Raw genomic sequence first — 72,089 nt, 5'->3', positions numbered from 1 at the left:
GTATTGTCGACTTTATAAATTCTTCCTTGATGTCTGGCTGTGTCCCTGCTGCTTTCAAACATGCTGTGGTGCAGACCCTCATCAAGAAGAATAATCTTGACCCTTCAGTTTTGTCCAACTACAGACCTATTTCTAAGCTCCCTTTTTTTGTCCAGAGTCTTAGAAAAGGTAGTGTATGAACAACTTCATTCGCATCTGGACTTAAATGGCATTTCTGAAAAGTTCCAGCCAGGCTTTAAAGCACACCATAGCACAGAAACAGCCCTTTTAAAAGTTTTTAATGATCTGCATTTAATTCTTGATTCTGGTAACACTGCTGTTCTGGTGCTCTTAGACTTGACTGCAGCTTTTGACACAGTAGATCATAAGATTCTTTTGGGCGCTATATTTAGAAGGTACAATATAACATTTTGGGGTGGCGTGGTGGTGTGGTGGTTAGCACTCTTGCCTCACAGCAAGAGGGTTGCCGGTTCAATCCTGGGTGTGGGAGTGTGGAGTTTGCATGTTCTCCCCGTGTCAGCGTGGGTTCTCTCCGGGTGTTCCGGCTTCCTCCCGCAGTCCAAAGACATGCAGATTGGGGACTAGGTTAATTGGTAACTCTAAATTGTCCGTAGGTGTGAATGTGAGCGTGAATGGTTGTTTGTCTCTATGTGTCAGCCCTGCGATAGTCTGGCGACCTGTCCAGGGTGTACCCTGCCTCTCGCCCGATGTCAGCTGGGATAGGCTCCAGCCCCCCCGCGACCCTCAAGAGGATGAAGCAGTTAGAAGATGAATGAATATAACATTTCATTGCTTTGCAGATGACTTACAGATCTACCTTCCTCTTCAAACAAACAGCTCTGCCTTCTGCCTCTGCTGAACTGTCTCAATGATGTTCACACATGGATGGCTTTAAATTTCTTGAACCTAAACAATCCAAAACTGAATTTAATTTAATTGACCAATCTGACCTTTTAGATGGCTATGACAGTGCCACTGGCCCATTAGCTTCCTACTGTCACCCTGCTGCAAGGAACCTTGGAGTAATTTTTGACTGTCCCTTTAAATTTAAAAAACAGATTAGTTCAGTGGTCAAATCAAGCTTCTTTCAATTAAGGCTACTTAGTAAGGCAAAGCCCTACCTCCCTCCACTTGATTTTGAGAGGGCAATTCATGCGTTCATTACCTGTCGTCTGGATTATTGTAACTCTCTTTATGTTGGACAGGACCAGCAGTCACTGAAATGCCTGCAGGCTGTCCAGATTGCAGCAGCCAGACTGCTGACAGGAAAGAAAAGTTGTGATTATATCACCCCGATACTGGCCTCTTTGCACTGGCTCCCTGTCCAGTTTAGAATTCAGTTTAAAATCTTATTATTTGTTTTTAAAAGCCTGAATGGCTTAGCCCTGTCCTACCTATCTGAGCCTGTTCACCTTCACACGCCAGCCAGAGCACTGAGATCAAGCAACCAGCTGCTGCTGGCCTGTCCCAGAACTAAACTTAAAAGCAAAGGTGACAGAGCCTTTTCCGGTGTGGCGCCAAATTTATGGAATACTTTACCATTCCATATAAGGGCAGCCCAAACTTTGGAACACTTTAAATCTCTTTTAAAAACCTACCTCTTTTCGCTTGCTTTCACCTCAAGTTGAAACAGACATGTCTTTTACAGCTTTTATTTGTATTTTACCTTTACTCTAGTGTTGATGTTTTATTGTCTAAACCTATTGTTGATTTTATTGATAATTTATGTTGTTTTTGCAATTCATTCATTATTTATATTTGGATGAACTGTACAGCACTTTGGTCAACCAAGGTTGTTTTAAATGTGCTGTATAAATAAATTTGACTTTGACTTTGAAACGCATAAATGTAACATATCCATGGTTTGCAGAAAAATACAATGCCAACATTTGATTCTAGTGTCTGAGTTGGTTTTTGGTGTCTGATTCATGGATCTGTAACTCAAGCTGGACTTCCTGCATTGTGTTTAAATCTTCTCATGTTCATCTTCCAGATATTCATGGTCTATAGTGGATGATGATGTTATTACTGACCTTGTGTCTAGCGCCACAAACAGGTAAGAATTTTTAACCTTAACAACACTTTGATCCGTGATAAAATATATCCAAAAAACTGGACTAGCATTACATTTTATGTAAGTGTTTATGTTCCCCTGATGACGACTTGTCTTTTTGTTAGACAATCTATGAGTTTCCCTGTAGTGCCACCTTGAGGTGAAATTGTTAATTTTGTATACATCTCAACATCCGACATCCACGCCTTAAATAAGAATTTGCTGTCAGTGTTTATGGTCCCCAGACGACAACACACTCTTTACCTTTCTTTTGAAGCTTCCATCAGGCTAAAATATCCAGTACATTTTATTCTCTCAAAATGAAGAACTCCCAACAAAAACTCTCTTTTTCTCATCGTATCCACTAGCAGCTTGTGAAATAAGAGTCAGTTAAGATGTATCTGGGTTACGGATGATACTTCAATAAGCAACCTTTCATCATCCTCCGATGCCTCTGTAGTGAAGATGACAAGGTGAGTACAGTAAACAGTTCTGAATTGTTGGTCCTATATTTGCTCTTTTTTAAAAAATACAAGCAGATCTACAGAATGCCACAGCCTGAGGTTAGCTTCCTGAGCAACATGCAGAAGCAGAAAAAAAGAGAAAGTGTATATGATGTGAGCTGCAGAGCTGCTGACACTGTGTGACACCACCAAACCTAAATACACCAGAAACAGGAATAAACCAGGCTGCCCCATGATGCACACTAACTTAGTTGGACTTAAGCTGCAGCTGAACAGTGCAGATATAAAGAAAATAAAGTTTTTTGACAGGTTGGAGGCTAAGACAAGAGCCTGGTGAGACAAATGTGAATTTGTATGAGCCAGTTGAGGAAATCTTGGCTTCTCCTCCAGCGCCTGGTTGCCAGTTGGCGCTGCCTGGGGAGACTGTATCTACTGAATGGCAGGCAGGGTTTAGATGGCTTTGTCATGTTTCAAGATGCATTTTTAAATGACGGCTCAGTGCAGTGTATCGCCTCGCCACCCTCAGCACGGAGAACACTAGGGTCAGCAAAGACCACTGGCTGTACACTCTCCACAGAAAATTGGTTTTGACAGTGTTTTCTGCTGATTATAATGAGAACAAATTGAGCTTTAAGTGTGTTGGCTGATGATGGAGCGTGACGGTCGTTAATGCTTGGCCCTGGGGGGTCAGTAAACAGCTTCACACAGATACAGCGGCACAGGACAAACCTAATTAATGTAGCAATGTAAGTGGTTAAATATGACATTTATACATGCAGCAAGCACACAAAAACCCACACATACACACTGATAGCACACAGACAGGATTACCTCATGTCCCTAGTCATTATGTATTCATATGACAACATTCAAAATTAACTTTTAATGTCTTATTGTAAACATCACTGAATATAGTAGTAGAAGGGTGGATTTAAAACACAGTGAAGCCCTGTTCACACTATGAACTGCTCTGCTGTCTGATGACTGCTTCTGCTCGAGCACAGGACATGGTCGAACATGAACTATGGATCAAATCAAACTTGATAACATGCACATGCGTCAAACACATCTTCCCCCCGGCAGCACAGAAGATCAATACAATCAGCACAGTTTCAAGATGGACACCCAAGATGAGTGTCACCAACTTAGTATCTGACCAAATGTCTCCCCTTCTGTTCCTGAGTTATGACATTATGACATAATGATGTCACAGTGAACAGTGATGACCTTTGACCTTTTGGATATAAAAAGTCATCACTTTAACATTTAATCCTATGAGACATTTATTTGAGATGATGTCTTAATTAGTGTAAGAATTCTTTAGTTTTAGCCAAATACATGGCTATAAAGAAAAGAAAAGTTTAAAATAAAAAAAGTAATGTTGCTTAAAATCTTAAAGAAATATGTCATATTTAACATTTTGCCTTTTGAAAGTCAGGTCATCTTTTGCTTGCTAATATATATATATATATGTGTTGGGATTCACGGGACCACACATGATTTGTCATTTGTTAAAATCTAAACCAGTCATCAGACTTGATTGGACAGAACTTTTACAGTGACGTGACTCTGTGATGTCACCAGGCAACTGTAGAAGGTCTGCTCCCTTCAGACAGTCTTCCTGTTGCTCTTGAGCTGCCGACCAGCTCACACCTGTTCGTCCTGAGCTGTGGACCAGCCCAGAGGTGCCCTCTTTCCTCCTGGGCACAGACAGGCCTCTTTCTCCTGGATACTATTGGGGATCTATTACAAATTCAGGCCCGTTTTTAGGCTTATGTCCCAACAGATGGTGCCATCGTGTAAAACATGGCACTGGTGCCTAGATCACAACAAGTAGTATCCTAAAAAGACTCTCATGGCGCCTGCGCAAGATGGCTGCCTGTCCACTGCTCAGTGTGTGTCATTTGTGTTGTTTGTCTAAAACTAACTTTCACTCATCACAAGTTAGTTTACTGGCGCAAGGCAGTGTCAGTAAACTGGTTTATTCAAGAGCGAAGCTGCTGGCGCTGAAAGAGAGGGGACACGCGGGCAGATGCCATCTCATCCCCCTGGAGATAAGTGGGGAAGTACCGGGGGTGCCAAGCTGGGGTGAAGTGAAGGGCTATACTAAAAGCCAAAGCCCCAAAACGGCGGTGGTACAGACCAGCCATTCCCTCCGTTCTAATGGGGAATGTGAACACACTGTCAAACAAGATGGAGGAGCTGACGGCACTGATCAAAAATCAGAGTAGCTACCGCAGGTTTGACAATGAATCTCTTTCAGCTGATAATGAACCAGCAGCAGGTGGTGGAGAGGCTGTAGTGAACTTTATTTTTATCTTTTCACAGCTTTTTTGTGTTGGCAGACACACTTAAGTACTTTGTTTGTCTGAGTTCAGCTATGTTCATAAACATATTGGCTATGTATTTGCACATGTCACTCATGTATTTGCTTATAAACAGTTAGTAGGTAAACAGGTAGTCTAATTGCTTAAGTGCATAAGTTATTCTTCTTACCAGACAGCTTCAGGTGGCTTACCATCTCCCTCTGGACTTGAGTAAGACTGGTTTGCTTGTATTAGCTGAGTGTGAATTATAATGTATGATTTATAAAGATATTAAACACTTTAAATGACAAGTGGAAATGCAGCTCTATAGTTAACATTAACTACTACTACTTGGTTAAGGTCAGGAAAACACTGACACTCCAACACTCCATCTGTGTTTCTTCAAAAAAAAGGTCATCTTTGAACTTCTTTGAGCCTCAGTCACTCACCAGAAACCAAACATTTGGATCACTGATTTCAAATTGGCACTAAAATATTTTCCAATGTTTCTAACGTTGACTTTGTGTATTAATATGCTGTGACAAAGCCTGATGTCTGTTTTGATTTGTTTAGAAACATCACCATGTGAGTGAGAAAGAAATAGAATGTTCTATATTCTCCCTGAGCTACACAGATGAGGAATCTCCTGACCTGAGCTCTGAGCTGCAGGTTAATGATAAATGAGTCTCCACTTCTGCTGACAGCAAACATAAAGAGCGTCAGACACTACTAACAAGCAAACAGAGAAACAGCCAATTACACATCACAAATAAATGGAACTGAGAAGTCCTTAAATAAACAGAGAGAGATAATAAGAGATGATAAGTGTTAATACATTTGAAATACAAGATGTGAGTCAGAGCAGCAGCTGCTGTTTGTCTATGTTACTGAGACATTCCTACACAGAATGGTCCAAGATGGATCAGGAACAGCAGGCACTTTCAGAGACATGAAACAGGCTGACGTGGGCCCGCAAACTATGGCAACGACCTCTGACCTGCTCCTACAGGACGACCATCAATTGCCATACAAGGAGATTTATCCAAACAGGAAATACAGAGATTTTAAAAATGAATGCTGTCCATTGCATATACTGTGTATACCTATATGTACACCGTGTAAAGTCAGCAGCTCACCTCTGTTTTTCTGGACTGAGAAGCCGAACACATCATGGTAGCAACTTGCCAATTACAAGGTAGCCATGCCCTAAAGCATACCCTGCTTTAGCATCTCTCAAACTAGCAACTGAGGCCATAAACTCATTGGGAAAATGCTTAGGTTAATTAGGTCATAAATCAAGTGAAAAGTAGGGTCTTTTTCACATAGACCTCTGTACAGTCTGACTTATTTTTGCAACCAGGGAGCCGCACTGGCTTCACTTTTCAGACCTGAAGATGACCCCTTAAATACAACACACCCACTCTTTTCCAGTTGTCATTACAGACTCTGGCCTGTTTATATCTGTATTAATATGGATATTGGATGATCTGATCACAAGTGGACAGTGCTAAACACTAGGGGTGTCAAATTATCGCGTTAATTGCGAATAATTAATTACAGCCATATTTAACGCGCTATGCTATAAAATCCGTCTGTAGGCATACGATTGGGTTTCGTTGTGCTTGAGTTGTGGGAGAGCTGCAGCGCTACAGAGCAGAGCCCAGCATCAACATTGATGACTGACTGACTCCAAGCAGTTGTCCTGAGTCCTGAATCCTGCCCTGATTGTCCCAAAAATTACACTAGTGCAGAGTCTGGAGTAGTTATTGCCTGATAAAACATTAAAAACTGATCATGGTGGTTGAGTTGTCATGCAGCTCCGACCACCGGCTGCACATTGCCTGCAGCAGTTCATACATGAATTATGGGTGTTGTAGTTTGAAGAAGAGAAGACAGCGCAAATTGCAGCCGCAAGGACAGGGAAAGCGCAGGCAGCCACGAGGAGTGATTTGCACGTTGCAGTGCAGCCTCTTGTTCTAACTGTTCAAAACTGTTCTATAAACTGATACAGCTGTAACAAATGTACCAGGTGTCTTTTATTTTGTTAGCTTTTATTTTTTATTAAGTTTAAAGGACAAGTGCACTTACACTGATCACTTCCATGAAATAAAATGAGAAATTGGAAAATAATTTAGAAAATTGTTCAAATAAAATTAGGGAACTGATCACAGATGTATGGTTTCTGTGTGTTTTTACATCGTAAAATTGTTGTGTTAATCTGCAGCTATGCTTTTAATGAAGCTGACATGTCATGACAGTCAAGCACCCCCCTGGTGGTCGAGACTGAAGGTTGCAGCACTCTTTATTGGGACTAATCTCAAAAACAATAGAATGTAATGGCTAGGTGTACTGCATCTGTGTTCAAGTGTGTTATTGTTGAAAACAATAAATATGACTTTGTAAAACCACTTTTTGTAATATATATCAATATTTTGATCATCTGCCACAACAATGTAATGAATTTAAATGAAAATACCTCAAGTTGAAGGCTTTTCTCAGCAATTTGAGATGAGATTAAAAAAGAGATTAATTAGATCAATTAATTACATATCATAATTAATTAATCTCTTATTTTTTTTAATCTCTTGACAGCACTACTAAATACAAGTATAAATAACCACCAAGATGCAATGTTTCTCATTCACAAACACTACATACACACAAATTTGCGTACAAACGTTTTAGTATAAATCTGAGATTCATCAATAATTTGCTCCTACTCTGCAAACAAGTTTAGAACTGCCACAGACTGGACATATGCACAAAGAATGATGGCCCAGCGGGTCCATGTCATTGGTCCAACAGCCCATTGGTCCGACCTCTCATTAGTCTGATGTCCCGTTGTTCCGATATGTGATTATACTAGGCTATACTGTATTTGTGTACCATAGAGGATCAGCAAATGCAACAAAAGTAGGCTACAGGTTGAGATACAAGTGTCAAAGAGAGGAGAGAATGAAACACCATAACCTCCTGTTGTTAACTCTGGGGTCCGGGTCATGTGGGGAGCTCTCCGCAGTGCTGAACGGCTCCCGGCGGCTCTGCGACCGGCTCTGGGTCAGCTGGGAAAGGCTTGAGGCGGAGCAGGCTCACAGCTGATGTGTTTGTCACTTTCTTTTTCATTTTAACCCACACCATGATCTTTTCCTGACCCTAACCAAGTGGTTCTTGTGCCTAAACCTAACCAGACCTTAACCACAGGGCATCATGATGATTTCGGAACAACGGGACTTCGGAACAATGGGTTTAATATGGTCGGAACAATGGGATGTCGAACCAATCGGTTGTCAGAATAATGAGCTGTCGGACCAATGGGCAGACCCGGGCCCGGGTGTCTCAGAAAATGTAAACATACCTTTTAACTAAATGCATAACATATTAAAACTGTATTTATTTAAAAAGACTTCAAGAGAGAATATCTGAAACCGGTAATTTACTAATGCATTGGTATTAAATAATTATGAAATTGATACCCTTTCCCCCTCATCAATTAAGAAAAAAATTCATCTACGTAACCAGGGTAACCCAGTTTTTATTTTAGAGCAATTGTGCTTATGTTTTTGTAGCTAACTGGTTAATTGGTAGCCTTTTAATAGGCATGCAGGGTATAAAATGATTCTTTCATTGGGAGAACCAATGGGGCTCAGGCCAAATCATCAATTGTGCTGGCTGTTTTGCTGACAGCACACTAATGCCCAATAACTTTCCCATTTTACGTCGAGTTAGACCGAGTGTTGTGTGACCATTTTGGTCGTTGAAAAGAAACCTGTTGGATTCTGCCGACAGCCATACCTCCAGCTGTACTGACACAACCACTAACATGACTAGCGAGCATGCATGCGCGCGTGGACGTTTTAACTGTGCACGGGGCCCTTGGACCTTCTGGCATAAGTGGTGTAGGCATTACAAAATCTGAACACAAGTGGTCAACTAGAGACATATGATAGACACAGGTGTAAATGGCCATGTGTCTTCACTCTCCGGTTGTGTTTGGATCACCAGAACACTTGTTAATACCAGGTGTGAACAGATTTTCTTTTTGTTGGCACAAATACTTGGCACTTTTGCTCACTGGTCATTATTGCAGCTACCTCTTCTTCACTGAAGTGCAGCTGAACATTCAGGAGCCAGATTCACTTATCTGCTCAGTGTTGAAGTTCACTTTTAGAGGAGCAGATAAAATGTTAACATTAATGCAGTAATTGTGTATTTTATTTATCCCGTATTCCATATTTATACCATGGTCTGGGTGAATACTCAATTCTGATTGGCTGCACGGTTTCCAATCAAAAACTGATAATGGATAATTCCAATGAAACTGTATATTCACTGTTCTAAATGAATGCACCGGCTTAATAATAGTATCAGTATCTGTAATTTATTTCCAACACTGAGAGTAGTTCTTCATCCTCTGAACACCACAGGAGGAAGACTGCAACACACCCTGCATGTACTACACTGCCCATCTGAACTCAGGCAATCATATCACATCCCATCCGCTATTCAACTCATTACTTCAGGCTGCAGCCGACAGTAACGTTACACATGGCATATAATTTGTTCATGAAACTCTTGATATTGATTTGGGGACACTGACATGGCTGGATGGCTAGCTAGCCTTGTTGTTAAACATACTGTTTGCAATATTATTGACTTTAAATCTTGCGAGCATAACATTTGCCTTCTGGCTAATAGCTGGGCCAAAAGGTTTCATGGGCTGGGTGGACTAGAATATCACTATATTCATTCATAGTCATATCTAAGGTTTGTCCTATTTACTGAACTAGTGAATAATGTTTCCATTGTATAAGAACCTCACAGGGCGGCAATGATTGTTTCAAGTATTATGTAGACCCTCAGGTGTTACCAAGGAAACCAAGATGGCTTGTGAAAAACTTTAGATTTTGATTTCCAAAAGGATGGGTGGCATGGTGGTGCAGCAGTTAGCATTGTTGCCTAACAGCAAGAGGAATTGGTGCTTCAAACCTGGGGTGGGGGGTTTGAACCCTGGGCATGCGTTTTCTCCAGGTTTTCTGGCTTCCTCTCACAGTCCAAAGACATGCGGGTTAGGTAACTGGTGATTCTAAATTGGCTGTAGGTGTGAATGTGAGAAATCAGTGTCAGCCCTGTGACATGACATACAGGATCTTTTATTTTGCATCACACTAGTGTAAATGAACCTCTGTAAATATCATATTTGTGACGGACGCGATGAAAGCATAATATGGAGAGTCACATATTCAGTGACCTAAGACGTTTCCATGAAGCAGCACACAATAATCAACGCCATGTTGTGTCAGATAAAAGAGAAGGAGGTGAGCGCCATACAGTGAAGGAGTTAAGAGGAGAAGATATTGAGCGGCAGCGGGAGAAAGGGAGGGAAGGATAAAAGACTGAGAGGAAGTTGAGACTGGTGACAAATGTGGACAGGAAGTTTTCCAAAGCTCAGGTGGCGTTATTAAAATGCTCACGCTGTCGTCTCAGACACGACATGACTGAGAGTCACTTCAACAGCAATCTAGAAAGTAATCGGGCCAATTTGTTACCTAAATGACTTGCGTCCCATTGGAGAAGTGCTGGTCTGAAATCAGCTGAGTGATTTGTCATGCTGACAGGAACAAAGCTGAAGCAGCGGTGTGAACGGGGAGGCTTGGCAATGACTAAACAAGAAATTACAACAACTTCTGACCTGCATAACAACATTCAAACACACAAACACACAGTGCTCATCAAAACACCGTAAGTGTGAAAAGTTTTCAGCGTTATCAGAGAGTATTAAGGAATTAGTGGTAGGGAAAAATGTATAAGAGGAGAGAAAGACAAGAAAGACAAGTCAATCATTCATCGTTACTATCACCACAGTGTTCTCAACACAGTAAACAAGCATCCTACAAATACAGCCTCTGCTACCAACACACGATGCACAATTTAGTGTCTATATGCAAAGAGCTAGGCTTTCAACTCACTCCAATGTAAACCCATCCGTGGCAATATTAGATGCTGAGAGCAGGGTGAAGGTCAGGGTAGATGGATGGTGGGGTAGAAACAAATATAGGACTTTGCTTCAATCGCTTCCAGGTAAGAAAACATTTAAGCATTCTCCTTCCACCACCATTGTCTCAGTGGGCACTGTTTAACCTGCCATACGTACCTCTCTCTCAGTTAACCCAGTAAATTTCCGCTAACCCCGCCTCTTCACCACACCTACCTGCCAGCCTATCACCAGTCCACACATCTCCCACTCCTGCAAGTCCACCACACCCATCTCATCAAGCTAATGCCCCTCACCTGTGGATCATGACTCCCTGCGACTATAAAGACTCCCCTCTCCAACTCTTCTTGCCTGATTGTTCTTTGCCATTCATAGCAACACTTTCCAGCATGTGTTCCCATACTGCTTTCTCGTTGCCAAATTTGCCTGCCTCTGACTCTCCTGCTTTGCCTGCTCTCTGGTAAACCACTCAGCCTTCTGCCCCTGATCAAGAGCTCCGCTTTTTACATTCCTGGCTTCTGTTTGCCTGTTGCCAGTCAGCTCTAATTGTGAGTTTACCTGTTCTGCTGGCTGTGAATTCCTGTGCTGTGGATTACCTTGTCGTATGGCTGCACATTCCGCCTTTGTGTGTGCTCTGTGACATCTGCTCATTATCGCAACAAGTTCCTTGAATCCTTGACGGTTCCAACCCACAGTCAGCTCCTGAGAGTACCACTGCACATTACTGAACTATTTGCTGTTTGTGTGTGTCGTGTGGACACCATAGACTCTCCCGCTCTGTACTTCAGCTCCTGGACTAAACCTGTGCCCCCGAGTTCATCTTGCTTGTCATTTCACTTGCTTGTTTGTTCTGTGTGTTGCAAGTGGTTTCATTAAAGCCTATTACAAACTGTCCTTCTGTTTGTGGTGCTGCTATTGGGTTCTTATCATACCTGTGACAATACTAACACCTCGAAAGGATCCTCCTTAGGTGCCTTGAACTCGATGTACACTGCCACCTCAGCCTCAGCCTGCAAAGTTTCATCGCTGAAGTCCACCACATCAGTGACGAATGTGACAACAGGGTCAAAGGTTCGGCCTATGTCATTGATTTTCAAAATAAAAAGAATTGTGGCTTGATAAAAATTTAGTGTCAAAATATTACACATACACTGCACATTTTGCTCTCACCCACTGCCCACCCACGTGTAGTTCATTTATATCTGTGCCCGTACCTATGAATTACACAAAGCTTTCTGCGCAGAGGACGAGATCGGCCGCCATACAGTATAACAGGGACAGTAAATGATTGTTATTGCCACATTAATGCCATTGTTATTGTTTATAAAGCAATGAAGAAAGACGACAACACGCACTCTCAAAAAAGAAGAAAAAAGTCTGGAGGTGCTCAGCAACAGAACGGCAGTATAAACAAGAAAAAGCCAGCAACACTTGGCGTCGAAACCGGTCTGTGTGTTTAACCGTCTGTACCAGTGATGTATTAAAAGTTGCCTACAAAGGACACCGAGTGTTGCTGGCTTTTTCTTGTTTATACTATTGTTTATAAAGCACTGCTAACATGTTTGTTATGTCACACTAGAGGCCGACACCGTTGCGTTACACTCATCTTGCCTCTTTTACTTCTGTGTTGCCAGCATGCTGTCTAAAATCACACATTGGAGTGGAATGATGCCACCGCTGTTTGGTTCTGTGTAAAAATGCAAAGGCAGCATGAAGAAGGGACTTCATAGTGGCCCTATAGTGCAATCTCTGTGTAAAAACTGATGTCACTGTGGCTCAGCATCTTAGCAATACGGTTGGTGAGTACAATAGTTATTGTAACTTTTCAAATTTATTTTATTTAACCTTTATTTAACCACCAAAGGTCCCATTCAGATTAAAAATCTATTTTTTAAGGAGATCCTGGTCAGGATAGGCTGCAGCACAAGATACAAACAAGTATGGGTGGGAATCGCCAGAGGACCCACAATAAAATATTATCACGATGCTTAGGTCATGATAAAATATTATTATGACTTTGTAATATGCTGAGTATTGTGATCAAATATATTGTGATATATTGCAATTTATTACTTTTTTTTCCAACTGCAAACTATGAAAAACTTTGTCAACATCAGTTTTATCTCATAAGATAAAGTTTTTAATCTGTTCATCTGACTTTAATAAGTTTTATTGCAGCAAAATGTGATGCAAAGCAGAAACCTGTCAGAAATGCTTCATACATCTGACAAACTGAACTGTTGGCAGATTTAACACCATCTGTGAGGCCAGATTAAGCGCGTCAGCAAACACTTCATATGCAGGTATCCCACTAACTAAATGGTAATACCCATGTTAGAGGCATTGTCTTTTAAAACCACAATCCTTCATTCTTGTGCTGCATTGTGCAGGAGGTCTGCAGTGTTTGCTCTGGTCTGGCTTCCATGAACTGCTCTAGTTTGGAGAGCGTGAGAAAGCAGTCTCCATTTCTTAGTTAGCGGCTAACGATATCTCTGGATGGTGGCATGAGCCCCCGTGTTCACAGTATTCTATTATCTTTTGACACTGCTTGCAAATCGCATGCATTGTATCCAAGTCCTCTTCTTCTTTCATGATAAAAAATCCAAAATAAGTTCAGATGTTTGATTTAAGTGCCAGTGGTGCATTTCTGATTCTGTCCCCTGTGCCTCCATGTTTGTTCTGATGAACTTCTTTCCAAATGCAACTGACTGAGATCTCTGCTGACCTCACCAGGAAAAAAAAACATTAGCACCTTCTGGTGAACCAAAAAAGCAATTGATTTTATTATTCTAATACCAAAAGTTTTATTAAAATGTGCATTTGCAAAAAAATAATAATGTATATGATAAAGAGTGATACTTGGTGTCCATGTAGTGATACAATATCACCACACAAAAATTTTGCAATAACATGCTGTATTGATTTTTTTCCTCCACCCCAATGGACAGAAAGCAGAAGAAAATAAAATAATACAATATATAATATCCCATGGAACTAAGTACATTACCAGCCTTAAAAATATCAGTGTAAGCACCAACACCCAAAGAGTTCTGTCTCAAAGTCTTTCAAATGGATTTAAAACCATTCAAAGAAATCAAATGATGGAGTTTTACAACATTCTGCAATATATTCCAATTTGCAGTCTCTGTACGAGCTTTTGGCATAGACAACAAACTGATAGGAAGGATGGTCAAAACCACAAAACAAAAGCTAGTCGTTATTTTGCAAATATATGGGCAGATGCTTCATGCCACAAAAAACAAAGAAGAGAGGATAACATTCAGGTTTGTGTCTCTGTTTGAAATGGACAGGTCCGTGATGAGTTCAGTTAAGATAATCACATTTCCTTTCTGGGCCGGTAGAACAAGTTTTCAGACCAGTGGAGAGCTCTAACATCACAGTATCATATCACAGGACCAGAATACTGAAATACAACTGGCCAGTCAGTTTACCTGAGTGATGTATGCATCCCTGAGCACATCTTATTCTGTCCACAAGGTCACTTTCTGTGTGTGTGTGCGCGTGTGTGTGTGTGTGAGGAAAAAGAAAGTCAACATATCTGCCTGAGACGGTGTTTTGTTGGACCTCAGCACAGAGGGACAGACAGGTTGTACTGATGGATAAACAGTAAAATAAACGTCCTCTGTCTCAGGTCCAGTCTCTGTGTTCTGACCTGTGTAAGAGACAGCAGGTCAGTGAGAAGTCAACACACAAACACTTACGTAAAGATTCACAGATAAGTGTTTCTATGATGTGTAGCAGCTGAGTTGTGTTTTACTGCTTTATAGAAACTTCTGACTGCTGTAATCTCAGACAGTGCAGTTAAAGTCAGTCACTCGATATGCATACAGTAAATCTGTAGCCGCCTCTGTTCTCTGCCTCTTCTGTTATTTGGCTTGCTATATTAATCTAATATAAAGAAGACAGTAGCAGAATAAAGAGGCCACACCTGATAAACTTCACAGCCTTCTGGCTCATTTCATGTGCTAACTGCAAGCATTTTAATGAGGGTAAAGCATAAAAAAATGTTATTAATATTTCTTAAGACTGCTGGAGCACTACTTTCACAAAGTTCTTGAATTCAGATACTGTAAAATAATTCTATAATATTCCTATCAGACTGAACATAGGAGGGAGTGCATTGTGAATTTTCAGTGACCTTGAAACATTACAAAGAAGACAGCATTGCTTTTATTTCAAGCAATCTCTTTGTTGAAAAACGATAAAGATTGTGTCTGAACATTCTTCACACTGAAGTACAACAACGGATCCTGTTGAATGTTCTGTGAAAAAACAAAACAAAACAAAGTTATATTTACATTCTGTGTTGCTCTACAAAACACTCTGTGTGTATCTTTGAGCTCTGACAAACAGGCTGATGCTTTTTTTTTCTCAGAACATATTTGCAAAGCTTTTTTTAAATTGTGTGTTCTTTGCATCGATGTTGAAATGGTAGTCTTAGTCAGTTTTAATGTCTATACATTTAAATTTTATGTTTAAATGAATCAATAAAATGTGTTTGTGAGAGATAAATGTATTGATGTCAGTAATTCAAGCCTGGACAAGCCTAACTTTACAATACACCTGGAAAAGCAACCTTATTTTCCTGCTAAAATGGAATAAGTAACAGAATTTCAGATACGTGTGTGTGTGTGTGTGTGTGTGTGTGTGTGTGTGTGTGTGTGTGTGTGTGTGTGTGTGTGTGTGTGCGTGCGCGCGCACATGCATACATACAAAGTCAATACAAATATGCAAACAAACACAAAAACTGTAAATCATTTCATTAACGGAATTAGGGAAATCCTTGTTATTTATGGATTATAGATTATTTATGGAAATTTGTGGTATAAGAGAAATCTGTGTCATTCATGTCATACACAGAATACACAAAATCCATGTCATTTGCGGAAGGGGTCATCCCTATGTTTCCAGGGTTCTATGTTTCCAGGGTTCTATGTTCTCCACTTAACCCTGCAAAAAAGCTTCTATGTTCCCGCTTACACAAAAAAGGTTCTATGTTTCGGGAAACATAGAACCTTTTTTGCAGGGTTAAGTGGGAAACATAGAACCCTGGAAACATAGATACACTCCTGAATCAGAAATGGAGGACAAACTTATTGTTGCCCTCCTAAGGAGTCCAGAGCTTTTCAGCTCGATGTCAGAACTGTAAAGAAACGGAATAATAAATGAGAGGGCTTAGAGAAGGTGAGCAAAGGACGACATGATAAGTTGTCAGAATATGTATTTGTTACGTTTTGAAGCTGTAATGTGCTGCTGTGGACAAGATGAAAATAGTGATGGGGATAGAGTTTTGGTTCATGGTGGTTTAGAGCCTGGAACCTCCACGTTGACCGTATTCCCATCACTTGATTCAAGCAATCAGTTGTACTTTACAAGTAAACAAGTCAACACTAACGATAGCATTAGCTGTCTTCCTCAGTTAAGTCCTGTTTCCACCGAACACTTTTGGTATGGTAACTTTGAAACCAAAAGTACCCTTCAGGCATGGTACCTAGACTCTAGCATTTCCACTGCAAACTGTACCTTTAAATGTGGAATGCAAGGTGAAAATTTGCTTCCTGTTTGGTGTGAACATGGCATTAGGGGCCATCAGTTAACTCGGTGATATTTTAAAACTGAACTTGTTATCCAATGTTGCCCTTAACGTAAAGTGAAATGCACACATGCACTGGCTTCTGCATGAGGTCAAGTACATCATTTTCTGTGAATCATTGTGCATAGGAAGGCAAACTGAATCCCACACAAGAAAGGTAGGCTCCACCAGTAACAGTGAAAATGACTATGTGGGAGCAATTACAGAATGTAAATATATTAAATGGCTGCCAGCTGGAAATGATTTCATGAATGGGTTACAAGTTTAATAAGAATTCAAATGACTTTTCTGTGTAGATGGAAATGAAGCGTGTGGCAGATGGAAGCATCAATGGCCTCACATCTTTTTCATGCGCGCTTTATGACGGCATTAGTCCACATGTGCTCATAGGAGGTTTAATGTGTCAAAAACAGGATAACAGACTGAACCCACCTCAAAGATGCCTGCTTTTCATCGTGCATCTGAAAGCAAACAGTGTTGTGGAGCTGTGTGTGTTTGTGTGTGTGTGTGTGTGTGTGTGTGTGTGTGCGAGTGTAATGCCTGCAGCTACTGACACCAACAGGTGTGTTTGTTGATGCTTGTTTACGATGCCTTGTGTGTGTGCGGGGACTGAGTGATGCTAGATTTTGCTTCAATGAAGGGGGGCGCTGCCAGGCTCAGTCAGACCTTCCTCTCCTGCCAAGCCTTCCTCTAATGCTACTTTTTATGTTAATAATATAACAGCTCATATAATCTGATGAGAGATGAGCCATTGATGTGGTACGAAATGAAAAATGTAAAAATTCATTCATTCACTGATGCAGAATTAACAGTAAAATGCAGCCTCATCGCCTTTTTAACAGCAGGATTTCTGACTGCTCAGCACTCACCAACACTGGAAGTGTGACTGCAGCAGTGGAAGTAGCAGTTGCTGAGAATGTGGAAATGTTTTTCAGATTGCAAAAGAACACTATGAGATTGATGTGAAATATTTATATATTTATCTTTTTTTTTTACTTTTCAGTAGGGAAGTGTTAAAGATGGAGAACACAAAATTTCTCATGTTGAGGTGGATTTTTCTCTTCACTGCTTTAACTTTCTGACATGAGGAGATTGCTTCACATGACCAAACTGAACTGAATTGCAGTGTGATGTCAGAATACGAAAAATGAGTGATTTTCAGTATCCAGCTTTTTTAATTTTGGTCTAAATCAGGTTTGCAAAATGCAACAGCATGCCAGTGTTGATTGATTTTTTGGTGGAGCGGGATTAGCGTTAGCTTGGCGGTTAGCAGCTAATGCTCTTGCTGGATGGTGGAGTGTGAGCCCTCATGTTTGTAGTATTCCCAGAGTATTTTATTCTCATGTGACACTGCTTGCAAATCGAGAGCTGCTGATGACTGAGACCTCGGCTGACCTCACCAGGAAAAAAACATCAACACCGTCTAGTAGGCCAAACTATTATTCTAGTACCAAAATGTGTATAAAAAAGTGTATTTGCAAAAACTAAGAATGTATACAATAAGATCGATACTTGACGTCCATGTATCAATATAATATCACTACACAAAATGTTACGATACCCCCACTTCTGCCACAGAGGCAGAGGGTTGTACCACATTAACTGTCCAATAAAAATGTGAGCCTAAACTTTTCCTCAATTTTTTTTTTTGTGAAGAAATAAGATTTAAAACAATTGTGCAGCAACAAATAATAGATCTCATCTCTGAGTCCAAAACCTATCTTCACATCTGGCCTTCATATCTCTTAAACATTGTGTGGCGATCAGCATACGAGTGGGAGGTTTAAGTATTAGGGAATGACCAACCAAACCAGACAACGCCACCTTGGGAATTTCACCCAAGGAAATAGTTCTGTTTTACCTTATTGGAGCTAATACCAAGGCACTCAGGTCCGTTTTACTTAAGGAGCAGGAGACGTGGTTCCAGTTATAAAAATATATATTTATATTTTTTTTACAAAATTTCATAAAACCAACATATATTAAAAGAAGCTTTGCGTGTGGCTCTTTAATAGAAAGAAATGCACAAACAGGGCTGGAGCTTACCAGTGGGGGAGACTAGGAGAACAGGGAGGTGAAGGAACCCAGGGAGAAAAGCACCCCACTCGCTCGTGTCACTCAAACACCAAAACCAAATAACTGAGGAGGGGTCGCACCGCACAAACACACACCAAAAGAAAAGGGGGAACCCCACCACCAGGACACCAGGACTGCCACCGTAAGCTTCCAGCACCTGAAAAAAAAAAAAGAAAAAAAAAATATTAAAGAAGGGGATAACTCAAAAACAAGCAAGCAAAGCAAACAAAACAACCCAATAAGCAAAATAACCAAATAAATAAATGAGACTTAAAGATAGGCAGCAACCAAGGTTACAAATTAACCAACTTAACAAAATAGTCACTGTAGCTGCCAAAAATAACTCAATTTAATGGTTAACAAAATAAGATAACAAAAGTAAATAAACAAAAGAAAAACAAATGATTTACTAGAAATAACATTTATACGCAAAATAAATCAAATGATGAAAGTCCAGCTACCAGAATTTACAAAACTCAGGCACCTTGACCAAACAAATCACAAAGTAATCCTAATGTAAGAGAGAAAAAAAAGGAGCTACAGTCAATCAAAGGTAATTAATTACTAATCTGAAAAGAAAATAAGATCTGATTAAACAAAACCAAAACAACAGAAATTAATCCAACATAAGAAAATCAAAACCAACACATGCTGCATCAGGGCTGAGGCAAAAGAAAAAGGAGCTAATAGGGGTGAAGAAGTTCTGTCGGTGGGCACAGAACATCCCATCCAGCCCAGCCATACGCATACAGCAAGCACGTGCAGAGCCCAGCAAATTAAAGCCAGCACAGGAGTGATGCGAGCAGCACACTAAGCAAAACATGCAGGAAGCAGCAGCAGGTCTTCAGACAGCGTCACACCGCATATCAATTAACATCTATAATGAAAATATAAAATAGACTAGATTAATATTAAAAGGATTAATGCTGAGGCGGAGAGGCTGGGCAACATGGGCCCTACATACCGATCAGGCAGCGTTGATGACGCACACACACTGGAGAGGGTCGGAGCACTTCAGGTCTGCCAGCGGCAGTGGCAAACGCGGCTGACCAATAGCGCATTGAATGGCAGATTACCGGCGAGCCAGCCCCACAGGCGCAGCGTCCGCCCGTCGGACGTCTGCACACTGACAAACCATAACTGTGACAACCGCAAAATCCAATGCAAACAACAAAACCAGGCAGCTACCGCTACCTGACCTGCACAGGCGATGGCTGAAGAGGAGGAAGTGAGGCGACCTGGAAGTGGGTGGGCCTCAGAGCCAAAGAGCAAGAGGAAGGCGAGATGGACACTGCCTCCCTAAATAAGGTGGCCTCAGGTGCAGATTGGCTAATAAGGTAGGGGAGAGCAACGCAGCACACTCACCCATGGGAGAGCACTTCATCCTGCTACAATCAGAACCCTTTTTTTAAGAAAAGCAGAACAAACAGCTGGACTGAAAGCTTTTATTGACAAAAAGGACGTGTTTGGCGTCCTTCCTACGGGGTTTGGTAAAAGTTTAATTTACCAACTGGTTCCATTGATCGGGAAAAAGATGGACTCAGTGAAAACCCAGTGGCTATTGTTGTTTCTCCACTAGTTGCTCTCATGGAGGATCAGGTCAGGGAAGTGACCAAGCTGGGAATCACAGCCGTGCAACTCGGAGTCGACAGTGAGGAGGAAATCTGCAAAGACAGCAACACTCTTTCCCAGACATCATCACAGCTCATCTCCGCTGCAGCTTGCTGGTCTGTTTACAGTGGCGTTGTGCTAGCCTACGTCACACGTTTCATTTACTCTGATTGGTTTTCCGTCCACTTTTCACGTCCCGTCCGGGGCGTCCAGGAGTCTTTTATAAACTGATGATAATGTCCAGTTTTCCGTGTGTTTGTGTGTGTGTGTTAGAGTGCGGCACGGGCCACATATTTCTGTCGTAACCTGAACTGAGCCCGACATTATTTAATGACCAAAGCACTGAGTTTGTGTCACACAGTGGTTACAGGCTATTTAACAGGCCGGGCGTGCGCCGTGGGTGCTCAGTTGCGGAGAGGGGGACCTCCATGTTTGAGACGGGAGCGGGCAGCAGGAGGTCCGACGCTTCTAGCGAGAGGAGAGGGAGAAATAAAACAAAATAAGATAAGATAAGATAAGAAGATAAGATTTTATTTTCAGCGTTTAATCAAGGCGCAGGCGGGTGGCTGGAGGTCCGAGACTTCCAGCGAGGAGAGAGGTAGAAACAAACAGCCAATGTGTGTGTGTGTGTGTGTTATGTTCAAGTGTTGTCACGTAAATAACAGTGTTCAAGCAATAAACAGGACAGACAATATGATTTTATTTATTTTTACACTACATTTTCACTGAAAGCTGACCGAATCTGACCCGAGCCCGAATACAATTTATAGCTACATTTTTGACCAAACCTGGCCGACCCGTCGGGTATCATCGGGCTCAGATCGCCACACTCTAGTGTGTGTATGTGTCCCTATTGGGGCCTATCTGAATTTCTGTCTTTGAGAGATATTATTTTGTAATATAACTGAATTTTCTATCCATACATATAAATTTTAAATATATTAAAATTATAAGGCATCTTTGAGTAAACTGCGAGTATCATTTAAGTAGGCTATGTCGTAGCTGGCAGAGTGTCCTCTTTTTTGGAAATCAAAATATGGTCACCCTATAATAAACGCCAAACAGTCTGTTTCAGCAGAGATTTTCAGTAAAACTGACTTTTTCTGACATGAAATAACTTGATGAAGAAATCACTGGTGTACTTTATAAACAGTAACAGCTCCAATTTGTCACAAAAATATGAAAATACATTTGCTTTTGTCTGTGTTGGTGTAACAGTGTATCTTCAGTATCCTCAGATGCTTCATACCCCTAAAATCTGTACAACCTAAGCAAAAGGGTTATGTAAGTTGATGAAATATAATTGCTAAAAGCAAGGTTCGGTGCCTTGCTCAAGGGCACCTTGACAGTGCCCAGGAGGTAAACTGGCACCTCTCCAGCCCCCGGTCCACGCTCCATATTTTGGTCTGGACAGGGACTCGAACAGGAGACCCTCCCGTTCCCAACCCAAGTCCCTATGGACTGAGCTACTGCTGCCTTTTCTCATATAAAACCAGGGACAACAGCAACATTTATCAAAAGTAACAGTACATAATTTAGCTCCATTACAACTCACAACATTCACTGAAAAAACAACTGTCTTAATACCAAACACGTTTTCCAAGCAAATACAACATGCTAACGTTATTAGCGCCAGCCTATGTCATTTTACATTGTATACATTAGCCTAGCGACGAGCGGACATTTCCTCTGCTCATATGAAGCCAGGATAAATCCCTAAGTATAAATCCCTGAAGGATAAATCACACACAAGACTTGCTATGCTATGCTATTTTAGTGTAGGTTTTACTGTTTTCACACTTTTCTTATCTGTGAAATACAAAATACAAGTAAATACAAGCTCCGTGTCCACTGAGGGAAATGTCTCAAGGCAACTGAATCGAACGCAACTGGACTTAGTTTTGTTTTGAATTAGTTTTTTCCAGTTGCAGGGCTCAACAATAAGGATTGCCCGATTGCCCGGGGCAAGTAAAACTCACGGTTGGGCATGTAAACTAACAACTCACTTGCCCAATTGGGCAAGTTGCTAAAAATAGTAAAAGTTAGTCAAACTAATTGATAAAAATAAATGTATTTTAAAACATGCTCTTCTGCTCTGATGCAGCGGTCTCTCTGCCTGAAGTCACAGGCACACGTAACAATGTCCTGCCCACAGCCCCCATTGATATTATTTTGCACGACGGACGCTTCATATAATAACATAACAACATATTATTTATGGTGTTATGTCATCGTGTCATTTCTGTCTCTACATGGTCATGCGTTAACAATTCTCCTCTGCTCTCTGTATTGCACATGGCGGAGTTCCGCCACACACACAGGTGAGCACGCTAGAGCGGCTCGGGCCGCATTTTCCTGACCAACCCGCTTGTGTTGCGTTCAGGCGTTGTCACGTAAATAACAATTTCCAACACTTAAATAGGTCATAGCACAAAACAGCAGCATGTCAAGTGACTTTTTACTTTATTATATTCAATAAAATTGTATGTTCCTAAATCTTGAGACACCTCATATGTAAGCTAGACAGACATTTCACCTGCTCATTACTGTGCACACATGTACTGTATGTACTTAGTCCTAAAGAGCCCTTCTGGTGCCAGTAGATACATAGAAACATCCCAGCAGGCTGTGCTTTGAAAGCATACAAAAAAGTTTCACGCATGTGAAAATTATTTTTCATGCGTGTGCTTCACCTCCGCTGCTACAACTCCATCCTAGAGGAAACACTGCTGTGTGTGTTTTGTGCATCAGGTGGATGTGGTAGTCTACTGGTAGAGTAGAGAGAGAGCTAAGTAGCGTTGAAGTACAGTAGAGCAGGGCAGAGAGATGGAAGCAAAATATATTAAACCCGGTGTTAATACAGCAGAACTGGAGAGAGGGGTGAAAAATAAATAGAGGTGGGCATGGCTCAAGTAGGGCGCAAAATTATAGACGAAGAACGATTGACAAATTTTTCACTTTAAGCCCTGACACTGTCATTTTTGTGTAGGAATTAAGCTACAATACATGACATATGTTGTTTTAATTAATAAATACAGTGTGAATAAGATTACATAACATAAAAATAACTGCAGTCTTTGTTAACTGATAGCTGCTTAAATTAAACAATTTAAATAAGGCAAGTAAAAACTGACTTCGGGCAAGTAGATCTCTGACCAACTTGCCCAACCGGGCAAGTGAAATAAAACCTTAGCGTTGAACCCTGAGGTGCATTTGATTCAGTTGCTTTGAGATAAATATGACCTGGATAAATGAGAATATGCACAGGCACTGAGGGAAATGGTTTCAGCTTACAAAAACTGACAGGGGGTCTGCGACACTGCAACGCATTGTTGCCAACTCCTCAGTAAGAAAAGTAGCCATTGGCTGTCCTAAAAGTCACTAGAAGTCGCTAAATGACGCCATCGCCTAATTTGTATAATTGTCCATATGCATGTAATTGTAATGGCTGCTGTAGGAGAGAGGAATAACGTTGTGGGAGAGACAAAAACTGAGTAAAAAAACACCCTGAATATGTTTAGAACTACAAATGAACCTTCTTTCAGTGATTTATATTAGACAAAGAAAATTTTACATTTACATCCCGCCCTGACTGTAAACCAGGTCGGGATCAGCTAGTGGCGGTTCTGAGCATGCGCGATTCACTTGCAGTCTGGATGTGGAGGGGTTAACATCTCTTGCTCTGACTGCAGCTGGGAGGGAGGACTGGGCTGTCTGTGAGTGCTTTGGGGTGAGAGAGGAGCCCACGTCAGCATCCGCTGCTCATTGAGAAGAATAAGAATGACACGTGCTCTCACAACAGAGTCTCCAGAAGTCTTCAGTAACATCAGAAAAAGTCGCTAAATTTGTCGCAAGTTGCTTTTTTGAAAAAGAGTTGCTAGAGGGGTCTGAAAAGTCACTAAATATAGCAACAAAGTTGCTAAGATGGCAACACTGCTGCAACGCTGAGCGTGAGGGTGGGCGAGTTCAACTTTCTGTCAACAACAGGGGTGTTTTAAAAACACCCTCATTTTCACAGGTAACTTAACCTGTCCCCCTGTCGCAGGAAATAATGGATTAATCCTTTAAAGCTATTGATGTAGCACTTTTCTCCTTAGGAAAGTAACACGGGGATTATTCGACCAATGAGAAGTTGGTCGGACGAGAGCATAAAGACCAAATAATCGACTAGTCGACCAGGAGACTATAGCCCTAATTGAATCCTCCCCCCTTCCTATTTGACAGGACTGCACACCCTTACCATTGCTGCCTGAAGAAGAATTTGACTCGACGCATCGCAGAGTGGCAGAGTGGCAGAGTGGACTGCATGTTAAAGGAGCTATATGTAAGAAATCTAAAGCAAATAGTCGTAAAATCATCCTAATATGTCACAGAGACTAAGGAATAATGTTCATATAACGTACTGATCTCACCGACAACAATAGTACAGCCAGAATATTCACATTTAAAAAACATTTTTACAGTCTGCAAATCATGTTTATGTTTTGAATTTGTGTTTTGGCCTGTTGCGCCACCCACCGCCGTCTACCAGTCACGCAGTCAGTAGAGTCTCAGCATCAGTTACAGTTACGACTGAGCAACAGCAGCACAGCAAGTAGCATTAGCAGTGTTCCGGTACATAGCATTAGCAGCAGGCTCCTCCTCAGCTGTATCCCGGTGCAGCAAACAAATCAGTCTCCAGCATGCCAGGACATGACTGGCGGCAGTATTTTGAATTTGAGTGCAGTAACCGTTTTGGCCACATTCGTACATACAGCGCCTTTAAAGCCTGTATGTGTTTTTTGGCCTGCCTAATGCTGTTTGCTGCAGATTTGAGCCATTAAAGGGGAACTAACGTTTTTTTCAACCCGGGCCCTACTTTTATCTAAATGAGTGATAGGATGTTCAGGATGTTTTTCCCACAACAAATCGATTAGTTGAAGATTATGTGTGACTTTAGTCGACGAAGACTTTCTTTGGTTGACTACAGCCAAAGATAAACCAAGACGGTCACTGCGAGTCAGTTTCCTGTATCAGTGTCACATGGGGTTCGTCACCACCACGCCCCTTTAGGAGACGAACAGCAGGTCCTGAGTCCATTGACTTCAGTGGGATCATTTCTCCCACTGAAGTGATTACAGATTATGGCCGATTCTTTCGCCCCATAGTCACGGAAGCAAATATTGGACCCATTTATCACAAGCCACATATCTTCAGAACATTCCGATACCAAAATGGCAAATTTCAGACAGACAAATCAGGAGAAAATTTACTTTGTTCAAGACCTGTCTCTGTCTCAACAACACACTCTCGCGAGATCCAGGGCAACAGATATCTCCTCTCTGGTGCTGAAATCAGTGCAGTTTCACCAAAGATACTGGATTAAAAAAATATTTTTTCCAGCGGATGTCTTAGTTACAACATGATTGAGCTAACTGGAGTAGTTTCATGTCGTATCCGACAACGGGAGGCTTTTAACAGAAGACGTCCTGATGTTAGCTTTGCTGCTGCTGTTAGCTGATGCTTTCTAGACATCGTGATTTCCCAAAACTGAATAAATACCACACATAATAACACAAAACTGCTTTGCTATCTCAATCATGTTGTAACTAAGATATCCGCTGGAAAAATATTTTTTTCACGGACCGTTTATTGAGTTACTGAGTTATTACAGACACCGTTAATGGCTAACGGTTAGTCCAGCTAATCTACAATAACCAAGTGAGGTTGGGGATACTCGTCTTTGATTGGCGGTTCTCCATCGTCTTTGATTGGGCTACGGGGGACAACGCCTACTTAGGAGACCGGAAATGTATACCATTTCATACAATGGGGGTATATTGTAGGTGGGCCATCTTGTTATAACACAGTATCTTTGCTACAGCCCTATTTATTAGCAGAGTGAAAAGACATTGTGATATGTTCATCATTCATTACTCTGGCACCACTGCACGTTTTCGTGTGATTTTGCATGACGCGAAAGGTAGTGCAGTGTCATTATTATGAAAGTACAACACAATGACACAGAGGACTGCAACCTTGGCTTTCTGCTGCAAAAAGAATGATAGCTTTAACTATTGTGGTTTTCGACATACTGTATACAGGATTATGCAACCAACAACCTCCCACAGCAATTGTTACTGAACTCAGTTAGGTACTGCTGGTAAACAACCCTTGGAATCTGCATTGTGCGGACAATAATGAGGCTCGTCGTCAACCACCATTTAATCTCTGAACAGGAACAGGACATGTACTGGTCAGTCAGTTGGCTCGTTACAGGCAGCTCACACACAGCATGCTTGGGTGCGTCTCTCATGAACTGGCTATGTTTTAATGCCCGCAGTGGCATTTTTTGACACAGCAAATTATTAATACAATTACAATAACACAAAAATATGGATCTGAACAGGAACAGAATATGTACAGGTCAGTCATACAGTTGGTTCGTTACAGGCAGCTCACAAATAGCATGCAACAAAAGAACAGCACGTTATTTTAGCACAGAGGCTAGCTAGGAGTTTCCTAAAGTGCAATAACACCCACAGTGGCATTTACCTACTACCTCTGAGATTGAAGCTATTCCCAGAGAAATGTAGCAAGCTAAGCTGTGAGAAAATTTCAAAAGTAGCTTGCTACCTGCAAAGCTACTTTTATTTTCTGACTTTGTCAAAAGTCAAATGTCAAATGTCAAATTATTTATTCATTCATTCATCTTCTAACCGCTTCATCCTCTTGAGGGTCGCGGGGGGGCTGGAGCCTATCCCAGCTGACATCGGGCGAGAGGCAGGGTACACCCTGGACAGGTCGCCAGACTATCACAGGGCTAACACATAGAGACAAACAACCATTCACGCTCACATTCACACCTACGGACAATTTAGAGTTATCAATTAACCTAGTCCCCAATCTGCATGTCTCTGGACTGTGGGAGGAAGCCGGAGTGCCCGGAGAGAACCCATGCTGACAGGGGGAGAACATGCAAACTCCACACAGAAGGGCTCCCACGCCCGGGATCAAACCGGCAACCCTCTTGCTGTGAGGTGAGAGTGCTAACCACCACACCACCGTGCCGCCCAAATGTCAAATTAGCATTATCAAAATTAAAACTTTCTTCTTTGTTTTTTTTTTTTTTTGTGACTTTGTGACATTTGAACATGTCCTCCAATAACATGACATCATCAGTCAGCCCATCACTCTGTTCTTCTCTCTCCTCTTCCTACTTAATGCATTTCTCTGTCTTGGCCTCAGTAGGCTATCTGGCTCTGTCAGTAATTCAAAAACATACATTTTTCACATATATTTTTCATAAAATCATAATAAAAGACAGTAATATAAACAATAAAAATAAGGGCATTAGAACATGAACATGTCCTGCAAATAACACTTGACATCGGTGTGTCACTCTCTCTCCTCTCCTCCTTCTTAATACTGTTCTTTGTCTCTCTCGCTCTTTTCTCGGCCCTTGTTGTGTCTATTTCTCCAGTGGCCACTGTAGATCCACTAAATATATACAGTCCATGGGCAAGACACATGAGAGACACATAATGAAGTGCAGTGTAGCCAATCAGAGGCAGAGAAGGGCAGGTCTTGTCAAGAAAAGCCAATAGAGAAAGCAGCGAACAGAATAAATTGTAGGATTAGTACATGATGTCATATGGAAGTGCTTCCTCTGTCTACATGCCTTGCTGTGGCGCCGACGTCAGTCACATTACTTATCCTCAGTTTTATTATCCTTACTTTTATCCAGACCTCCATAGAAAAAAAGTCCACAGCACTTCAAAGCTATTCCACAGAAGAAGAGCTTGTAACTTTTGTGGACGCTCCTGCACTACTCCAGCAACTAATCAGCTTCACTACTGAAAAGCTATTTGACTCACAGTAGAGTAGTGCCATTACCACCACGGTACTGAGAAACGATAACCTCAGTATTTTTCAACCTGGGCCCTATTTGCCCTACATTTGGATGCAGCCGGCAGCCGCGAAACGAGCTAAAACAGTAACGGGGGCAAATGCGTCCACGTATAAGTTTGTGCATTAAAAGTGCTTTTTTGTCGCCACTGACCGGTTCAGATCGCCAGTGCTATCTCTGTAAATAGCATAGTAAACATTTCCCTTACCTCTGGGCTGTGTGTGACATCATCTCGCGAGAGCTTTGCTCCACTGTGTCTGTAGCTCTCTCTATTTGTGGGACAGCCGTTTTCTTGAGGAAGAGGTGTTTCGGGATTGGATGTCTTCTCTTCTTCGGCTGGCAGTAGTTATCTTGGGAGAAGTGAGCACTGCAGACCCGATGGTCTGCAAGGCGCAGTGTCTGGAGAGGAGTGTTAGCATCCATTTGTAGCACAACTAGCCACAACTTCAGCATCTTGCTGTCGAACAAAGGCAGCCTATGAAAGCTGTATGGGGTGTTGCGCGACATCCTGTTCTTGTAATTCGGATATGCACAAACATGAACCATTGTTTTCAATCGATGCAGTAAAACTCTCAACTGTACTCCGGGACAACAGCGCCACTCTGAGCGGTGCTCAGCATGGCTCTGTTCTCTTCCGGCAACAAGCAAAGCTCTCACGAGATGACATCACACAGCCCATAGGTAAGGGAAACACTTAGTATGCTATTTACAGAGCTGGCACTGGTGATCTGAACCGGTCAGTGGCGAAAAAAAGCACTTTTAATGCGCAAACTTATACAGGACGCATTTGCCCCTGTTACCGTTTTAGCTCGTTTGGCAGCTGCCGGCTGCATCCGCCTCCCTCAAAACTGAACCAATTTTAAAACGAGTTGTGCCTATGAATCATACGCACACATACACATGGGGAAATAGGGCCCAGGTTGAAAAATACCGAAGTTATCCTTTAAGTCAGTAACTGTGCTACTTGTAGTGATGCAACAGTCCCACAATATTTGCATTGCACATAAGGTAAGATAAGGTCCTGACTTATTGGCTTAAAAGACAGCAGCCTAAGCTTTCTGGTGCAAAAAAATGTACTAACCATTATGGTTTTTATTTTAGACTAACATACAGGATTATGCAGACAATGGTCACCTGTGTCCCTTACAAGGTAATACCAGCATAATTACAGCTAAATGCCACATTTGCACCACATATAAGGTAAGGTAACATAGGGTAATAACGTGATGACAGGGAAGACAGAAGCCTTAGCTTTATGCAGCAAAAATTAATGCTCTAGCTATTATGGTTCTTATTTTGGATCTTTTCAAACAGGATGTGCAAACAAAGATCTCCTGTGGCCTTCCATGGACATGCGTTTTTAAAAGGTTAATAAACCATAAGACGGCAGTGCCCTGAACCAATGATTCTCTTGTTCTTTTTGTAAATCTGTTTACACACAAAAAATTGTACAGAGTGAGATGTGATGCATTATGGGAACATTTATGTGTGTGTGTGTGTGTGTGCGTGTGTGTGTGTGTGTGTGTGTGTGTGTGTGTCTAAGTGTGTGTATGTGTCTCAATCAGTATCAATTTTAACATGTTAATGTGTGTGTTAATGATCTGTAATTGTAGGGAAAGTAGCTCATTAGAAAGAGATCAGACACTGACAGAATATGAAATAATGTAATACTTAGTTACACACACACACACACACACACAGATCACAGCAGGAGATGAGGCCCCTGAGGAGGAGCACAATGAGTTGTAATGGATCAAACACGCTTCCTCGGACAGAAGCAAGGAGGATTAAACCGTCTGAAGGATGGCTGGACGTCCTGGAGGACGGAGACAAGACGGAAATGTTTGCTTTGATCCTGAATGACACGACGTCACTTAGTCACATAACAGGAACACAGAGAACAAAGAGGACACAAATGACACTGAATATTCATGAGCAGACATCTTCCTTTACAGACGGCAGATACATCAAATCACAAACATCAAATTACTGTATGTTTGGAGGCTTTCTGTCAGTAATGATGTTAAGTGTTTGACAATAACAAACTGTTCCACCTCAGGAACATGGAATGTTTGGTCATTTCCACGCCAACTTCGGCATTTATCAATTTGGACGTGAGCGTAGGGTATGATCAAATCTCACGCCAGGTCTCAGCTCGTGTACGCAAGTTTTAAATCGGTGTGGACTTGCAGTGCAATGTGTGAATGTATCGGATAATTGTTATTAGATCATACTAATGCAGTGATGTTGTTAATAATAATAATAAAAATAATATACAGCCACATATTCACTTAAAAATATGTAGCCTATGTTGTAAGATTAATTTCTCTTTCATTTTGAGATAGCCTACTTGTCAGACCAGACAACAGGTGACATAATCACAAGCAATTTAATTAATTTAAAGCAATGGGTAGCCTCACCTATTTGCAGTGTGATAGGTCAGATGCTTATTCAGTCAGCTATTTAAACAAGAGCTTGGACACTCATCAAACCTTGACAATGGCAGACCTGGCTTTACTAGAAGACCTTTACGCGCCTGTGAGATGCGAGAGGGTTTTTTGAGACCATAGAGATCTTTTTCAAGAAAGTGATGAATGGCTTATGAGTCGCTTTCGTCTCCCATGCCATCTCCTCCTCCATTTATGCCAGACTTTGGAACCACAATTGAAAAGAGAGACCAGACGCTCAAATGCAATACCTGTGCCGGTGCAGGTGCTCTCCACATTGGGGTTTTTGGCCACTGGGACCTTTCAGCGGGAGATCGGGGATAGGTCCAGCATTTCACAGCCCTCCATCAGTCGAACCATACCAGCAGTCTTGACGGCTATAAAGTCCCTTTCCGCACGGTATATTTCATTCCCATATACTGATGCTAACTGTGATTAAAGGGGATTTTTATTAGATTGCTGAATTTCCTAATGTGATAGGTGCGATTGATTGTACCCATGTGCGTCTGAAGCCACCATCCACAAATGATTACGCATTCATCAATTGCAAAAACTATCACTCTGTAAATGTTCAGGTGATTTGTGATGCCGGTCTATCCCTCCTGAACATGGTAGCTCGGTGGCCTGGGGGACGCATGACTCCTGCGTATTTCAAAGCAGCAGCGTGGGGACATGGCTATAGGAGGGCGCACTGCAGGGCCGGCGTCAACTCTTCGGTGAGTAACTGCATTAAAGCAATATTTTACAAGTATTCAAATGACTAACATTTTTGTGTGATTCGTTTACTTGGTGACAAAGGCTGTCCCCTCACCGAGTACCTCCTTACTCCACTGGCCAACCCTGCAACCGACCAGGAGCGCAGGTACAACAGTGCGCACATACGCACATGGGCCACAGTGGAACGCTGCATCGGGCTGCTTAAGGGCAGATGGCTGTGTCTGGGAGCAGCAGGGGGGACCCTGTTGTACACACCTGAAAAGGTGTGTATCATCATTCTGGCATGTGGGATTCTTCACAATATTGCACAAAATCACCATGTGCCATTTGAGGCCTCACCGCAGCCAGACGAGCCCATGCCCAGAGAGCCCTGTCCGGCACAGCCCCACCTGAGAGCTATAAGGAGGAGACAGGACATCATTCAGCGCTTCTAAAATGTAAAGTATGAAATACTTATGTCCAGCAAGTAAACTATTCAGTATGAGAAAAACACTGCACAACATTGAGTGATTTATTTTATTTCTGTGATATTCTTTTGAGGTTTTCATTCATCTCTTTTAATGTTTCATTTATTGCGACCGGACCAGATTTATTTCTGCCATTGACCGACAGATTTCTGCCTGTTTTTCCAGGACTCCAGGGTCCTGGTGGTGGACCAGCGTGGGGGGCAGAGGACCCAAGTGCTCTCTCACAGCTGGTGGTCTGGCTCTGTGCAGCTGGATCCTGGCTGCTTTGTGCGGCGGAGGGCCCAGTCTTTTACCTGGCTCTTCGTCTGAGAAAAATGAAAATAAGTGTTATTTTGAAAAATTCTACATCTCAGTAAGCTATCCTAATAAATTGAAAACAGTCAAATAAACTCTGCAGATGTGTATTTCTTATGAATGGGGCACATTTTAATATTTACCATTATCTGGCCTAGACACAGATGGCGCGTCGGTGTCTCCTCCGCCACGTATGCCTGAAATTCGAAGGAGACCCCATCAGCCCTGCCACTCGCTCCTCAGTCTGGGTCAGTGCCAGGCTGGGGTCCGGCTGGCCTCCTCCAGTCTGAGTGCTGCTGTGCTTAAAAGCAGCAACATGTCTTTTAGTGGCGATTTTCAGATCTGACCACTTTTTCTCGACCTAATTGTAAAGGTAAAATTGCGATTAGCTTTTATATAGGTAGGCTATTTTATGACTTGTGCAATATCACGGATGTATTAAATTAAATATTCAAACTTCAGCTGGAGTTCTCTTGTCAACGCCAACGCTGTTGACTGCAGCAGTGATTTCTTTCCACGCGGCTGCCTTCTGACTTCCTTTGAAGCCACTTTTTAGGCTTCCAAACAGAATAATCTGTTTTTCTGGACTTCTTACGTTATTATCTTGATTCCGGCGTCTGAGAAGTTTCTCTTCTTGCTCAATTTCTTCATTTCTATGTTGTCAACTCTAGGGGCGAGGCCTCTAAACCGTGAATATATAGGGGAGTGGTATTCAAATTACGATTCTTTTCAGCCGCCACATTTATCAACACCCGATCATTCATACGTCGTGATTGGCGTGATACGAACGTTTCATAAATCACACGTGCAACCTGGTGTAAGATGATTTCTGCACCTGGATCTGCACCTGTTTTTACACTCGTTTGATAAATGAGGGCCATTGTATGAAATGGTATACATTTCCGGTCTCATAAGTAGGCGTTGTCCCCCATACCCCAATCAAAGATGATGGAGAACCGCCAATCAAAGACGAGTATCCCCAACCCGTTTCTGTCAACCTGTGTACCCTTACTGACCGTAGCTAAATAACGGTCGGTGAAAAAAATATTTTTTCCAGTGGATGTCTTAGTTAGAACATGATTGAGCTAACTGGAGTAGTTTCATGTCGTTTCCGACAACGGGAGGCTTTTAACAGAAGACGTCCTGATGTTAGCTTTGCTGCTGCTGTTAGCTGTCCCTGTCAGCTGCAGCCACTGATGCTTTCTAGACATCGTGATTTCCCAAAACTGAATAAATACCACACATAGCAACACAAAGCTGCTTTGCTAGCTCAATCATGTTGTAACTAAGATATCCGCTGGAAAAAATATTTTTTTAATCCAGTATCTTTAGTGAAACTGCACTGATTTCAGCACCAGAGAGGAGATATCTGTTGCCAGATCCTCGTGAGTGTGTTGTTGAGACAGAGACAGGTCTTGAACAAAATAAATTTTTTCCTGATTTGTCCGTCTGAAATTTGCCGGAATGTTATTTGCTATTTCCAATATTTGCTTCCGTGACTATGGGGCGAAAGAATTGGCCATAATCTGTAATCATGTTCATTTCTCCCACTGAAGTCAATGGACTCAGGACCTGCTGTTAGTCTCCTAAAGGGGCGTGGTGGTGACGAACCCCATGTGACACTGATACAGGAAACTGACTCGCAGTGAACCGTCTTGGTTTATCCACTGCCTTTGCTGAAACCTATGAATAGTCAACTTTTAGTCAACTTATTACTACAACAAAAAAGTCCCACTTAGTACTACTAAAAAGGTTTTCCTCTGGCTAAAATGTAATGCATAGTAGGCTATGCCTTCACATTGCACCTGTCATATTTCTGGTCTCATCCTCCTCCTCATCACGACTGGAGTTAGTCTGTCCCTCAGCTTCATTGTACTTGGGACTGAGAGCACCACCTAATGTTAATTGCATGCATGCACAGGAAAAAAGCAAGCACATATTTTCTTTTAGTACAGGTTTAAATTATAATGACTTATTGCAATACCTAGTAGGCTAGTTGGCCTCTTGAACCGGACACCAAGAAGAAATACACAATTTGACAAAGCCAACCTTGCACATTACACAGTCAGGAGCGTTAACTAACGTTAATGCACGTGTGTCAAGTTCAAATAGCTAGACATACACTCCCTGTAGTGCTGCTTACCATCTTCACCTCCATCACCTGGTGTGCCTCCCTCTCCTACACTGTGAGCCTCCTCCTGTTCCCAGCCATTCTGTCCCTCTGCCTTGGTGGGATCTCTGGCCCCACTCTGTTCCTCTCCTCCATCATCTCTGTCCTGATGGCGCAGACTAGAGATAGCAGATGCACATGCACCACCACTGCTACCAGTCCCCGCCCATCATCTCTCTGCTCTGTGGGCTGATCAGCCAAAAACCAAAATAAATTTTAAAAAAAGAAAAGAGAAGAAAAGAAAAAAGCTTACTACCAGCCTACACTAGAGCCACTGGGAATTCACCCGGTACTGCCGATGGCCAATCCATCCCTGATGACATCATATTTTTGTATAATCATAAACACATACAGCGTGTTGTGCTCTCAGGAAAACAAGTTTGTATTGGGTTGTAGATCTACTACAACATTCCTCTCTCCACAGAGACAGAATATTTTGTCATCCCAGGCCTTCCATACAGTTTCGTAAATTAAACGAGTTCTGTCACTTGAAGTTGGTGCAGACCACAAGGCCATTCAGAATGACATTCTTCATAACAGAGCCACAGAAAAAACTCTTTCATATAAGACACTGACATCCACATTTGGAATAATCCCAAAGGCAAATAGTCCAACACAAACACCTTTATACAGTATCAGTATAACTCCAGCTCTAAGTGTATTGAATTGGTCTTCATAATGTGTCACTTTAGTCCCTGAGAGACAGGAGAGAGAGACAGAGCGAAGGCCATCACGCTCATTAGACTTCCCTCGCCTGGATGTCTCTGCAGCAGAACATTTCACACACATCACCAGCATGACTCCAGTTTAACTCTGCTGGTCTTAAACTTGTCATATCGCAGGGGGGAGAGGGCCTTTTAAAAGTTACTCTTTTTCCAGTACTACAGGATTGATTATTTTTACATGATTATTTGCATAACTGCTGTACGTATTATAATTTATGTAATATATGTATACATAGCTTTTGAATTTTAGTCTGGATTTTATTTATCCCCTTTTACTAATTTTTGTACCTGTTTTTGTGGGGGGTTTTTTGGCTAGACTGCAGAGGTGAGGCCAGCACTTAAAATGCAAAAGTCTGTCTGTGAGTGAGAGAGTGGTGAAGTTTACACCATTTGTTGGAGTGATTGAGTGTTGGTGATTCTCCACTGTTCTTTTGAAATGAATAGGCACTGACACGCTGGACGCTGACATACCTGTATTATTGAAATCCCTTTCTGTTACAAATGTAGCATGATAACATGGTGGAATTAGCAAGCTAATAATAGCTGACTAGTCAGTGATGGGCGAATTGGCAGTTTTGGACGGAGCACACTGAGGATGCATAGATATATTGGCTGAACAACAGAATCGGCCGTTATTCACCATGTTGAGTGGCATCAGTTTATCAGCAAATAAGGAAACATTCACCAGTGGCAGTGGTCAGTGTTTTTCTGTTATATCACATCAATTCGCATAGGTTGAAAAAACATTAACAGTTTAAAACTGAGCCAGCTACAGCAGGTTTTATTCGCTGACATTAGTCTGCCTCACTTCTCAGCATCAGCTCTGCCACTCATATCTGGTGCTTCTTCAGATTATTTTGCCAGACATTTGGCCGTTGCCTCTCTGCTTCTTTCATTTTCTTGTTCTCTCTGTACCCTTTATTTTCTTTCAGGCACCCATGATTTTTGGTGAGGCATTCTGATTCAATTTATCAGGCAGTAGTTCGCCCCATGTTTACTTTAGCGGCATTGTGAGTTCTGCACCTCGCACCTGACCCATGCCAAATGGACCAGATTCCACATTGAAATGTGTATTAATGAGTAAAATACATTTATTCATCATGTAAATACATATAACTTGTATTGTCAATTATTTAAGTCAGTAAGTTAGCTGTTACACTTGATCCCATTAAAGGGTCAAACATGGACCTTTTTATGGGCCCCCCCTTGGCCTTGGGCTGGGGTCATCTGTGACCTTTGACCTGCCCTGATAGCCGGCCTGCTAGTAGCAGCAGGCATCCTGTTGTCCCAGGATATTAAAAATCGTGTTTAAGATGAACAGAGATCTTCCTATCAACTCGACAGAGGATGCACCCTTTTGTTTACCTGATAATGCTTCATTGTGAACAACAAATCTGTGTTGACATCAGTAGGAGGAGAGCTACTTAGCGTTAGCTGTTAGCAGCCAGCTGCCCCAACTCATTGCTGATGGAGATTGCACTGAGTTACATTGTGATACGTTCAAGTTGTATTCAGTAAAATGAGTATTGGATGAAGGTAAAGTAAAACGTTCTTGTGATGTGTTCAGCTGTTTGTATAGAGATAATAGATAGTGGAGAGGGAATTATGTGATATATATATTCCGTATATACTAAAAAGGCTCTGAAGCAGTCATTGTTATAAAATCTGTTTTTCATTTCAAAAAAGTTTGTATGTATGTACAGTACAGGCCAAAAGTTTGGACACACCTTCTCATTCAATGCGTTTTCTTTATTTTCGTGACTATTTACATTGTAGATTCTCACTGAAGGCATCAAAACTATGAATGAACACATGTGGAGTTATGTACTTAACAAAAAAAGGTGAAATAACTGAAACATGTTTTATATTCTAGTTTCTTCAAAATAGCCACTCTTTGCTCTGATTACTGCTTTGCACACTCTTGGCATTCTCTCCATGAGCTTCAAGAGGTAGTCACCTGAAATGGTTTTCCAACAGTCTTGAAGGAGATCCCAGAGGTGTTTAGCACTTGTTGGCCCCTTTGCCTTCACTCTGCGGTCCAGCTCACCCCAAACCATCTCGATTGGGTTCAGGTCCGGTGACTGTGGAGGCCAGGTCATCTGCCGCAGCACTCCATCACTCTCCTTCTTGGTCAAATAGCCCTTACACAGCCTGGAGGTGTGTTTGGGGTCATTGTCCTGTTGAAAAATAAATGATCGTCCAACTAAACGCAAACCGGATGGGATGGCATGTCGCTGCAGGATGCTGTGGTAGCCATGCTGGTTCAGTGTGCCTTCAGTTTTGAATAAATCCCCAACAGTGTCACCAGCAAAACACCCCCACACCATCACACCTCCTCCTCCATGCTTCACAGTGAACCAGGCATGTGGAATCCATCCGTTCACCTTTTCTGTCTCACAAAGACACGGCGGTTGGAACCAAAGATCTCAAATTTGGACTCATCAGACCAAAGCACAGATTTCCACTGGTCTAATGTCCATTCCTTGTGTTTCTTGGCCCAAACAAATCTCTTCTGCTTGTTGCCTCTCCTTAGCAGTGGTTTCCTAGCAGCTATTTGACCATGAAGGCCTGATTCACGCAGTCTCCTCTTAACAGTTGTTCTAGAGATGGGTCTGCTGCTAGAACTCTGTGTGGCATTCATCTGGTCTCTGATCTGAGCTGCTGTTAACTTGCGATTTCTGAGGCTGGTGACTCGGATGAACTTATTCTCAGAAGCAGAGGTGACTCTTGGTCTTCCTTTCCTGTGTCGGTCCTCATGTGTGCCAGTTTGACTTAGCGCTTGATGGTTTTGCGACTCCACTTGGGGACACATTTAAAGTTTTTGCAATTTTCGGACTGACTGACCTTCATTTCTTAAAGTAATGATGGCCTCCTTTTTCTTTAGTTAGCTGATTGGTTCTTGCCATAATATGAATTTTAACAGTTGTCCAATAGGGCTGTCGGCTGTGTATTAACCTGACTTCTGCACAACACAACTGATGGTCCCAACCCCATTGATAAAGCAAGAAATTCCACTAATTAACCCTGATAAGGCACACCTGTGAAGTGGAAACCATTTCAGGTGACTACCTCTTGAAGCTCATGGAGAGAATGCCAAGAGTGTGCAAAGCAGTAATCAGAGCAAAGGGTGGCTATTTTGAAGAAACTAGAATATAAAACATGTTTTCAGTTATTTCACCTTTTTTTGTTAAGTACATAACTCCACATGTGTTCATTCATAGTTTTGATGCCTTCAGTGAGAATCTACAATGTAAATAGTCATGAAAATAAAGAAAACACATTGAATGAGAAGGTGTGTCCAAACTTTTGGCCTGTACTGTATGTATCATGTATTTACATGAATTTTAAACTGGACCGCAACAATAGGGGGAAAGCTCTCTTGGCAAATGTCAAGGCATATCAAAGTCCATGACTAGGTATATGCCAGCGACTTCCTGTTTCAAATGAAAAGTCCTCATTTCATATTAAAAGCACTCTATCCTTAAGCCTCCAGGCCTGCGATAGCCGTGGTATGTCCGTCCTGTGCTTGTGAACGCGATATTTAGGAATGCCTAAAGGGAATTTCTTCAAATTTGGCACAAATGCCCACTTGGAGTCTTGGATGAACTAGTTAGATTTTGGTTGTCAAGTGTCAAAGGTCAAGGTCGCCATGACCTTGCATCCATTTTATTCTCATGAACACAGTATTTGAGGGAATTTCTTCAATTTTGGCACAAATGTTCACTTAGACTCATTAATGACCTGATTGGATTTTGGTGGTCAAAGGTCAAGGTAAATCTGACCTTGCATCTGTCACAATGACACAAACGTCCAGTAACCTAACCTTCACGCACGAAATTCTAATCAGAGTTCACAAAACATGTTTTTGGTCATAACTCAAGAATTCATATGTTAATTATAACAGAAATTTCACACAAATCTCTAACAAGATAAAATGATGAAGTGATGGCATCCATATCCAAAAGGTCAAAGGTCATCTTCACTGTGATATCATAATGTTCTGCATAAAACACTTTTCTGGCCTTTTCTCAACATTTTAACTCAAGAACAGAAGGGGAGACATTCGGTCAGACACTTGTAGGAGGAACACCCCTTCTTAACTCCTCTTAAACCGGAATTATAAGTGAACAGACAAACAAGAGACCACCGGAGGGTCAAATGTTTAGGACTCTGCCCCCGGTCTCACCCTCAGTCTTGATAAAGGCTCCTTTTAGCCATCTTTGTGCCAAGAAGGGGTACAAAGGTCACTTGAGACCCCTCCAGGTCCCAGATGTCAATTAACATCGTAAAAGAATTCAGCTTGGGGCAACACGATTTAGTAGACAATGCTAGGGTGACCATATTTTGATTTCCAAAAAAGAGGACACTCGGCCAGCCACGACATAGCCTACTTACATGATACTCACAGTTTACTCAAAGATGCCTTATAATTTTAATGTATTTAAAGTTTATATGTATGGATAGAAAATTCAGTTATATTACAAAATAATATCTCTCAAAGACAGAAATTCATATGGCCCGCACAAGAAGCTTGAGCTCAACTCTGTTGCACTTCTCAGTTTCAACACTAGATGGAGCCAGCCACGGAAACGGTGCTTCTCCACTAAACAAAATTAAGCAAAGAAAAACTTTTACTGCGAGTCACCAGAAATGGCAGCACCGAAGAAACGCAAAATAGCAAGTGAGTATAGAAGATTTCAAACACGGTGGGAAAATGAATATTTCTTCAAAGAAATCAACGGAAAGTGTGTCTGTTTGATTTGCAATGAAGATGTTGCTGTGATGAAAGAGTATAATGTTTGTCGGCACTATGAGACCAAACATCAGAGCTACACATCGTACACCGGTGCCGAACGAACACAGAAAGTCAAGCAAATGGCAGCTAGCCTGCAAGCTCAACAACAGTTTTTTTTTTCGTGCTAACAAAATACAGGAAAACGCCACAACAGCAAGCTATGAAGTCACTAAACTTATTGCCCAGCACGGCAAACTGTTCTCAGACGGTGATTTCATAAAGCAGTGCCTCATCAAAGTCACAGATATAATGTGCCTGGAAAAAGTGCAGGATTTCAACAACGTGAGCTTATCCAGAAATACAGTGGTGCGGAGAATCGAGGACTTGTCAGCTAACTTGAAACTTCAGCTGAGAGACAAAGCTTGTGCTTTGGATTTTTACTCGATAGCATGCGATGAGAGCACAGATGCCACAGACACCGCGCAGCTGTTAATTTTTTTGCGGGGAGCAGATGATAATTTTTGTTGTACGGAGGAGCTGCTTGATATAATGAGCCTAAAAGGCACAACAACAGGTAGAGATATTTTTGAAGCTGTGTCAGAGGCAGTTGAAAAGATGGGGCTTAAATGGGAAAGCGCAAAGGAATGGCATCGATGGTGTGCGCCAAGGTAAAAGAGAGCGGAGATGAGGCTATTAGGATGCACTGTATAATCCACCAAGAAGCACTGTGTGCCAAGACTGTCCAACTGGGCGATGTGATGAACACTGTTGTAAAAACTGTCAACATAATTCGAGCTAGAGGACTGTACCACAGAGAATTTCAAGCCTTCCTATCTGGTGTGGATGCTGAATACAGGGACGTACTCTACCACTCTGATGTGCGCTGGTTCAGCCGCGGCTCTGTGCTGCAGCGGTTTTATTCACTGAGATCAGAAATTGACCAGTTTTTGAAAGAAAAGGGCCGACCTCTTCATGAACTGAGTGACCCTCTGTGGCTGGCAGACCTGGCATTTTTAGTTGATCTTACTCATCATCTGAATATACTGAACAAGAACCTACAAGGCAAAGAACAGCTGGAGCCACACCTGTATGCGCACGTGAAAGCCTTCTGTGTAAAGCTCCACCTGTTTGAGACACAACTACGAAGCTTTAATGCTGCACACTTCCCTGCGCTGTCTGAAATCAAGTCTGCTTTTCCAAAGGCTGACCTTTCTGCTAAAAGGGAGAAATATGCGTCTGTGATTGCATCTCTCGTGACACAATTCAACCAGCGTTTCCAAGATTTTTCTGTCATTGAAAAACAAATCAAGCTGTTCTCAACCCCCTTCCTGGTGGATGCAGAAGAAGTGGAAGAGAGTCTGCAGTTAGAACTGATTGAAATGCAATGTGATGATTCTCTGAAGAGTCAACATCAGCTTCTCTCCCTCCCTGACTTCTGTCAGAGTTTGGATAATGCCAAGTTTCCTCTGATGAGACGCCACGCAAAAAGAATGATGAGCCTGTTCGGCTCAACATACATATGTGAACAAACATTTTCTCTGTTAAATCAGAACAAAAGCAGACTAAGAACCAGAATGACTGATAGCCATCTCTGTGAAGTCCTTCGTGTCTCAACCACCAAACTTTCTCCTGACATGTCAGCCATCCTTCAATCCAAAGGACAGCATCACTGCTCCCACTGAGTGCAATGTTCTTCACATTATAGGTGAGTTAGAAATACACACAGTATTCATGTGTCAATATGTCACCTCTAGTGTGTGGCCTGGCCCTTTGTTTATTTTTCTGTATTTGGCCCTCACTAAAAAAACTTTGGACACCCCTGGTCTAGAGTGTGTGTACACGAAACAGTTATACTTCTGCTGATATGCAATATAATAATCATACTAAATTTAATTTGATGTCAAGAGCCGACTTTGACCATAATGGTAAGAGTATGTATCTATCGCGCGTAACATGCTAAAGTATGTAATCTCACAAATTAAAATTTCATTAAAAGTTTCCTCCGAAATAAAGTAATGTTTAGACTAAGAGGCCCACCCTGCTTCGGACACGCCCCCTCAAGAGTGGGATAAAACAAGTGAGCTCGGCGCATCTCCTCACACTCTTTCTTCTTTTTTTACTTACTGTCTTCTTTTTTTTTTTTTTTTTTTACTTCTTCTCTTTATGCCTGAACCTGTTATGCTCTTAAACTTGGTTCCTGCGCAAGTCTTTCTTTTCTTGCAGTCGAAATTATTTTAAACTTTTAAGTTTTGCTCGACACATCCAGGATTGTCGTCTGTCCTGAGGTTTCTTTGTTTTTGTCTGTGCCTTCAGTAACATTATACCTGGAGCGACAAAGCCAGCCAAGGCAACATTTTTCTACGCATTTATACTAACTTTGATAATAATATTGAATGGCCAACGAGATTGTATTCAACTTTATATAAGCGAGTAGCCACAGCTGAACAGTGGACTGCTTTTCGACCTGTCACTCCATTAAAATTTCATTGGAGCCAGCGGCTGCCAGCCACTTGTCACAGTGGTTTCTTTTGCCAAACCCAGAGACTTTCTGCAGCTTAAGAGAACCAACGTTGTAGGGCCACCTGAAGGACGTCGCAGTCAGGCTCAACTGCTCCTCCACTACTGTGTTCCAGCCGGTTTCATTCTGCTGGGAAGTCCGGGAGCTGCAAAGCGACAGTTCAGGGGTCCTCGGGAAAAACGTCCGCCTGATCCAACGCTGCTATGAAAGTAGGAAAAGAATTTCCCTCACCTGGTGTAGCCGCTGTGCAGTGATAAGAGTGATGTCAAAATGGAGATTTAATTATCTTGATCTTAATTTAGGTTTCCTTAGGTAAATGGTTTTGCGCATCCCTGTGTTCCCAATTTATCTATAGTCACTCTCTCACAAGTGTTACTTCTTGTTTTAATCCATTTATACATACTGTTGATTTTGTGTTATTTCATATCATCCTCAGTCATTTACTCAGTTGTTACTGATTTTTTATTTCATTAACCTAAAATAAATCTTCATTTATCGCCAGCCGTTGTCTCTGTATATCTCTTTTAAGCAGGAACTAAGATCACTGTATGGAGAATTCATAACCCAGATACAGAGATTGATTCATTATTGATAAGCGTGCTGACAAATTAATGATTGGTTTTCGGAGTTATTAATTTGATTAGTCGCTACCCTCTTTTAGGGGGTGGTGCCCCAAACTTTATTACGAGTGCAAACACTCTCTAAAGGTATTGCTCCTACACACAAAATTGGTAACACTAATCTTGGGTGTCCACCTTGAAACTGTGCCGATTGTATAGATCGTCTGTGATGCAGAGGGGAAGATTTATGTGAACCATCCATGTTTTTATAAACATGGATGTAAACTGTCAGAGAAACTTGACTGGTGTGCAGAGGCATACAACCAAGAGGCAGTAATTCTAGTTTTCAGAATCTTATGCTACTCAAGCACATTGCTAATTAGCGTTGCAACTGACTTTTATTTACTTTATCAATTCATATTTTTATTAATTCATTATCATCATCACTTAGTCAGTAAAATGTGAAGATAATGAAAACTGTCATGACCGTTACCAGAGCCTAGAATGATGCCTTCATAATGTCTAACCAATACTAGTATATATAGAATATTTAGTATAAATGCGACGATGAAGCCACGAACAAAAACAAAGTAAAAACAATAACAACTTGTGCCACTTTTACTTGAATAAAGAATGCAAGTACTTTTTCATGCTCTGCCACTAAGTGACCACTGCTATCATTGTGGAGGGATGAGTTCAATCAAGGAGTGAAGAGTGGAAAAAGCAAGCAGATCATTAATTCAAAGAGTCAGATGAGGGAAAAAAAAAAACATTTTAAAGTCAAGTCACTCAGTGAAAGTTCTTAGCACTTCTCTGCTTTAAGTGTGCTCCTTCACTTATTCAGGACAGCACACCCACAGTCAAATACACATGGGTGCCCACACTCACACTCCACTGCACCGCGTCCTGCATGTTCTTATATTATTGCAACATTAATTCAATTTGTGATGTTATTACATGGTGCTGGGTTTGTTCGCCACCAGTCAAACACGCAGTGAGTGGAAGAGGAGGAGGAAGAGAAGGAAGAGTGTGATGCAAAAGTACTCTTAAAAGAAGTTTGGAAAGACAGTCACTTGTGGTTCCACTTCCACTTTCATTTATTTGACTGGACTCCATCTCTACTTCATTGGTCATTGTCAGTTACAGCTTCATACACATTAAGGGAGACCCAAAGAAGACAAAATTGAACCCTAGGTGCCTAGGTACACTGTAATATAGATTGTTTTTGACTGAAAAAACAAAACCAAAAAAAAAAAAACTGGCTGATGTGGTTGCTAAAATTTCTCTGTGATAAATACACTGGTTAAGTCTGTAATTCAATTCTGTATTTTACCGTATAAATACAAGTTTTGACTATAAATAGAAAGTCTTTGTTGCCATACCATAAAATTAACAAGGATTAGTCTAATGCAAGTCAGACAGTTTCACAAAAATACAAAAAATGACTTATATTAAAGCTAAAAGGTTATCCACCCTATTCCCAGGCTAACTCAGAACCTACCTACCCTAACCATGGTAATATGGTAGTGTGGTGTACAAATATCCTCCTAACTTTGGAATTATTTTAGTAGAAAAACATTGAGTGAACAGGGCTGAGCAGTTTGACATGGTTGTTCAGTCAGCAATATTTGATTGTGTGCTTGTTTGTTCGAAAATAGTCTTATTTCGGCAGAATTCATGGCAAATTAGTTCTTCCAGGCCATTCACATTCCAAACCCATCAAATACCACCGCGTTGTTGGAATCAGACCTTTTAAAATAGGAATTGTGCAAATTTGTGCAGCGAAATGCTGCCTGCCTACTTTTGTTCATACAGAATGTGCCTTTTTTGGGGCAATGGGGGACGTGAATAAGTAACAAAACGTGTAGCTCAGCGTGTGACGTAAACAGTGACGCACTCCAAGGGAAGCTGCAGCTGGTCAGTCCTTCGGCAATTCTCTCCTAAGTTGGCCTGTTCTTCACCGTCCCCGTCATTTGACAGTTAATGGCCTCTTCGTTTGTGAGGGCAAGGAGGGTGCGCAATTTCTTGTCTCCCCAGTTGCCCATCTTTACAGTGTCTTTCAGGTTTGCGTTTCCCTCTTGCTGTTAGCTGCTCATTCCTGCCATCGGCTGTTTCCTGTTAGTCCACCGCCAGTGGGTCACACGTGCAGCCCTCGGACAGTGATACCCCCCTCCCTTCCTCCTGTTCTCTTCTCACGGAGGCAGCTATCGACAGACATCGCCCAGCTAAGTTACGCCCAGCTAAGTCAACACTGGACTTTTCACTGCAACGGCCTTAGACTGAAGAGCATCAAAATCAGTTAATGTTAGTCCACACAGCTCTCCCAAGCTGGCCTGGAGAGCAGGGAGATCATGTCGGTCACTGGCCATAAATGTGAGGGCAGCCTTCGCAGCTGCTGGGCACCCAGCATCTCCAACCGGGAGAAGTGGAGTAAAATCCTCTCCTCCGCTCCCGTTTGTCTGGTGAACGCCTCTCCTCTGTCAATACACTCTGCCAGCAATTTAATAATATTGATGCCAGTTGTAACATTTGAATGTTTTAGTAGTAAGCCATGTTCTAAGTGAGATAATGTATAGTGAGCCGGTGACCGTTGAAAAATAACTCCACTGCGTGTCAGGGTTCCATTCCCCTGCTCCAGAGCCCTCCGCAACAGATACGCAGGACTTCTATTTTTGCCGGACGCCGGAGCAAAATACAGCAATTCAGCACAGAGCAGATCATGCAGGGCAGGAAGTCGTGCACAGAAACAAAATAAAACATCCGGTTAATTTTCAAAATAAAATACACAGTGTTCACGGCGGATCATATTTCCCTCCACTACACCTTGAAAACGTCATAATGGGCGGAGGCAGGCCTGAAGTCAACAGGTCAGAGGTTTTCAGATGTCATTTCACCCCGTTGACACCATGGACGAGGAGATGTTAATCATGGAGGTGCACTGAGATGTCTTCCTACTACTCCTCTGGTTTTGTGGTTCTGTTTATAGAAACTACATCTTGTTATATCGCACGATTATTTGAATTTGCGAGATCTTGTGGGTCCTCATGATTCCCGCTGTCCGGCGGAGCTGCACCGCTCTGCACAGCAAACGCAGCCGGTGGGTGTTGACGGACGGCATAGCAGGCAGCGGATAACCAGCGCCGCCGCTCTGCAACGGACACACATCCAGTGGAATTCTGTAATAGTAATAGTAATTCACTCAGGTTGTTGAGGGTTTTTTTCCCCTGTTAAAGGGATATCACAAGGTGGGAGTTTTCATCTGAATGTCTTTTGGTATTGTGAGGTGTCTAAAGCATTTATTTCTCTTTTAAGCCACTTTCCCATTGGATGAAAAACCCATGAACGGACACTAAAATCTGGCTTTTGGTTTCAATTGGAAAGGTTACAGTAATCATTATTTCCTGGGACAAATTATTCTGCAGTAGTCACAGGTATTTATTGGCTCCAGCTCTAATTGGCTCCGACCAGCACTGATGGAAATAGTTCAACACCCAGATGGAGATGCTAATTCCCGCCCCTTTTCTGGCACGATGCAGTGATGCGCTGCCACAAATTACCGTTCATCTCTATCCGAGCAGCGCTAAAATATTGTTCAAAATTGGTAAGCACTGAGTTTGAAAAAGAGACTGCATGAGTAACATATGAAAAAGAAGTAACCACTATAACATTTTTCAGTGGGCTCCATGCTACTTTCTACTGTTAACTAACCCTGTTTTCAGGAGAACTTACATAGGCACACTAGTTTTGGTGGAAAAGGGTAAAAGAGTGGCTGCCAGGCCTTTAATATTGACAAACCAAGCTCACTATGGTTGTAATTCCCTCCTTTCATCTCCCGGTCAGGTGTCTTCAGGCAGCCTCTGATCCCCTCAGTTACTGCATGTATTAATAACTCTAGCTGAATGACTCAACAGACAGTCAGGACACTTGGGTCTTGACAGGGAGGAGGGATATGCTCCCCGTCAGGGCCTGACCGCAACGTGACTCCAGCCGCCCTACTTTCTGGTCCAGGAGAAAAGAGCCACTCTGCCGGAGGAGAGAGAGGCTAATTGTCTAGAGAGGCGCTGAAGGAGCAAAACTAAATGAACTCTAATTAGGACACGATTAAGGCTAACTCTCACAGCTGTAAAAATCCATTAACCTTTAATCGTACAGTTCATCACACACTTGAGGTTAGTGTGTGTGTGTGTGTGTGTGTGTGTGTGTGTGTGTGTGTGCGTGCGTGCGCACATGTGTGAGTGTGAGCAAGAGGAAAGAGGCGAATCTATGTTCTGTATATGAGGGAAAAATAAGAGCCATTTGGTGTGAAGGGGATAATACGCTGTTGACAGCAAAACAATCAGGTGTGAAAACAGGAGCAAGTGTAAAGTGGTTATACTGGATGTATACAACTTTCTGGACACACATATATGTCAGAAAACCTTTACTTTAGTCCTTCAATTTGATTGGCTCTCTGGGGGTACCAGGTACTCAACACTTGTGGAAAGCAGTGTATTTCTGTACTACACCAACCCAAGTCACTTAAACTTCAGGGATATCAATCTGTCTATTTAGGAAGCACGAGTGATTGTGTGTGTGCTTTCTTCTTATCCTTCCTGACTGATTCTTCTTTAGTTTATATGTTCTGCTAATGTTTTTGTTACTACTGGTAGCATGAGGCGGTACCTGCATCTCCATCAGGTTGCACAGGTAGTCCAGCTCCTTCAGGATGGCACATCTATACTTGTGATTGCAAGAAGGTTTGCTGTGTCTCCCAGCATAGTCTCAAGAGCTTGGAGGAGATACCAGGAGACTGGCTGTTACACCAGCAGAGCTGGACAGGGCCGTAGAAGGGCATCAACCCAGCAGCAGGACCAGTATCTGCTTCTTTGTGTGAGGAGGAACAGGAGGAGCACTGCCAGAGCCCTACAAAATGACCTCCAGCAGGCTACTGGTGTGCATGTGTCTGACTAAATTGTCAGACCCGTTGCTTTCGGGAACTGCCCATTGGTCCGACAGCCCATTGTTCCGACCATGTTAAACCCATTTTTCCGAAGTCCATTCCGAAATCATCATGATGCCCTGTGGTTAAGGTCTGGTTAGGTTTGGGCACAAAAACCACTTGGTCAGGGTCAGGAAGAGATCATGGTGTGGGTTAAAATGAAAAAGAAAGTGACAAACACATAAGCTGTGAGCCTGCTTCGCCTCAAGCCTTTCCCAGCTGACCCAGAGCCGGTCGCAGCGCACCATCAAGGTAGAAATACACCCACCGGGAGCCGTTCAGCACCGCCGACCGTCGGACTAATGGGATGTCGGACCAATGGGCTGTCGGACCAATGACATGGACCCTTGCTTTCAGGCAGCCTTAGGACACGAAAGCAGAATAGGATTTTTATAGACATTGCAGGTATATTAACGGAAGCACACTGAACATGATAACACACAATATTGCATGACCCAGCTGTGCCAATCACTGGCACCCTTGTTACACTGAGTGTACAGCCATGAGTGAGTGAACGGGCATACTTCAAGTGCAAAGTTAGTCCACTAAACAAGTTTTTTTTCCACAAAGACCACCTCATATCGTTAGGATAAATGTCAGAGAACATATAGAAAACGACATGTAAACGTGTTGTCTTACCTTACCTGTGTGCTGCCATGTTTGTTTACCCCTTTAGCTCTGCTTTCCAAAGCATGGCCGAAATATCGTGAGAACAAGCAGCGATCTCATAGTGTGCCTGAACAAGTAGCAACAGCTGGAAGGCAGAACCGGACAGTAGCCTGAAAAGTTCATTCATTTATTTTATGAAAGATTTATAGAATAATGGCTGACTTTTTGCCAGACTTCGACTTTGAGGAGGCGGAATTTGATTTTGCAGAGTTTGATGGCCACCCTTATTTATTTGAGCCAGAATACACTGACGAAGAGCTTCGTGAAATTGAAGAATGGAGGAGGAGAGAGAGAGAGGTGCAACAGGTAGAGGACGAGAGAGGAGGAATGGCTGCTGCAAGGCTGCGTAGCTCTGGAGATTGGTGGTGTACCTGCGAATGCTGTGCCCCAGTGCCCACAGAAGAGGAATGCCTCTGTTGCAGGGAATGGGACTGGTTGCAGCCTTATTTTCAAGGTCTGGATGTGACTGAGGACGAGACACCTCCACCTGGAGTAGTATCCAGCTGGGCTTTATCTAGAGCTCACGAGATATAATTCAGCCGCGCTTTGGAAAGCAGAGCTAAAGGGGTAAACAAACATGGCAGCACACCGTTAAGGTAAGACAACATGTTTACATGTCGTTTTCTATATGTTCTCTGACATTTATCCTAACGATATGAGGCGGTCTTTGTGGCAAAAAAAGCTTGTTTAGTGGACTAACTTTGCACTTTAAGTATGCCTGTTCACTTACGTTTTAACAGGTCTGACGCTACTATGCGCCCCGGCTGTATCTAGGCTAACGGCTAACATGCTAACTATTATTTTATGTCACTAGTCACTTGAAACAAATTTAGGACGATAGGAGACAGGTTGAAATAAACCGAAATTTCCCTTTAACCAAATTCTATTGGTTACGTGTTATATTACTTTGTTACTGCTAAAACTTAATATAGCCTATTCCTGTTTCTTCTATAACACCTTACTGTCAATACCACACATTCTCATCAATACAGAGTTTGCTTTGCTTAACAATACAAATGAAGTACACACTTGTCAATTCCAATCCTTGTGAATTTTTTGTGACCTCACAGTCCAATCACTACAACTTTAATGCAAATCTGACTATTTGAAACAGGTAAAATCTCATTGCATTGCAGGGCTGCATGCAGAGTATTGATCCGCTCAGCCCCTCCTTGCTACTCTCTGTTTATCATGAGACTACTGCTGCACCTGGGACAGAATCACACACAGTGACATGTGTAAGTGTTAGTGTCACAGGACTAACAGTTATGAACAGTTGGAGCGGTTTGAATCACAAAAACAGCCTATGAAATCCTGGAGGGACTGACTTATTGTGGTTGCAAGTACAACATCTATTATTATTTATGGTAAACTGTACTTGCACATTTTGCTCAGCAAGATAATCTTTACAAATAAACACCACCTCCACATTTTGAAGTTTAAATGCAACCGCCAGAAGTAAAAAGCTAATGTTAGGCTATAAACAAACTACACTGTGGTCACATGACTCAATGTCATCACCACAGCAAGGCTGTACAGTTGTGTTCTGTGTGATGTCATTCTGTATTCTCATTCAGCCACTTGTTAGCAACCTCCTTTTTGAAGACACCCGACAGTTTCAACATTCACGGTATTTACTAGTGCATTTTATGAAAACATGAAAGTCTCTAATGTGTTACCCACAGACCTTTTTTCAGACATCTCACCAAAAATCCATTAAAAAAAACAGAAGTGCTAAAATGCTAATTCATTTCCAGGTCTTAGGACTCACTCCTGGGACACTCTGCACAGCAAAGGATCAGAGATCATTCAACTATAAAATGGTGTGGCTAACGTTAGCGGTAAGCAACATTGTCAGTCTTCTGTTTTGAGTGTGGCTAGCGAGTGTACACATATGATTAGTATGGAACAAATTTTTTGAGTTGCTGCTGCATTTGTATTACCATTTTTTTCCTTGCTGACTGGTTCATTTTCCTATAATTAAAATGTTACTATTATGTGTTTCAGTGCAAAAGACTGAGTGAAAATATAGTGTTGCAGCTGGAGTGTGTTGCTGCTAGAGCTCCTGCTGAAAATGCACGACTCTTTTCTCCCTCATCAGGACTCCATGATTCTACACCACCAGCATCCATGTCACCAATCTCAACATCTACCCCCACAAGGCCAAGAAAGAGAAAGATGCATCTGACGGCTGTGCATGAGGCAATATTGGAGAGACTGGACATGAAGAGAGAATGAACAGGCAGAATTATGTCAGATGGTCAGGGGGTTGCTGGGGAAGCTTCTGGAACAAAAAAAGGGTGGATGCAAAATTCAAAATCACCACATATTTTCCTGCATGCAAAAAGAATGTTGGCAGGAGGAAGCAAACTAGTGGTTTGTGGTTCTCTATGGATATATATCTGTATAGATACTCTCTGCTGACTCTCTGCTACTGTTTTTGTAACTATACTATATCTGCCTAGACAGAGACTTGTGAATGTCAATAAAAATGCACAGTGTGAGCAATGTCATTTTTATTGTCTTTAATCTGTTTACTGTCGGCAGGTAAACTGCCCACTGTTGCGCTGTTTTTATTTTGTTTTATGAATGAGGTCTGGCAAGATAAGGTAAAAAAAAAACCCAAATAAAACAGAAAACAGTAAGTAGCAAATAAACACAGAATGTGTGCTTTCAAATACCTGTACATTCAGTCTGACAATCTAGATTATCCGGGCTAGGAGACCTGTAAAGATGATGACACATCCATCCAATAGGTGCGAACAAAAAGGTACAATCTACTGCTAATGATGACCTCAGACTATGAAAGGCTATCACACTGCAGCCCAAACACCATTGGCAGTGTCTTGTAAATGGTCGATTAAACGTGTCAACACAAAGTACTTTCCGCTGCTTTGCAGATTAGATTGTTAGGACTGAAAATGACCTGCCCCTGAATTATAGACCCTAAAATACTCTGTAATGTCCTCTACTATTACCAAACATATTCTGATTGATGCTGGTTTCATTTAAATAGAAAACATTGTGTATTGTGTAACACACAAAAAAGGAAGCAGGGAAACAATGAGATTCATTTCCCACTGCCTGTAGAGCAGTTGTGTATACAGTGGTTCCCAACTGGTCCAGCCACAGGATCAAGATTTCTCGTTCATCATTAGTTTGAGATCCACAGTTCAATACTTTTCGCATCATACTTGGATTTGGACATGTCACTGAGCTTGTTTGCTGTCTCTGATAAGTAGCTGTCAGTTAGTCACTCTCTACAGCAGGAAACGGCACTTCAAAATAAAAGCTCTGTGCTGGAAATTTCTGTACTTAAATTTCTGTACTGTGACCCACCATTTGGGAACCACTGGTGTACATGGCTTTGCAGCAGGCAAGTATGCCTTTCTGTGTTTGTGTTTTATTTATTTATTTTATTTTTTTTTTGGTGCATCACATCAACGTCATGGACAGGCTGGAAAACAAGTAAACAGTAGAAAGCCCTATGACAGCATGGAGGAAAGAAAACTTTACAGCAGCTACTTCTTTTGATCCCTCACTTACTCAGTCTCTCTTTCAAACTTGATGCAGAATAATTCCACTCCATGTTTGAGCATTGCTTGGGTGGAGACAGACGGTATTTTGTGATAGCGCATCATTGCATCTTGCTAGTTATGGAGCTAAAATTAGCACATTCATTTGGGTGCTGTGTTTCCATCGATGCCTACCGAAACCGGGGACAATAAATACCCCAGACTACTTTAGAGTCATTTGACCCTGGTGTGAATGCCAATTAAATTCCCATTACATTAGAAAGCCAGATGTTAGCGAGTGCTAGTGGGTTTTTTGTACAGTGGGAAAGGGGCTTTACCTGCCAAGATAAGCAGCAGATGTCTGTGAATATACACAATTTCAATTATTTCACAATTTACACAATTTAAATATATCAAATCTTACAGATCCAGTAAACAGTAGCACAATGTGTTCCTCTGTCACCCAGGGAGAGAGTCCCCAGACCCCCTTAATACAATTGTGCAGTTTAGTGATTTTTGAGTTCGGGGAAACTATAAACTTCATGAAATGCTGTAAACAACAAATTCTTGATTATTTGTGCCATCTTGTAAATTCAGCAGTTATTACAATATACATAGTATTCTTTCCTTGTGTAAAAAAAAAAAGTTTGTCCTGGCATGTTGCTGTGCCAGCATGTAGGTAACTCTGTTACTGTATACATGATATGCCTTGTTAAAGGGATAGTTCAACATTTTAGCCAATTCGCCTATTGCCGTAATCCCTATAGTCATATGAGTAGGTACATTACCTTTAATTGTCAGCGCGTGTTGTTCTGAGATCGGTGGGACAGATCTCCCCACTGAAATGGAGGTGAATGGTACAGGTCCCTCTCTCCCTCAAAACTAATCAAATACACCATCAAATGACTCCAAAACGCTCTAGTGGACAACACATTGCTTGCGCATTCCCCACGCTATGAAATATATGATATGATATGCTATGATATATAATTAAGTAACATTACGACACATGAAGCAAATACTCGGAACTACTTTCTTGAGTAAACCACTGGGCGGAGTGACACAGTGCACAGCTGAGACAGTGCTGTTGTTATTGCTTGTAGCCATTTGCGGCATCGTCAGCTGGACGCGCCAGAAGGTTTGAGGAAAGGTTACAGTGTGCTGTTGTAAACCATGGTTTACACACGCATTGTAAAAGGTTGCAGTAACAAGCCGAAGACATGGAGCAAAGTGAAGTTTCACGTAGTTCCAACCAGTAATACGGACAGGATGAAACAATGGCTATTTGTGCTGGACATCGACCCCAACACGCCTGTGGAAATGGTCCGGAAAATGTTTGTGTGCTCCTGCCATTTTTTATGGAAGGACTACACTGAAAGGATGGAGCGCAGAAGCTCAGGAATGGTTCAATTATCAGACTGCTAAAACAACATTTTATGTTGTTGTTCCCTCAGGAGTTGTGGTGATTTATGAGTGTGGAGTTAGCATGTTCTCCCTGTGTTCCGGTGATTATTTTGAGGCGTATTTTATATTTATATTGCACAGGTGTACCTAATAAAGTGGCCATCTTCCTCTGTATATTCTGGCTTCTTCTCAACAAACTTGTTGTTTTGATGACGGGAGTAACTGCACTAAACATACGCTGTTTGAAATCAATCCGCCCAGCAAATACTGTATGTCTGGAATGTAGTTTCGGCTCTGCATTTGGCTTCAAAACAAGTCTGTCTTGTAATATTACATTATTATTTCATAGCGTGGTGAATGTGTAAGCTACAAGTTGTCCACAAGAGCGTTTTGGAGTCATTTGATGGTGTATTTGATTAGTTTTGAGAGAGAGAGGGACCTGTACCGTTCACCTCCAACAGTACGCACTGACAATTAAAGGTAATGTACTTACTCATATGACTATAGGGATTACGGCAATAGGCAAATTTGCCAAAATGTCGAACTATCCCTTTAATAGCAGAAGAAGTCAGCTGCACAGATGAGTGCAGTGCACTGACACACACACCCAGATATTTCTTATTACTGCTACCAAACTGCTTCCACTTTTCACACAGTACTGATGAATAACTCATCTCTTAGCACCTTCATGGAACAAAATAGAAGATACTCACTCTCTAAATCTTAACAATAATTTCTATCAATCAATCAATCAATCAATCAATTTTATTTATAAAGCCCAATATCACAAACCACAATTTGCCTCACAGGGCTTTACAGCATACGACATCCCTCTGTCCTTTGGACCCTCACAGCAGATAAGGAAAAACTCCCCAAAAAAACTCTTTAACACAGGAAAAAAAACAGTAGAAACCTCAGGAAGAGCAACTGAGAAGGGATCCCTCTTCCAGGATGGACAGACGAGCAATAGATGTCGTACAGAACAGATCAACATAATAAATTAACAATAAACCGTATGACACAATGAGACAGAGAGAGACAGAGACAGGTAATGGCAGTAGCTTACAAGAACATTAATGAAAGTAATAATATTATAATTAATAATAATATATTAATATCTGATAGTATACATGTGTGACAATAATCATGTGTATAATAACAGTAGAAGTATGACTAATGATAACAGCAGCAGCAGGAGGCATCTGGCAGGACCACAGCAGCAGCACAACCACACACTTCACGCTATCCAGGCACCGCTGCGATATGAGTTAATCTGAGAGACAGTGGAGCACAAAGGCTCTGGAGAAGAAGCCGAGTTAGTGACATCCAGAGTGGCTGATTACTTTCTTCTGGCTTCATAGATAAATACAACTGTGTATCATCCGCATAACAATGGAAATTTACAGAGTGATTTCTAATGATGTTACCTAAAGGAAGCATATATAGAGTAAATAGGATAGGTCCGAGCACAAAACCTTGCGGAACTCCAAAACAAACTTTAGTATATAAGGATGACTCATTATGAACGTGAACAAACTGAAAACGATCAGATAAATAAGATTTAAACCAGCTTAGTGCAGAACCTTTTAGGCCAATTAAGTGATCCAGTCTCTGCAGTAGAATTTGATGGTCAATTGTGTCAAACGCCGCACTAAGATCTAATAAAACAAGTACAGAGACAAGTCCTTTGTCTGAAGCAATCAGAAGGTCATTTGTAATTTTAACTAGTGCTGTCTCAGTGCTATGATGCACTCTAAATCCTGACTGAAATTCCTCAAATAAATTATTATCATGGAGAAAATCACACAGCTGGTCTGCAACTACTTTCTCAAGGATCTTTGAAAGAAAGGGAAGATTAGATATTGGTCTATAGTTGGCTAACACCTCTGGATCCAGGGTGGGCTTTTTTAGAAGAGGTTTAATTACAGCTACCTTAAAAGACTGTGGTACATAGCCTGTTAATAAGGATATATTGATCATATCTAACATATGAGTGTTAACTAAAAGTAAGACCTCCTTAAGTAGCCTAGTTGGGATGGGGTCTAAGAGACACGTTGATGATTTACATGAAGAAATCACTGCAGTCAATTCTTGAAGAGAAATCGGGGAGAAGCAATCTAAATATATATTAGGTCTTACAGCTGTGTTTGAAGTTAAATAGGTACTATCTGAGGACTGGAGGTCATGAATTCTGCCTCTAATAGTTAGAATTTTGTCATTAAAAAAGCTCATAAAATCATTACTGCTCAGGGCTAAAGGAATACAAGGCTCAATAGAGCTTTGACTCTCAGTCAGCCTGGCTACAGTGCTGAAAAGAAACCTGGGATTATTTTTGTTTTCTTCTATTAATGCTGAGTAATAGTTTGCTCTGGCATTGCGGAGGCCCCTCTTATACGTTTTGAGACTGTCTGCCCAGATTAAACGAGATTCTTCCAGTTTGGTTAATCGCCAGTTCCTTTCAAATTTTCGCGATATTTGTTCTAACTTACGGGTTTGAGAGTTATACCAAGGAGTGAACTTTCTTTGCTTTGTTAACTTCTTTTTAAGAGGAGCTACAGAGTCGAGTGTTGTTCGCAGCGAGCCTACGGCGCTATCGGCAAGATGATCAATTCGGGAGAGGTTAAAGTCGGTACAGGAAACCTCTGTTACTGAAGGACTTGGTATTGAATTTAACGACAGAGTAATCTTTTCCTTAAATTTTGCGAGAGCACTATCTGATAAACATCTAGTATCGTAACTGTTGCTGAGTGGCATGTAATCGAGTAAAAAGAAATCAGAAGCAATCAAATAATGATCCGATAGCGAGGGATTCTGTGGAAAGACTGTTTCAATTTCAATTCCATACGTCAGAACTAGATCGAGGGTATGGTTAAAACAGTGAGTGGGTTCATGTACACCCTGACTGAGGCCAATGGAGTCTATTAATGAGATAAACACGGTAGCCAGGGAGTCATTATCAACGTCGACATGAATGTTAAAATCGCTTACAATAATAACTTTATCTGATTTAAGAAATAAACTGGATAAAAACTCTGAGAATTCAGAAACAAATTCAGAATACAGGCCAGGAGCATGGTACACTACAACAAATAAAAGTGGCTGCGAGGTTTTCCATGTCAGATGTAAAAGACTAAGAACGAGGCTTTCAAATGAATTATAATCTAGTTTAGGTTTAGGACTGATTAACAGACTAGAGTTACAAAATGGCTGCAACTCCCCCTCCTCGGCCGCTGCCTCGAGGAATGTGGGTATTATTATGACTGGGAGGAGTGGATTTATTTAGACTAACATATTCATCTGGACATAGCCAGGTTTCGGTGAGACTGAGTACATCAATATGATTATGTGAAATTAATTTGTTTACTAACACTGCTTTAGACGATAGAGACCTGATATTTAACAGTCCGCATTTAATTCTCCTGTTTTGTCTTTCTGTCACAGAAGAGGTTTTAATTTTTATGAGGTTGTTATGCACAACTCCTCTTTGTTTAATTTTGGATTTAAATAATTTAGGTAGTCAGGGGACAGACACCGTTTGTATAAAAGTATCTAGTTAATACATACAAAAAAAAATCTATCTGTGTTTATAAAAAGCTTCAGCAAAATAAATTGACAGTGCACTAGTCAGTGATTAGCATACAACCTTGCACACAAATAGCCAGTGACCACCATATATGGAGGTGATAATTACTATGAACAGGTGTATCCTTCAGCCTGCAAACACAGAGCCAACAAAGAAAGAGAGAGAAAAAGAATAACTTGGCCAAAACTGAGATTGAAGTTATTTTAGGCGAAGTGGGTTGAGAAAAACCTTTCATTTTCTGTTAGTAATAGTGTGTCAGAGACAGATAAATCAAAGGCCTGGAAGGAGGTAATGGGCACCATTAACTCTGTGTCCTCTGTTGCAAGAACCATTCAAATAGTTAAACAAAAATGGTTTGACATGAAACTTGATGCAAATAAAAGCATAAGTACACACACAAAAAAACATAACAGCTACAGGAGGCTCTTCCCAATCACAACTCTCTGCTGCAGATGAGCGCATTGCTTGCATCATCGGAGAGACCTCTCTGTGGTGTCATGCCTCCACTGGAGCAGTCAACAGCAAACTCAGAAGGTAAGGTGATGTAAGTGTTATATTTCACTGTACATTGTGACAGTCATCACTGATAGCTTAGTGTTTGGTCAGTAAAGTGGGTCTCACAGTCTCACACTCAAACATACGATAAATTTGTGGAGTTCTCTCTCCTGATTAATTCAAATGGGAATGGAATGCCAGAAATGTAGAAAACACATGTATTAAGTCTATTCAAAGAATCAATCAATCAGTTTTATTTATAAAGCCCAATATCACAAATCACAATTTGCCTCACAGGGCTTTACAGCATGCAGCACCCCTCTGTCCTTAGGACCCTCGCAGCGGATAAGGAAAAACTCTCCAAAGAAAAACCCCTTTAACAGGGGAAAAAAATGGTAAAAACCTCAGGAATAGCAACTGAGGAGGGATCCCTCTTCCAGGATGGACAGACGTGCAATAGATGTCATACAGAACAGATCAACATAATAAATTAACAGTAATCCGTATGACACAATGAGACAGAAAGAGAGAGAGACAGAGAGAGAGAAAGAGGCAGAGAGAGAGATGCACGGTAATGGTAATGACAGCCTACAACAACATTTATGAAAGTAATGATATTATAATAATATTATAATTATAATTCTGGTTATTGTGGTACAATATGTTGAAAGTATATATAAATGTCTGATAGTATACATATGTGCCAATAATCATATGTGTATAATAACAGTAGAAGTATGACTAATGATAACAGCAGCAGCAGGAGGCATCTGGCAGGACCACGGTAGCAGCACAACCACACACGTCACACTATCCAGACACCGCTGTGATATGGGAACAGCCCATTGGTTCGACAGCCCATTGGTTCGACATCCCATTGTTCCGAACATATTGAACTCATTGTTCCGAAGTCCGTTCTGAAATCATCATGATGCCCTGTGGTTAAGGTCTGGTTAGGTTTAGGCACAAAAACCACTTGGTTAGGGTCAGGAAAAGATCATGGTGTGGGTTAAAATGAAAAAGAAAGTGACAAACACATAAGCTGTGAGCCTGCTCCGCCTCAAGCCGGTTGCGGCGCACCATACGCCCGCCGCAAGCCGTTCAGCACCGCAGACAGTCGGACCAATGGGATGTCGAACCAATGGGCTGTCAAACCAATGACATGGACCCTGTGATATGAGTTAACCTGCGAGACAGTGGAGCACAAAGCCTCTGGAGAAGAAGCCGAGTTCATGACATGACGGTCGAGTTAGCAACTTGCAGTAACAGGACATGAGAGAGAGAGAGAAGGAGAGAAGGTGCCCGGTGTATTATAGGAGGTCCCCTGGCAGACTAGGCCTAAGTCAGCCTAACTAGGGGCTGGCACAAGGCAAGCCTGAGCCAGCCCTAACTATAAGCTTTATCAAAGAGGAAAGTCTTAAGTCTAGTCTTAAATGTGGAGACGGTGTCTGCCTCCAGGACCGCAACAGTAAGATGATTCCACAGGAGAGGAGCCTGATAGCTGAAGGCTCTGGCTCCTACTTCTGGTAACTTTAGGGACCATGAGTAACCCTGCATTCTCAGAGCGCAGTGTTCTGGTGGGATAATATGGCACTATGACCTCTCTAAGATATGACGGAGCTTGACCATTTAGAGCTTTATAAGTTAACAGTAGGATTTTAAATTCAATTCTGGATTTTACAGGGAGCCAGTGCAGAGAAGCTAAAACAGGAGAAATATGATCTTGTTTCTTAGTTCCTGTTAGTACACGTACCACTGCATTCTGAATTAGCTGGAGAGTTTTTAAGGACTTACTAGAGCTACCTGATAATAGAGAGTTACAGTAATCCAGCCTAGAGGTAACAAAAGCGTGGACCAATTTTTCTGCGTCTTTTCGGGTCAGGATAGGCCTAATTTTCGCAATCTTACGCAGATGAAAAAATGCAGTCCGTGAGGTTTGTTTTAAATGAGAATTAAGACAGATCTTGATCAAATATTACTCTGAGGTTTCTTACAGTAGTGCTAGAGGCCAGAGCAATGCCATCTAAAGAAACTATGTCATCAGATAAAGAGTTTCTGAGTTGTTTGGGGCCAAAAACAATAACTTCAGTTTTGTCTGAATTGAACATAAGGAAATTGGTGCTCATCCAGGTTTTTATGTCTTTAAGGCAATTATGAAGTTTAATTAATTGATTACTTTCTTCTGGCTTCATCGATAAATACAACTGTGTATCATCTGCATAACAATGGAAATTTACAGAGTGATTTCTAATGATGTTACCTAAAGGACTCAAATAACTCATTCACATTTTTAAGAAACCTAACCTGAACCCTAAATCTGCTAAATGCCAACGCATTTAGCAACATTGGTCATATTTCAGATCTCTTTTCATGTTTAACTTGCGTGTTTCGAAGGCATCTGTGTATTGTGAACATAACAGAGCACATTACGAAATAAAACTAATTTCCAATAATGACAAGCAATATTTATGAGTATTCCTTATTTGCACAAGCACTACGAGCAGCCAGGGGTAGGTGTAGATTTTGTTAGTGCATACAAAAAGATCAGAGCTGTTAACATATTGATGTATGCTATACACAATGCTATACATTTCCTTCTGCCAACAGGTTACACACAAATTCATTCTGCTCATGTGTCATGAATGAGACCCATTGTTTTCTTTTTATACCAAAATGAACTTTATTCTATTGTAGTGTTCTCAGTTTTGACACACAAAATGTACCCATATACTCTGAACATTCTCCTGAGTGCTCTCAGTGTCATCTAGAACATCTTTCATTGTCTATTGAGCTGCTCCAGAATTTATATCCTATGACATCACAAATTTGAGTCGTAGCAGAAAGAGTTGTTCATTTTCACTATGTTAAGACTGTCTTAGACTATAGGAATAACATGTTCAAACCTTGGAAATTGGCGTAGTTCCCTTTTAACGTGAGAATGGAATAGTGTCATGCAAGACCCAGGGCTTGTTGAAAGCAGCTGTGTATTCACTGCTTGTGAAGGACACTCCAAAATGTCAACTTGCCTTACTTTTTTTTTTGTAATTTTGGTGGACGGACCCTTTAATGTGTGAAAGGCTCTGTCAGTGAAAAAAGTTTGAACATTTTGCTCTATTTTTCCAGCTATTTTTAGATGATATGGTGTTGAGGGGGAGGTGATGTGTCTGACACCAACACTTCCATACTTTCAGCAGTTTGACTCCTCTTATTCTTTTTGCTCCTCCAGTTCAACTCATGCTGCAATTTCTGCTTACACAGCACATTTGGTAAAAGTATGAGCGTTTTTTTCTTCTAATTTAGTGTGGAATTCACTCACAGCAGCACCGAGGCAATAATTACAGCACTGGTGCACCGTGTGCCTGTGTACTCTGAGGCCACTGAGGCTAAATGACAAACAGATGCCAGGTAATGAGCTGAGGGTGACAGAGCTGCACCTTCTGACACTGCACGTACAAATATAGATGGATAGACAGGCGAACAGACAGGTGGATAGCTCTGCAGCGCAAATCTCACTGGACACAAAAACAAAATGTATGATAGATAAAAGTTGGGCTATATAGTTTGTTTTGATTTTTAGCAGTCAAAGTGAAGGAAATGTAAAAGATGCAGGCTAGTTTGATGGTTCCCAACTGGTAGGTCACAGTCCAAAAGTGGGTCGCAGGTTAATTCTGAATGGACTGCAAGTAACTCACAAATGTCTCAAGTTCATACAAAACAAACTTAATTTTGAATTACAGTTAATTTTGTGGCACAGAGCTTTTATTTTGAAGTGCTGTTTCCTGCTGTAGAGTTAGTAACTAACAGGCATTTATTTGACAGAGACAGCAAACTAGCTCAACGACACGGCCAAATGTAAGTATGCCACTGGATGTATTAAACTGTGTGGATCCTGAACTAATGACTAAGGAGAAATCTGGACCCCGTGGCTTGACCAGTTGGGAACCACTGCTCTTGGTGTTTTCGAGACAACAATTTCACTATAATAATGCTAATATGCTAATGATAAGCAGGTATAATGTTCACCGTCTTAGTTTAGTGTTTTAAGATTTGGTGATTACTTTGTAAATACAAAGTACAGCTGAGGCTGATGGGAGTGTCAACAGTTTTGCAGGTGTTTGGTCATAAAACATAATTTTAGAATTATGATTAAAATTTAAATTTATAAAATTTGGCTGTAATTACCCTGAATTAGGGCTTTGACTGATGTGAGGAATCCATGTTTGTTTGTTTGTTTGTTTGTTTGTTTGTTTGTTTGTTTTTAGGCACATATCTTGGAACACTAAAGGGAACAATGCCAATTTTCAACCAGGTCTGTCTCACTGTGGTGTGTGCTGTGTGTGAAGATAAACTGTGTCCAGTGTCCCCTCTGAGCGGCCAGCGCCAGGAACTCTCCACCTGTGCTGTTAGCGATGTGTTTCGCATCACCTGCCAGCCTTTTGCTCTTGGCACAAGCAGGAGCTCCAGGCCTTCGGGTTCATCTGCACATACTGCCCACAGCACGATGACACAGACCTAGCTGAAAATTGGCAACGTTTCCCTTTAAGAACATTTCCTATGTCTCCATATTCAGTCTGACATGTGTCCACTGTATCTGAATTCCATAAAGGAGAGGGATTTGATTTTCCCTAGGCAATCACTAGAGACCTAGGTATCCACCTGAATGGATTCTGCACCACTAGCACACTGGCATATGCCTGTGGTGCACCAAATAGGCGGAATCTGCACACCATCTGAGAGTTGTCATAGCCAAAGATACGCCAGATTCGCTGATTAAGTTTGGTGGCAAGAGAGGTGTATACACCACCACGTATATGCCAACTAGGAAAGCTACCATGGCTTTTGCCCTGTAGGCCAACAATTATATTTGTTTTCTCAGCTGACAATTGCATGGTTGAAGCTGATGGCTGACAGATTACTCTTTATTTTAACAGTTTTCTCGGCCCTCACGGTTAGGTGGCAATTAGAGCCCTGGCACAATAAAATTGAGCAGACACAATCTTATGTCATTTTAAATGTACACTGATTTGTAGCCATGCCAACATACCGGTTTTGCAGGGCTTTTAAGAGAGTAGCAGAACTAAATAAAAACAAGGTACGATGCTGGGAAATATTGAAAAGACACCTTGATTTAGAACAGCCTCGGTAGCAGCACTTATCTTGTCTTTGGCACTTGCCATTGTTGTTGTTACCCCTCACTGGTTCTGGTGCATCCTTGACAATGATTTTAACAGCTTGACATTAGTCCCGCCCGTGGCGCTGTTTTGGTGTTTTTTATTTTAACGGAAAAAAAACCCACTATTTAATTTCTCAAGACCAGACAAATCAGTCAACTTGAACTTAGTGGAGTAGATATGGAACTTTATCCCTATCTTTATTCAAGAGAGTGGTCTATCAGTTTGAGAACATTATTTACTGATTTCACTCTCAAAAACCCTGCCCTGACTTGTGTACCGAGGTACGTACCGAACCAAGATTTTTGTGTACCGTTACACCCCTAATATATATATTTGTATGTATATATATATATATATATATATATATATATATATATATATATATATGTATATATGGTGCACATGTGTAAATTAACAGTCCCTTTAATCCAAAAGTTGTAAAGAAAGCAAGGGAAGAACATTTAATAAAGCCCTGGAGGGTCGGAGTGGATGAACCCGGTTAAAGAGTACCCGCCCGGACGGGACGCTCTAAAACTAAAGTGAGTGCGCAAGGAGGCAGGAATCATTTCATTGGTCAACGCAAATCTGGCATTCTATTGGTTGGGGGATTTTGACAGGATTGTTATTCAAACAAATCCAAGTGCAGGGCAGAAATCTGAGAGCAGATATTCCCCGAGGGCACAGAAACGCTTTATTTTTTGAGCGTCCCCAGAAACGCTTTATTTTTTGAGCGTCCCATCTGGGCGGGTATTCTTTAACCAGGTTCATCCACTCCCACCCTCTTCCCCTGTTGGGAGTTATTTTTCAACAGTCACCGGCTCACTATACATTATATATATATATATATATATATATATATATATAATTAAGCAATATCTCATGAGAGGGAGTGATGTTGTTCTGTATATCGTCACAGCTGTGATTCGGTCATGGGCACAACATACATACATATACATATTGTTACAACCCAGTAGGAGTCTAGGGGTAAGGGAAGCAACATAAAACCAGACAATGAAAGTAAATTGACTAAGGCAAGGTGCCGTTTATTCATACACAGTATAAATTAACAATACAAGCTACGCTTTTGTAAAAAGCGGCACACAAAAAGAAAACACGCTCACAGGCCGTGCAACACGACCCGGAAATCGGGCCTCAGGAGAGGAGCCTCAGCGGAGAATTACATTTAAAGTGTAACAAACGCAGGGAAGGGCTGCGGGTGACGGCAAATCATAAAACAATTAAAACAAAACTCTGACCTGTCACCAAAAAGAAACACCCCAGCTAACTAACAGTGGAGGAAGGCCACCCAGCTAAACAAAACCAAAACATCTCTGCCTGTCTGCTCTATCACTTACGCGTCAAACAAACGACACTCAAACCGACACCCATAGATCTAGTGAACCATACAGCAAACAATCTACATGTGTGCGTAAAAGGATATGTGGCTAGGCTAAGCAGCTGTACGTAAAAGGATATGTGGCTAGGCCAAGCAGCTGTGTGTAAAAGGATATGTGGCTAGGCTAAGGAGCCAAATTCTAAAGCCCTCAGATTCCCTAGATACTCACAACATCTAACAGATTACAGCAATTGAAAACACAAACGGAGTGAGGCGGACTGCTCAGATTAAATCACAGCCGCCATTGACTCCGTGCAGCTTTTAAAGGTTTGGACGAGAGGGTGGCGATGCGGTGATTGGCCAGAACCTACCTCCAACCTTAAATGTTCTTCCCTTGCTCTCTTTACAACTTTTGGAATAAAGGGACTGTTAATTTACACACATGCACCATATATATATATATATATATATATATATATATATATATATATATATGTATATCTATATATATATATATATATATATATATATATATATATATATTTATTTATATGTATATATATATATATATATATATATATATATATACATATACATATATACAGTACAGGCCAAAAGTTTGGACACACCTTCTCATTCAATGCGTTTTCTTTATTTTCATGACTATTTACATTGTAGATTCTCACTGAAGGCATCAAAACTATGAATGAACACATGTGGAGTTATGTACTTAACAAAAAAGGTGAAATAACTGAAAACATGTTTTATATTCTAGTTTCTTCAAAATAGCCACCCTTTGCTCTGATTACTGCTTTGCACACTCTTGGCATTCTCTCCATGAGCTTCAAGAGGTAGTCACCTGAAATGGTTTCCACTTCACAGGTGTGCCTTATCAGGGTTAATTAGTGGAATTTCTTGCTTTATCAATGGGGTTGGGACCATCAGTTGTGTTGTGCAGAAGTCAGGTTAATACACAGCCGACAGCCCTATTGGACAACTGTTAAAATTCATATTATGGCAAGAACCAATCAGCTAACTAAAGAAAAACGAGTGGCCATCATTACTTTAAGAAATGAAGGTCAGTCAGTCCGGAAAATTGCAAAAACTTTAAATGTGTCCCCAAGTGGAGTCGCAAAAACCATCAAGCGCTACAACGAAACTGGCACACATGAGGACCGACCCACGAAAGGACGACCAAGAGTCACCTCTGTTTCTGAGGATAAGTTCATCCGAGTCACCAGCCTCAGAAATGGCAAGTTAACAGCAGCTCAGATCAGAGACCAGATGAATGCCACACAGAGTTCTAGCAGCAGACCCATCTCTAGAACAACTGTTAAGAGGAGACTGCGCGAATCAGGCCTTCATGGTCAAATAGCTGCTAGGAAACCACTGCTAAGCAGAGGCAACAAGCAGAAGAGATTTGTTTGGGCCAAGAAACACAAGGAATGGACATTAGACCAGTGGAAATCTGTGCTTTGGTCTGATGAGTCCAAATTTGAGATCTTTGGTTCCAACCTCCGTGTCTTTGTGAGACGCAGAAAAGGTGAACGGATGGATTCCACATGCCTGGTTCCCACTGTGAAGCATGGAGGAGGAGGTGTGATGGTGTGGGGGTGTTTTGCTGGTGACATTGTTGGGGATTTATTCAAAATTGAAGGCACACTGAACCAGCATGGCTACCACAGCATCCTGCAGCGACATGCCATCCCATCCGGTTTGCGTTTAGTTGGACGATCATTTATTTTTCAACAGGACAATGACCCCAAACACACCTCCAGGCTGTGTAAGGGCTATTTGACCAAGAAGGAGAGTGATGGAGTGCTGCTGCAGATGACCTGGCCTCCACAGTCACCGGACCTGAACCCAATCGAGATGGTTTGGGGTGAGCTGGACCGCAGAGTGAAGGCAAAGGGGCCAACAAGTGCTAAACACCTCTGGGAACTCCTTCAAGACTGTTGGAAAACCATTTCAGGTGACTACCTCTTGAAGCTCATGGAGAGAATGCCAAGAGTGTGCAAAGCAGTAATCAGAGCAAAGGGTGGCTATTTTGAAGAAACTAGAATATAAAACATGTTTTCAGTTATTTTACCTTTTTTTGTTAAGTACATAACTCCACATGTGTTCATTCATAGTTTTGATGCCTTCAGTGAGAATCTACAATGTAAATAGTCATGAAAATAAAGAAAACGCATTGAATGAGAAGGTGTGTCCAAACTTTTGGCCTGTACTGTATATATATATATATATATATATATATATATGTATGTATATGTGTATATATATATATATATATATATGGTGCATGTGTGTAAATTAACAGTCCCTTTATTCCAAAAGTTGTAAAGAGAGCAAGGGAAGAACATTTAAGGTTGGAGTGGATGAACCTGGTTAAAGAGTACCCGCCCGGACGGGACGCTCTAAAACTAAAGCGAGTGCGCTCACAAGGAGGCAGGGATCATTTCATTGGTCAACAGTAAATTTGGCATTCTATTGGTTGGGGGATTTTGACAGGGTTGTTATACAAACAAACCCAAGCACAGGGCAGAAATCTGAGAGCAGATATTCAACGAGGGCACAGAAACAGTTTGAGCGCGAGGAGAAAAGCTGAAGCTCGAGCAGGAAATCTGTGCGAGCAACATGGTATCTGAGTGCGAGCACACAGTTTGAGCAGAAACAGAGTGGATCCAAGCGCAAGCAGAGGCTATTTGAGTGCGAGGGCAGGGTTTTTGAGCGTGAAATCAATAAATAATGCTCTAAAAGATAGGGATAAAGCTCCATAAGTAGACAGATTGAAAGGTCTGGAACCAGGCAATGTGCCTGTTTCCAGTGTTACTATCTTAGGTTTAAACAGTAGCTACAGTAACCATACAGCCGTAGCAATAAGCATAGCCACAGCCACACTCACAGCCATAGTTTCAAGCGTTGCCATAGCTATAGTTACAAATAACATTTTAGCCTGTAGGCAGGCAGACCTAACCACAGCTGTGGTCAGAGCTCGGGTTCTCTCTGAAATTGAAGAGCCTCAGATAATGCAAAAGTTATTGGGAGGAACATACAAGTAGGTGACCTGTGGAGGGTTCTGTAATATACCACTGCAGGTGACAGGAAATATTTCTTCAAAGCAAAGTGAAAGTGATCCTTTAAAAGAGAAACAAATGCCTCTTACTCCCCTTTAGTTGTTTCCTTTTGCTATTCAAAGTTTAGTGCAGTTTGACAAAATCATCACAATTCTTCACATTTTGTTCTGCACTACTCTGAACAAATTACTGACTTATAGTCACCGCCATGTAACTAAAAAAAACAATAACTGAACTCAGCATCATATTTTGCTGCACCACATTGCACAGGCTCTACTTCACTCTAAACTCGCCCTTGTGCCCCTCCAACACTGCACTGCACTTTTCCTCCAAACACCAGGAGGCTCAGTCTGAAGCCATCCTGACCCTTTAATAACAGGCTTCACCTCCTAAAGCTCTTCATTACAGACAGATGAGAGGCTGGATGATGCCGCTGGCAGCCTGACTCTAAATTTCAGCCTTCATCCCTCCAATATGACAGGCTGGAAACACAAACAGAGAAGACACACGAGCAGTTTGTGGGAAGGTGTGTGTGTGTGTGTGTGTGTGTGTGTGTCTTTATGTGCCTTTTTGGTGTTGTGCATGTGAGCGAGTTCTGCTTCTCTCCACTGTGAAGGAGACTAAACACCACCTGTTGGAGGGACGCAAGTAGTGCAGTGAGAGGTGGTGGGACTTTTGGAGATGAATACTCCCCCCAACTACATCCACCCATGCAAGAATCAAACAGAGGAGGAAGATGATGATGATGAGGAGGAGGAGGAGGAGATGGAGGAGGAGGAGGAGATGGATGTTCCCACTGTTTTTTGTAGCCCAAAAATTGTCTGATAGACTTAGATAGAAATCCTTGGTTGATAAAAAAAAAAACTATGTTCCTACATTGCACTGTGATACATGTCCATCTGACACGACCAGAATTTTGACAATGTCAGAAATTATTGAAATGCTGCTAAAACCCACACTAACAACCCCAACATCCATTATATGGGCAGACAATTAGTGAGCAATAATGTCCAATTCATGTCGTGATATGGTAAAAATTTGCTCCACAATGTAGCATTTTCTCAGGGCCAAAACTCCTCTTCCATGTTTTTAAACACTATTGCAGGACAAGAATGTCAATATTTAACAATTATGCAAAACCCCAGACCACACTGGATGTAAGACAGGGAAGAATGATGGAGAATAAATTGGATCTCAAACACACTCTTTTGGATATTTAATTTTCCAAAAGAAGTCCACCTACGATATTACTCTGCTAGCTACTACAACCTAGGGTTGGGCGATATGTTAAAAATTTCCAACCGGCCACCGTCAGCCCATCAACCGGCGGTTGCCGATATATTCGGCAGTTGTGTGTGTGGCGGAGAAAAAAAAAAAGAGGGGGGATGTTGCATTCATGTGATGTCGGAAAGAATCGAAAAATGACTTTCAGAATGGGATAATTCACATGAACGCCACCTCATGTCAGAAAAACAACTTGGCAACTCGGATCTCCGGACACCACATGAATGCAGCAAAAAAATGCAGCGTGCTTTGCTAGCCCACTCATGTCCAACATGGCACGGAAATATCTGTGCATACCGGCAACAAGCACGCCATCAAAGAGGGTGTTTAGCACGGCTGGTAACATTGTTAACCATATGCGTACTTTGCTTGAGCCAGATAAGGTTAACATACTCGATTTCCTCTCCATAAACATGTAAAACACTGTGTTTTTGAGTTAAAGACAGCGCAAAGGGACTTTATTATTTTATGTGATTTTTGCACTTTATTTTTCCATTGTTCTTCGTTTAGCCTATATTTATTATTATTTGTATTTATTTATTCAAGCAATAAGCCTACGAGAGGCTTTTAGAACAGCTATAACAGCTGAAGTTTTTTTTGCCACGTCCGCAATGGCATTATTATAAAGACAGTGCAAAGGAAGTGGACATCATTATTTTATGTGATTGTGTGATTTTTGCACTTTATTTTTCCAGTGTCCTTCGTTTATATTTACTTATTTGTTATCATAGGCTACTGTTACTGTGTAACTTTTGTGGACCGACCAACTGTTTATTCTGTTTGAATAAATTTACCTGTGCCTTATCCTCTCTTTAATGTCAAAATTATTGAATTGAAATTTTACTGAAACATACAGCCTATAGGCTATACTCTTATTCATTAAAAAAAAAATCACCTTGAAAGACCCTGTAAAGACTGACTGAAGATGACTGTCCGACACCATTTTAAAAAGAGTCTGACGGCTGCAGGAGGACGCATTCGCTCACAGCCTCTAAATCAGCAAACAGGTGGGAGACAGGGATAACATACCTGTCCTACTATAACGATCGGGGTGCACAACTGAACATCTTTTTTGATGTAGTTCTCAAATATGGTTTATGAATTAACGTTACGGCCGGGTTCCACCAGCTGCAAACGTAAGCGTCACGTCAAGCGTCTTGTTTACCGTTTGCTGAGCCATGATAGTTAAAGCATTTTCCACCTAAGTTATTACATATATTTGAGTTATCTACAAGTTTACTGTACTGTTTGTCATCTACTTACTTTCAAATGTCCGCCATGGACATTTACACAATGTCACGGATAAACATGGGTAAATGCATGAAAAAAAATCATCACATATCACCTCTGATAATCGTTTATTCATTTAAAGGGCCACTGTGTACAATGGGTTGAAAACCATTGAAAACATTGACATCAGTGATCACATTCTAGATTGCAGGGCTCACTTGCTCACCCCTCCCGTCGGGTATATGACGGTGGCCTCGTAGGGACAAAAGGCCTCGCGCAGACAAGAGTTTTTCAGGAGTAGGTCTATCTAGTGACGAGGTGAATGTTTATTTAGAAATCTAAACCATGTTACGATATTGTAATGAATCCCTCACAAGCAGGAGACCAGAGGAGCATTTGGGAAAAAGGCCCATTTATTTGAGCACTCCAGAAACTCCGGTATCACTCCAGGGGGTAAAAGACTCCGTCCCAAACTCTGACTCTTCTAGCGTAACAGACACACTCCATACACACATACTTGTTTACCTAGCGGGCACCCCCTCCCCTCTCTGCTCCACCAATCTCCAGCCCGCACACTGACTGACAGCGTAGCCTGTAAACAGAGCTCAGCTGTTTATTTAGCCTAGCAATATCTCTGGACTATAGTAGCTACAATGGATGACTTTGAACGCGATTTTGAAGAGTTTCTTGTAGTGGACACAGACCCAGAGCCATACCTGTTTGAGCCGGAGCATACAGATGAGGAACTTGGATGCTGAGTGGGCGAGAAGAGAGGCTGAATCCTCCGCTCCCATTTTGCTGCACAGAATGGGATTCGGTGCTACTGCTACCATCGTTGGGGAGATATATCATCAGGAGGAAAAGCGCCGCAGAGAGTGCATCACAAGGAGTGAAGTTGCGTCTTCTTTTGCTCACAGATGACGGTTCGGGTTCATTCTCTCTTGTTGCATGGTAAGTGTGGTCCACTCGCAAACTTTATAACTAAAAAAACTTTTCACTACTCTCTAACGAACTACTAACACTCTTTGCTGTTTCCTCCTCCTTCTTCCTTCCTTCTGCTGTCTTCGTTGGTTTATTTATACACGTGAAACGCGTTCTCTGGCTGGCTGGATTGTCCACTCGGTCTGCCGTACATACATGGCAGCGCAAGATGGCGACCTCTCTAAAGCAAGGCCCTTGCTATATATATATATATACATATATATATATATATATATTTAAAAGTATAATTATAAGGCTACGAAAACCAAACGAATTTTATTTTATAGCGATTATACACTTATATAAACATATAATAAATATTACACACTGGCCCTTTAAAAACACATTGTGCTCGTTTAGCACACTATTTCATGTAGTTTTTATCTGTTGGAGGGTCGCGTAGGGGAGTGTAGCGTGACAAAAATAGAAGAGCATCCTAAAATAGAGAGTTATCGTGCGGCAGACAGGGGTTGTCGCGCCGCTCCCGTTGCCGGTGGAGCTGCTGTAATTGATTAACAGGGGGGCGAGCTGCTACGGGACTCGCACCGCCGACGTGCCCGGTGGACCCCGGCCGTAATTTTCAGCTCCGCCATCACTGACGTGTTTTGTGAAAGACTCGTCGGAAATCAGTGTGAAGCTGCCAGTTCCAATACGCACACACTTTGAATTGTGCTCTACATAGTAATTATGGACTATATGTACTGAGTTGAATTCTGTGAAGACAGACCATTAATTTAGCAAAATAAAATGACAAAAATCACCCAAAAAATCGCCAAAAATGAAACCAACCGTGATGGACTCAGCCGATGGGCGATTGGCGATATATTCGTCCAATCCCCCAAGCCTACTACAACCCCCCAGCTAACAGTCAAGAACAGAGATTGGAGGGGCTGGCTTTTTTTTTGCCTCAAATCACATTGACTGGATAAACGTTTGTATATGCCCCCATCAATATAAGTCATCAAGAAATATTTTACCATTTTAAAGACAGAGCAAAGATATTTTAAGATAAATACACCCCCCAAAATACAGTAGCTTGACTGTAATCATGTGAGTATTGTGATGCCCAAAATACGGACGTAGCACAGGAAGTGCTATCAATATAGTGACTACATGAAAGGGTTGGATGAGCCTGCAGCAGCGGGTATCGTCAGAAAATTTCAACTCATATTGGATGTGGTGGCATGCTGATGCAGTGGCAGTAAGAGGGGTCCCAGTTTGAACTTCTGAGTGGGAAAGCCTTTCTGTGCGGAGTTTGCATGCTCTACCCATGTTAGCATGGGTTTTCTCCGAGTATTTCAGCTTCCTCCCACAGTCCAAAGACATGTAGGCTAGGTTAATTGGAGAATCTAAATTGGCTGTAGGTGTGAATGTGACCATCTGTTTCTATGTGTTTGCCCTGTGATGGTTGGCCCAGTGTCAGCTGGGATAGGCTCTATCCCCCGCAACCCCTAACAGGATAAGCGGTTACAGAAAATGAATGAATGTTGATGTGATCCATACAAAATGAAAAAAGGGATTTTTCTCACAAATTGTCTAATTAACCGGGTGTGGACGTGTTTGTCATTACAAATTACCTTGTCCTCCAGACCAATTTTTACTAATGTTACACTGAGAGCCAATTAAAGTGTACAAGGGTGTAGTAACTATACCTATTTTGTGTGTAGTTGGGTCCATGACTGAAACAACTGCCATCTTGTTTTGGCTGTAAATGTGCCAGTAAATG

The 72,089-nt window shown here is 41.6% G+C and overlaps 1 long non-coding RNA gene across 4 annotated transcripts; it reads left to right on the top strand.

The window, feature by feature from the left end:
* The first annotated feature begins 39,449 nt into the window (after positions 1–39,449).
* On the top strand, positions 39,450–50,612 carry LOC125901257 (uncharacterized). Of its 4 annotated transcripts, none has more exons than XR_007450963.1 (3): positions 39,450–39,505; positions 50,042–50,125; positions 50,386–50,612. It is a non-coding gene; the product is annotated as an uncharacterized LOC125901257 (long non-coding RNA). The 4 variants fall into 4 exon arrangements; XR_007450962.1 differs by lacking the exon at positions 39,450–39,505 and adding an exon at positions 46,587–46,806 and having other exon boundaries at positions 50,292–50,612; XR_007450965.1 differs by lacking the exon at positions 39,450–39,505 and adding an exon at positions 49,811–49,914.
* Positions 50,613–72,089: the final 21,477 nt, after the last annotated feature.

The sequence above is a fragment of the Epinephelus fuscoguttatus genome, linkage group LG2, assembly GCF_011397635.1.
Source record: "Epinephelus fuscoguttatus linkage group LG2, E.fuscoguttatus.final_Chr_v1".
Classification (NCBI taxonomy): domain Eukaryota; kingdom Metazoa; phylum Chordata; class Actinopteri; order Perciformes; family Serranidae; genus Epinephelus; species Epinephelus fuscoguttatus.
The sequence above is the reverse complement of the archived record's forward strand: the minus strand, read 5'-3'. Positions and strand labels throughout refer to the sequence as shown.